The sequence below is a fragment of the Mustelus asterias genome, chromosome 6 (assembly GCF_964213995.1).
Source record: "Mustelus asterias chromosome 6, sMusAst1.hap1.1, whole genome shotgun sequence".
In the NCBI taxonomy this organism is placed as follows: Eukaryota; Metazoa; Chordata; class Chondrichthyes; order Carcharhiniformes; family Triakidae; genus Mustelus; species Mustelus asterias.
This window is the reverse complement of record NC_135806.1, coordinates 50,142,924-50,203,871: the sequence shown is the minus strand read 5'-3', so window position 1 is coordinate 50,203,871 and position 60,948 is coordinate 50,142,924. Positions and strand designations below refer to the sequence as shown.

The following is a 60,948-nucleotide window of genomic DNA, read 5'->3' as shown; positions in this document are numbered from 1 at the left end:
TAATAACTTAATGCAGTAAACATTTATTGTGTGGTAAAATAGGCAATTTGTTTTTATTAAGGTCAGGACCATTTTAAGGTATTTTCTCAGACTTTCATACGTTTGAGAACATAATGGAGTCCTTTCAACAAAGACAGGTTGGAAGATAGCCAGTTTAAACACAACTTCTTTCATCCTCAAATTCATAGAGTAACTGCACACAGAAACAACATCCAATTAAAATACCAAAAGGAACAACAAGCCAGATGCTGGATTTTAGTTTCTGTGCAAGTAAATTAATGGCAATCAGAAGCTGGAATCAGTGCCAGCAGAATTGGCAGGCCCAGCACTAACACAGGCAGGATTGTGACTGAACAATCAGCTTCTCCAGGAGCGGCTGCTGGGGACAATCAGTCCCTTCCCCATCGCTCAGACACTGAGACCAGGACAATCAGCCCCATTCCCATCGCTCAGACACTGAGACCAGGACAATCAGTCCCTTCCCCATTGCTCAGACACTGAGGCCAGGACAATCAGCCCCTTTCCCATCGCTCAGACACTGAGACCAGGACAATCAGCCCCTTTCCCATTGCTCAGACACTGAGAGCAGGACAATCAGCCCCTTCCCCATTGCTCAGACACTGAGACCAGGACAATCAGCCCCTTCCCCATTGCTCAGACACTGAGGCCAGGACAATCAGCCCCATTCCCATCGCTCAGACACTGAGACCAGGACAATCAGCCCCTTCCCCATTGCTCAGACACTGAGAGCAGGACAATCAGCCCCATTCCCATCGCTCAGACACTGAGACCAGGACAATCAGCCCCTTTCCCATTGCTCAGACACTGAGACCAGGACAATCAGACCCTTTCCCATTGCTCAGACACTGAGACCAAGACAATCAGACCCTTTCCCATTGCTCAGACACTGAGACCAGGACAATCAGCCCCATTCCCATTGCTCAGACACTGAGACCAGGACAATCAGCCCCTTTCCCATTGCTCAGACACTGAGACCAGGACAATCAGACCCTTTCCCATTGCTCAGACACTGAGGCCAGGACAATCAGCCCCATTCCCATTGCTCAGACACTGAGACCAGGACAATCAGCCCCTTCCCCATTGCTCAGACACTGAGGCCAGGACAATCAGCCCCTTTCCCATTGCTCAGACACTGAGAGCAGGACAATCAGCCCCATTCCCATCGCTCAGACACTGAGACCAGGACAATCAGTCCCTTCCCCATTGCTCAGACACTGAGACCAGGACAATCAGCCCCATTCCCATTGCTCAGTCACTGAGAGCAGGACAATCAGTCCCTTCCCCATTGCTCAGACACTGAGAGCAGGACAATCAGCCCCTTCCCCATTGCTCAGTCACTGAGAGCAGGACAATCAGCCCCATTCCCATCGCTCAGACACTGAGACCAGGACAATCAGACCCTTTCCCATTGCTCAGACACTGAGACCAGGACAATCAGTCCCTTCCCCATTGCTCAGACACTGAGGCCAGGACAATCAGCCCCATTCCCATCGCTCAGACACTGAGACCAGGACAATCAGCCCCATTCCCATTGCTCAGACACTGAGAGCAGGACAATCAGCCCCTTCCCCATTGCTCAGTCACTGAGAGCAGGACAATCAGCCCCATTCCCATCGCTCAGACACTGAGACCAGGACAATCAGACCCTTTCCCATTGCTCAGACACTGAGACCAGGACAATCAGCCCCATTCCCATTGCTCAGACACTGAGAGCAGGACAATCAGCCCCTTCCCCATTGCTCAGTCACTGAGAGCAGGACAATCAGCCCCATTCCCATCGCTCAGACACTGAGACCAGGACAATCAGTCCCTTCCCCATTGCTCAGACACTGAGACCAGGACAATCAGCCCCATTCCCATTGCTCAGTCACTGAGAGCAGGACAATCAGTCCCTTCCCCATTGCTCAGACACTGAGGCCAGGACAATCAGCCCCATTCCCATCGCTCAGACACTGAGACCAGGACAATCAGCCCCATTCCCATTGCTCAGACACTGAGAGCAGGACAATCAGCCCCTTCCCCATTGCTCAGTCACTGAGAGCAGGACAATCAGCCCCTTTCCCATCGCTCAGACACTGAGACCAGGACAATCAGACCCTTTCCCATTGCTCAGACACTGAGACCAGGACAATCAGACCCTTTCCCATTGCTCAGACACTGAGACCAGGACAATCAGCCCCATTCCCATCGCTCAGACACTGAGACCAGGACAATCAGCCCCTTTCCCATTGCTCAGACACTGAGAGCAGGACAATCAGCCCCTTCCCCATTGCTCAGACACTGACAGCTCCTTCTGAGCTCTGAGTTTGCGGCTGCTCCGTGAACCCGGAGGTGAAAGGTCAGAGGAAGCACGGGGTCATTTCCGGTCCGCGAGCCTGTCATGGCGGGTAAGAAATCGGCCAAAGACAAGAAGCGGAAACGTTGCCACGGAGAGGAGAGTCACAGCGAAAGGAAATGGCTCACCTCCGACTCAGGAACGAATGAGGTGGGCGACCGGATTAAAAAACAGCGGAGGCGGAGGAGGGATCCCGCGGAGCGACCCCGACCCAAACCCCACCCTCCCGACCCAGACCCCCCCCCCCTCCCGACCCAGATCCCCCCCCCCTCCCGACCCAGATCCCCCCCCCCTCCCGACCCAGATCCCCCCCCCTCCCGACCCAGATCCACCCCCCCCCCCCCGCGTCCCCCCCCCCCCCCCCCCGCGTCCCCCCCCCCCCCCCCCCCGCGTCCCCCCCCCCCCCCCCCCGCGTCCCCCCCCCCCCCCCCCCCGCGTCCCCCCCCCCCCCCCCCCCGCGTCCCCCCACCCCCCCCGGCCTCTTGTTGACTCCCCATCCCCCCACCCGTCTCGAGATTTTCCAGCGCTGAAGAAACTGCGATGTTCTCAGAGTCAGGATGGTTTGTAGAGGGGGACTTGCAGATGCTGCTGTTCCCATGCACCAACTGGCCTTGTCATGAATCGGTAGAGATAACGGGTTTGTAAGACGCTGTCAAGAAAGACATGACAAAGAGTCTGTGTATGTCTATATGTGGGTGGGTGTGACGTTCTCTCTCTTTCTCACACATTCTCTCCTCTTGCCCATACCCACCGGGCTGGAAAAAGTTTAGTATAGCTGAGGAGAGTACTGTAAAACCGCCAAAACTTTCCCCCTCTGCACCGTCTTAACACTCCAGTTGTGCCAAGTCCCAGTGTTGCTGTGTCTGTCACTTAGCATCTTGACTGCTGCTGTCCTTCAGGAGACCTAGTTTCCACTCCCTCCAGCAGGCAAACTCTCACCCTCTGTGCCTATCCCTAATCTTGACAGGGAGTTGTGGAGTTATACACTGCAGAAAAGGCCTTTCGGCCATCGAGTCTGCACTGACAGTAACTACCACTAAAGTGCTAATCCCATGTTTCTGTATTTGTCCGTATCCTTGAATGTTTGATTTGATTTATTATCACATGTTTTAGTATACAGTGAAAAGTATTGTTTCTTGCGTGCTATTCAGACAAAACATACTGTACGTAGAGAAGGAAACGAGAGTGCAGAATGTAGTGTTACAGTCATAGCTGGGGTGTAGAAAAAGATCAACTTAATGCGAGGTAGGTCCATTCAAAAGTCTGATGGCAACAGGCAGGGAAGAAGCTGTTCTTGAGTCGGTTGGTACGTGATCTCCGACTTTTGTATCTTTTTCCCAACGGAAAAAGGTGGAAGAGAGTATGCCTGAGGTTTGTGGTGTCCTTGATTATGCTGGCTGCTTTGCCGAGGCAGCGGGAAGTGTAGACAGAATCAATGGATGGGAGACTGGTTTGAGTGATAGACTGGGCTTCATTCACGACCCTTTGTTGTTTCTTGCAGTTTTGGAAAGAGCAGGAGCCATACCAAGCTGTGGTACAACCAAAAAGAATGCTTTCTATGGTGCATCTGTAGAAGTTGGTGAGAGTTGTAACAGACATGATAAATTTCATTAGTCTCCTGAGAATGTAGAGGCGTTGGTGGGCTTTTTTAACTATAATCTCCATGAGGAGGGACCAGGACAGATCGATGATCTGGGTACCTAAAAACCTGAAGCTCTTGACCATTTCTATTTCATCCCCATTGATGTAGACAGGGGCATGCCCTCCACTACGCAAAATGTTATGCTATTTCTATTGCTCATCCAGATATTTTTCAAAACCTTGCAAGATTTCAGGCCTCCACTAGCTTCCCAGCTGTGCTTTTCAGATTCCCATCACCCTCTGAGTGTCTCTTTCTCTCTCTCTCTCTCTCTTTTCTTTCTCTCTCTCTCTCTCTCTTCTTCTCCTCTTCCTCCTCTTCCTCCTCTCTTTCCCCCCCCTTCCCCCGAAAGCCCCTCTTCTTTTTGACCTCTGGCTGAATGAAGCCAAACACCTTAACAGTTTTCTACTTTTCCAATCCAGACTTTCTCTCCTGCATTTGCTGCTAATAGACTAGTGATAGATCTATGATTTGAGAAGCAGCTCCTTGCAAAATCTTACAATTAGCTGTATTTTGAACTGTGAGTCTGCAAGCCAGATTGTGACCCGTGGGCTGTGTGTTGGACAACCCTGTTGCAGATAGTAACAGTGTGACCGCTGTATTTTAGTGGTGGAGGGAGTGAATATTTGAAATCTGTCAGGTGCCAATCAAGCTGGCTACTTTGACTTGGATAGCATTGGTCTCAAATGTTGTTCAAGCTGTGCTCAGCAGACCATGAGTGAGAATTAGGTAGTAAATGCTGTGCCATCATCCATCCATGGGGAAGTGCTAGGAACAATCTTTTTAAAAGTTAGGTGTCTTGTCGCTGGCTTGGCCAGTTAGTTTTCTCTACCGTTATGCAGATGAGTCTTGTGAACTTGAGTTTTATCTTTTTCAGTAGAAGTTTTCATTATCAGACAAGGAAAAATATCTTTTTTTTCACATTGTGAAATATATTTAAATTGTTGCATTTGGTAAGTTTTATTTTTCTTGTCATGTTTTAAATTGTAGAATTCTGTTCAGAGCATGGTTTTGTGGTTTCGGTGATCGTTGACATCGGCTACCTCGAGCCAGATCTGCTCGCCTGTTTTCAGTCCTTACCATTCATTTTTGGATCTGAAAAAGTTGTCGGGCATCTTTTTATGAATCCTTAGACTCATTACTAAATATATATAAGCAAGTCATGGGGTGAATCTCTTTGGGGTTCCCTTGCCATTCAGTGAATGTTAAACCTCATTTGACAAATTGGTATAAAATTTACTGTTCCATATTAAAAAGTGGGATTTTTTGCATACTTTCACCAAGCATTATTGTTCAGATTGATTAGCACATTGATGCAGTTCTCTGTCAAACTGGTCTCCATGTGAAGAGTCATCTGCTTTTACTGTACTGATAATTACTATTTGTGTGCATAATCTTTCCTCATATTTTCATAGTCTTGAGTCAGATCATGGGAACGGCCCTTCGACCCAACTTGTCCATGCTGCCCTTTTTCTTTAAAATCCCTAAGCTAGTCCCAATTGCCCGCATTTGGCCCATTTCCCTCTATATCCATCTTACCCATGAAACTGTCTAAATGCTTTTTAAAAGACAAAATTGTACCCACTTCTACTACTACCTCTGGCAGCTTATTCCAGACACTCACCACCCTCTGTGTGAAAACGTTGTCCCTCTAGACACTTTTGTATCTCTCACCTTAAACCTATGACCTCTATTTTTAGACTCCCCTACCTTTGGAAAAAGATATTGACTATCTAGCTGATCTATGCCCCTCATTATTTTATAGACCTCTATAAGATCACCCCTCAGCCTTCTACGGTCCAGAGAAAAAAGTCCCAGTCTATCCAGCCTCTCCTTATAACTCAATCCAGCAAGTCCTGGTAGCGTCCTAGTAAATCTCTTCTGCACTCTTTCTAGTTTAATAATATCTTTTTCTATAATAGGGTGACCAGAACTGTACACAGTATTCTAAGTGTGGCCTTACCAATGTCTTGTACAACTTCAACAAGACGTCCCAACTCCTGTATTCAATGTTCTGACCAATGAAACCAAGCATGCTGAATGCCTTCTCAACCACTCTGTCCACCTGTGACTCCACTTTCAAGGAACTATGAACCTGTACCCCTAGATCTCTTTGTTTTGTAACTCTCCCCAACGCCCTAGCATTAACTGAGTAAGCCCTGCCCTGGTTTAATCTACCAAAATACATCACCTTGCATTTATCTAAATTAAACTTCATCTGTCATTCGTCAGCCCACTGGTCCAATTGAGCAAGATTCCGTTGCAATCCGGGATAACTTTCCTCACTGTCCACTATGCCATCAGTCTTGGTATCATCTGCAAACTTACTAACCATGCTTCCTATGTTCTCATCTAAATCATTAATATAAATGACAAATAACAATGGACCGATCCCTGAGACACACCACTGGTCACATGTCTCCAGTTTGAAAAACAACCGTCCACAACCACTCTGTCTTCTGTCATCAAGCCAATTTTGTATCCATTTAGCTACCTCACCCTAGATCCTGTGAGATTTAACCTTATGCAACAACCTAACATGTGGTAACATGTCAAAGGCCTTGCAAAGTCCGTGTAGACAACATCAACTGCACTGCCCTCATCCACCTTCTTGGTTACCCCTTCAAAAAACTCAATTAAATTTGTGAGACATGATTTTCCACTCACAAAGCCTGACTGTCCCTAATCAGTCCTTGCGTCTCTAAATGCCTGTAGATTCAGCCCTGGGTACATCCTTGTTCAATGGATGTAATTTTATAGAAACATTCCTTGCCTTTTGTTCCCTTGTTTTTTTTTCCCTAAGCTGATACTCCTCAGCTTTTCCTTGTTTTGCATTTGTTAAAATCTGGTTCAGTATGTTTCTGCAATTTGAAAAACAACCGTCCACAACCACTCTGTCATCAAGCCAATTTTGTATCCATTTAGCTACCACACCCTGGATCCTGTGAGATTTAACCTTATGCAACAACCTACCATGTGGTAACATGTCAAAGGCCTTGCAAAGTCCGTGTAGACAACATCAACTGCACTGCCCTCATCCATTAAAACAGATTTGGAGAATATCCGCCTTAATCAGTAATACGGTCTCCAGAGTTGCATGCAAACCTTGCTCCACTGTTCCAGACAGGGCAGAGTAATTGGGAGGTTTCCCTACAACATCAGGAGTTGCAGTTGTTTTGGTATGTTTTGCCAATGTTTTGGTACTCTGCCCTTACAGTTCAGAAAGTTATATAAGTGTGTCATTTGTTTGTGGAGAGTAAATTGCATTCAAAGAATAAGTAAATAAAAGTTTTTGACATTTTTCAATATTGTGCACTGCCTTCCTATTCATATTGTCATATAAATATATAGCATTGGAATTAATTTCGTTTAAATTTAGACTGATTTTTTTGTGTGCATTATGTTTTGCAATTCTAATTGTAACTGCTTTATGTTCTTGAAGTCAGGAAGAATTGCTTCGGAAAAAGAGATGGTCAATGAGACCAGTGACTTGGAAGAAGGGGGCCTTGACCTCAATGTTACCTTGAAACCAATCAGTTCATACATCTCTGACAGGAAAGAAATGTTAGAACAGTGCTTCAGAGTAATAGGAGAGAAAAAGCTTCAGAAAATGCTCCCAGATATTTTAAAGGTACTGGAACAACAAAATCATCACACAAAATATGCCAATGTACTACATGGGACATGAGTTCCTTTTTGTGTTCTGGTTAAGTGAAAGCTGCTGCTTTCCCCAGGGAAAATGAGGAATGGGTTTTCTTGTCCAAGCACCTGCTTAGATTTTTAAAATTTTAATTGACATGTATCACAATTCCTACTCGGAAATCAAAAATAAAATTTTAACAACACTTAATCTTTGTAATATGACCACCGATAATCCATCTCAAATAAAAAATTATGTTTAGATGGATCTGGAAGAGCTTGAAGACAGGAAATTAAGGCACTGAATGAATCTAGAATCAATTTTCAGTAATGCTGGTCGACTGCAGATGGGATTGTTCAAAACTTAGAAAATATTGGAATTGCATGGTCATGGAAGCTCATACCTCTGACTGTGTTTGCCCATAAAGGGACCTTGAGGCTTGTCCAGTGGCCAAGTCATTTTTTTATGTTCCATATGTTTTAAATGTCGGTGATTTCTCTCTTTAGGATTGCCTAAATTCTTAAATTAGCTTAATTGCACGAATTGTAATCCAAATCAATTATATTGATATCCACAATTGTGTGATATTAGCTTTTGCTCAAATAATACAGTGGGATTATTTCTTGCAAAACAATAATTGTATTTTGTCTCCAGCAGAATTGCTCTGTAGAAGAAATTAAGGCACTCTGTTTGGAGCAACTGACACTTTTATCTGATAAGAAACTTCTCCAGATTATTGAGGGTAAGAAATAAGATTTCTGTTTTACCAGTGAAGAAGGAAACAGCTGTTTGGCAGAAAACAATTTCCAATTGGGATCAAGTAATATTTATGCATACTGTTTTTGTGTGTTGGCCTTTATTGCAAGGAAAATGGAGTATAAAAGTAGGAAATCTTGCTTCGACCCTGTGGGATATTGGTGAAACCCCATATCGAATACTGCGTACACTTTTGGTTCCTTACTTAAGGAGGGAAATAGTTTAAAGTTTATTTATTAGTGTCACAAGTAGGTTTACACTAACACTGCAATGAAGGTACAGTGAAAATCCCCAAGTTGCCACACTCTGGCGCCTGTTTGGGTACACAGAGTGAGAACTTAGCATGGCCAATGCACCTAACCAGCACGTCTTTCGGACTGTGGGAGGAAACTGGAGCACCCAGAGGAAACCCACGCAGACACAGGGAGAACATGCAGACTCCGAACAGACAGCAATCGAAGCCAGGAATTGAACCTGGGTCCCTGGCATTGTGAGGCAGCAATGCTAACTACTGTGCGCCCCATATGCTCTCATTGGAAGCAGTTCAGATAAGGTTCGCAAGGCTGATTCCTGGGATAAAGGAGTTGGCTTTTTGTTGAAGGGTTGGACTTGTACTAATTGGAGTTTAGTTGCATGAGAGTTAATCTTATTGAAACATGTATGATTCCGAGAAGATGTTACCCCTCGTGGAGAAATCGCGAACTAGGGAGCACTAGGGGTGGCATGGTGGCAAAGTGGTTAGCCCTGCTGCCTCACAGTGCCAGGGAGCCTGGTTCCATTCCCGGCTTGGGTCACTGTCTCTGTGGAGTTCTCCGTGTCTGCGTGGGTTTCCTTTGGGTGCTCTGGTTTCCTCCCACACTCTGAAAGACGTGCTGGTTAGGTGCATCGACCCGAACAGGCGCCGGCATGAGGCGATTAGGGGAATTTCACAGTAACTTCATTGCAGTGTTAATGTAAGCCTTATTTGTGACTAATCAATAAACTTTTACTTTACAGTTTCAAAATAAGGGGTCTCCCAACTAAGATGGAGATGTAGAGGAATTTCTCCTCCCTGAATTCTCTTCAGAGAGCAGTGCAGGCAGTGTGATTGAATATATTCAAGGCTGGGTTACGTTTCCAGGTTTTTCATTACTAGGGAGTTGAGGATTATGGCGGGGTTGGACAATGGGATGGGGGGGTTGTTGGGAGGCGTGGGGAGGGAGGCAGGAAAGTGGAGTTAAGGCCACAATCAGATCAGCCATTCTTATTGAATGGTGGAACAGGCTCGATGGCTATTTCCCTTCTTAAGTAAGGAACCAAAAATGGCCTACTCTTGCTCCTAATTTTTATGGCTCCCTGTTCTTATCTGGTTTGAAGAAAGTCTGAACATTGTTTAAAGTATTATGTCTTCTCCCTTTCCTTACACTAATAATTTATGAGTAAGAATGAGTTTCCATTGTCTTTTAACAACTGTACATATAAAATGCTAAGTTCAGGAGGGGAACTAAAATACTGACCACATTTCAGTTGTATATTGATTTATTCTTTTGCACATCCTGAAAATCATTATATCATATAAATTCATAGAATAAATTAGTTAATAACGCCATTAAAATAGTGAAAAAAGAAACATCACCCAGAGTAATTTCCAGGCATAATAGAGTGTAACAATCCCAACATTGCAGCCAGCCCAGTTCGGATTCAATTGCTGGAATCTTTTGTGAACATGTCTAATCATCTAAATGTTACAAGTTTTTGAAAGTATAGATGTAACTGCTGAATATGAAATAGATGTATTTACCCATGTCAAGGAGTATACTTACCATAGAATCCCACAGTGCAGAATGAGGCCATTTGGTCCATCGAGTCTACACCGACCACAATCGCACCCAGGCCCCATCCCCATAACCCCATGCATTTACCCTAGCTAGCCCCCCTGACATGAGCCAATTTAACACGACCAATCCACCTAACCTGCACACCTCTGAACCGTGGAAGGAAACCAGAGTACCCGGAAGAAACCCATAAGGACACGAGGAGAATGTGCAAACTCTACACAAACAGTGACCCCAAGCTGGGAATTGGACATAGGTCCCTGGAGCTGTGAGGTAGCAATGCTAACCACTGTGCTACCAAGCCGCCCATCTATATTATTAATAGTAGTTTGTATGGGGTGAAGCAAAGTGAGAAGGGATGACATGCTGAAAAGAAATTAAGAAAGTTAAATGGTACAAAGGACTATGAGAAAGAGATGGAATGAATGGATATGATGATGAGCCATTTTCTAGGTGAATTTGGGCATAAGCAGTTAGGGTGCTTCGCTGCTTTGGCAACTTGGTCAGGAACACCATGTGAGATTTGAAGTCTCAATTTGGGAATTAATTGTCAGATCAGACTCTGCCACATGCACCCAATCAATTGTTTTTGTTTTATTCACACTTCCATGCATATTGCTGTAAAGGAAGCTGTTTCATTTAACCATTAATTTTACTTGTTGCACTTTAACTGGTAAGTGCAGTACTAGATACCCTGTATGCAGATAGTATAATTTTTTTCTTAACAACAATATGGCACATAATTCCCCTGCCCTGCCTCTAGTATAGAAAGAACATGAAAGTCATAAAGAGAAGATAAAGTAGACATTCACCTAGATGATACCAGGGAGGAAAAACAATTATGAAGGGAGGCTTGAGATTTTGAGATTATTTCTGCTAAATGTGTGAAATGTTCACCTGTTATATTGACTTTTTAATGTTGAGAATTATAAACATTTAAAGGAATCATCATAACTATTAACATGACTTGGCAATGCAGTAGAGGCTGTTGACATGGCAGAAATCTAATACTTGATCTAAAAGAATTAACCCGTAATGCAGGTCAAAGTGATATTAATTCTATTGTCTAGTAAATACTCGTTTTGGATTAAAAAATTCTAAATCTGACAAGATGTATTTTAAGTTTACAAATTTAAATTTTAAATATTCCAACACAGCTGCAGGCTCCCAAATTATATTGTAATATTTCAAACAATTATTTTAGGTGATGACTTTGGTTCGTCTGATACTGAAGAAGAGATAGGGGAGAATGACAAGTTCAAGAAGAAGCTGGATGCAGAAAGTCAGTGAGTACAGTTTTTATTTTTTCATTAACATAGTTTGGTTGTTCAAAGATGTCTGTAGTAAACAAAAATATCCTGATTTATTTCTCTCTTTGAAGCACAGTAAAATGTAAGTGTCTATATATACACCAAATTAATTAAAATAAATTTATTGTAATGAAATTGCAATCTAATCCCCTTTTTGAACTGTTTCTTAACATGGGTTAAGTTAGTCTTGATTGTATTATCCTTATTTTGCATGTTGTAGGCTTGTTAGCTGTAAAGGTCTGACTTACTACACTGCTTCTTGTAGCTTACAATTATAAAACATTATTAAAATATATGAGACCATTGAATGGAGAACTTGATGTGTCTTGGACATTTGGTGGAATGTTTTATGATGGCGATACTGTTTTGAAAAATGCAGTGTTTGCCTCTCTTTGTTAAGGAGAACATGATAAATGCGGCCACACCACTCGAGTGGGATTGTTCAAAACATCTTTTTCACACACTGGTGATGGGCCTTGGGAATCAAATCTACAGTTGAAACAGATACCTAAATTCTTGGGTGAGCACAGTTCCCTAGTTGATTGCTTGTTCCTAGAAAGTAATCTTCATAGAAAGGGATGGCACTCGACACTAGCCTCAAAAAAAGGCTGCCTACAAAGTTCAGTGTATTGTAGGACATGGATTTTTACAGTGTAACTTTTAATGTGGCATGATCTATAGTGAATCTCTCTGGCATTCAGCAGCAGTGAGGCTAATCAGCCAGTTTGCAGAATTCTTGTACAGTAAAACAGAGTAAAAAGTAGTGATTTTGTTTCACATTTTAATCGCACAGAGAATGAAATGAAGATTGGGCAATACACATAGTAGAAGCTGAAATATCTTAAACTTTAAAAATAACTATTTAAAAAATAATGGATTTTTAAAATATTCTCCTTTAGGAATAAGACTTCACACTTTTAAAATAATTTTTCAAGGCAGAGAGATTTCAGCAATAATTACGACATGCTACACCATTTAAAAACGCAGCATCACCTCAAACCAACAAGGCTTAATATTTTCAATTGACCTTACAGTGCACCCAATGGGTAACACTAGCAGCAACTTCTAGATTCCAGTGTTTATCTGCAGACATCAAAAGCTGCACAGAAACGACAATGGCACCGTCAGTTTCGCCATCATTACAACTGCAAATTCGGAGACATGGGTTTAATTTCCGTCACAGCACCTAGAGTATTTAAATTCAGGTAACTAAATTAAATCAGGAATAAAAGACTGGGATCATAGAATGGTTACAGCTCAGGAGGAGGTCAATCAGCCCATTATGTCTGTGCCGGCCCTTTGCAAGAGCATCTCAGCTGGTACCACTCCCCTGCCCTTTCCCCATACTTCTGCAAGAATGCCCTAGGCCCAACGATCTTCATCATAAAGTCAATTAGGAATGTTTATGCAGTATTTAGTTCCATTTGCAACTATTCAAATAATGAAGTAGTCGGTACCAGCAAGCAGCAAGACCTGGACAACAGGCAGGCTAGGACTGATAAGTGGCAAGTAGTATTCACGGCACACAAGTGCCAGGCAATGGCCATCTCCAACAAGCGGGTCTAATCACCTCCCTTGACATTCAACAGGATTATCATAGAAGAATCCCTGCACCGTCAACATCCTGGGGGTCATCATTTACCAGAAACTTGGACCAGCCTCATAAATGCTACAATAACAAATTAGAGACTGGGTATTTTGCCAAAGGCTAATTCACCAAAGCCTTTTCGCCATCCACATGGCCCAAATCCGGAGTGAGGTGGGCTATTCTAAACTTGTATTGATGTGTGAAGCTCACAGTACTCAAGTGCCACAGTCATCTTGGCACAGAAGGAGGCCATTCAGCAGATTGAGTCCATGCTGCTCAACACAATTCAGGATAGCGCAACCTGCTTGATTAGCAAGCCATCAACTTACCATTCAGTCCCTCTATTAGCAGCACTGTAGCTGCAGCATGTACCAGCCAAGAAAGACCAGGCCAACAAGTGCCTGGGACACATGTCCACCGTAAGAAGTCTCACAACACCAGGTTAAAGTCCAACAGGTTTATTTGGTAGCAAATACCATACACATGTCCACCTCCAGCCTTCCCTCCAGCTTGCACACCATCCTCACTTGGAAATATATTCCTGCACCTTTATTGTTGCAGGATCAAATTGCCAGAACTCCTTACAGCACTGTGAGAGTGCCATCACTGCATAGATTGATTGCAGTGGTTGTAGAAGGTGTTCAGTGCCACTTGTGGGTAATAGTTGCCACTAAATGCTAGTCAATGAGGCCCATATACATGAACAAATTAATTAAAAAATAAGTCCCAGTTGAAACTGGCATTGTATCTTTAATTTATTAGCAATTGGATATACCTTGTCTACCATTAGATGCAGTAAGAAGTCTCACAACAACAGGTTAAAGTCCAACAGTTTTTTTTGGAATTACGAGCTTTCGAAGCCCTGCTCCTTCATCAGGTGAGTCAATATGTATCATTGAACCTGAAACCTTAATACAAACAATGTGAAGAATTGCAGCAGATTGCTCTTTTCTTAATATTGGAGCTGATAGCGAAGCTATTTTCATTTTGTTCATGAGACTCCTTGAAAGGCATTACAACCTGCTATCGCTCAGCGATCTCTAAACTATTTGAGATCTCACAATATAGATGTTTAAACAAAGGTGTGCAAGTACCTTGACTAGAACCTTAGTGGAATTGTTTAAGCTACGTTTTCTTGTTTTAATAGCAAAATCATGATCAGTGTCTGTCTTTTGTCTCTGTGTAAAATATTGTTTTGAAACCGGCAGTTTAAAAAGTTCATCTTCCATAAACAAGCCATGGCGAACAGTTGCACTTAAATGCACATAGCCCACATTGCTTGCCATCTGTTACGCATTTTTTTTTCCACATTATTTAAATGAGTCTAAATGACGAGATTCCATGTTAGTGAAAGTGAAATGCCAGCGGCAGCTCCTGTGTTCTTGTTCTCTTGAGCATTCTACTCCCAGAATATATGGAAGAGTAAGAAGGGCTAACATAAATGTTCAAAGCCATTTAGCCTTCAAAATATGCTGCAGTTTACTTTTGTTACATATACAAACTGCTAACTTTGAAAGGACACTTTTTTGCTGAAAATTATTTACAAGGGTTGAAATTACTGCTGTCATCTACAAGAAGCATGGTTTCTATACCTGAGTGCGTATATACTGTATAAAGTTTAATCTCTATCCTTGAATTGACATTGCAATCTATTATGATGCAGCATTTGTGCATTCCAAAAAGTTATGTAAATTAAAGAGTGCTGTTAGAATAATGAAAGGAAGTGAAGAATTCAAATGAAGTAGGCAACTGCTGACATGGACTTCAACATAACTGTTGCATAATTGGCTTAAGGAATGAGTTTAGTGAAGGAAGCCAGTACAGTATTACTGCAGCACAGTTAGAGAAGAACTTGGAACTATAGAAGATAAACTGAAGAAGATAAATTTAAAAAAAACCAAACTTCTATAGAGTATTCTGCAGGAGATAATTTGCTAGCCAACTTTCTGGATGTTTTTGAAGTCAGTGTGACAGAGGTACTGCTTAGTTAAAAATATTTAAAACACACATTCCCTGTGTCAAGTTGGCATTTGTTCTATAATATAGGGTTTTAAATGAGACCAAGGAGAGAATTAGCTAATTATAAAGGGAACATTGGATCTTAATGGGGTTTCCCATTACTGAAAGCAAGCAAATGTATTTAAAGGTGGAGGGGCATGGCTTGTAAAATAAAACAGATGGCAATCCTACTGCCTTCCCACCCACCCTGACTTATCTCCCATTTTGCATAGAAAATAGGAGGAGGACTGGGCTATTTGGCCCTTCAAGTCTGTTCTGCCATTCATTATAATCATGGCTGATCATCAAATTCAGTATCCTGATCCTGCCTCCCTTCCCCCCCCATATCCCGTGATCCCTTTAGCCCCAAGAGCTAAATCTGATACCTCCTTGAAATCCCACAATTGTTTTGGCCTCAACTACTTTCTGTGTAGTGAATTCCACAGTGGACAGGTAGATGTCAGGCAGCCTACCTGCCCTCGGGACTACTGAGGCCCTTAAATGGCCAATTAAAGGCCTCGTTTCACCTCCACTGCTATTCCCCCCCCCCCCCCCCCCCATAGCCCGAGAGCGTTAACTGTGCGGGCTCTTGTTGGGTAAGAAGGGTTTGGGAGGGTGAGGAGCGATCCTCTTGTGGGGTTCCCTTATGACTACTGGAGACTCCACCCACCACACCCAGCCTCCTGCACTCCTCAAGATTATACCCCCTTTGCCTGTCCACTCGCCCTGATTTCTCAAACCCAGCCCCTCCACATTCTTCACCCCTTGCTATGGTCCACAAACCAAAGCCCCAGACCTGCCTTGAAGTCCGGGCTCCGTCACTGCTTCGGGACTGCCTGTAGCCCCAGTAGTGGCTGCTGCTCGAGTCTGATGCTGCTGGAACTGCAGAGCCCCCGGCCAACCTGAAAGGCTGGTAGCTCTCTAAGGCAGGACTTCCTCTCAGGTGGGTGATTGGGGCGAGGGGGGTGCAGAAACCTCACCCTGAAACAATTAAGGCTACTCCCAGTGTAAAATGACTTTGGGGTGGATGATTTGGTCGGGAGTGAGGGGAATAAGGTGAGCTGCAAAATCCAGGTTTATATTTCTAAAACACAATCCAATAATGTCACTATCAGCAGCTTATCATCATTCCAGTGCTATTGTATGAGGCAGGCTGAGGAAGTATCTGTATAGCGATAAGAGGAAGAAGCTGTGATGCTTTCCAAGAAATTTCATGTTAAGTAGATAATGGAATCTCCATTGGTGTAGCCTATTTAACCTTTCAGAATGCTTTTGACACTGTTACATGTGAAAGGCATATAATTAAACTAAAAGTCCTTGCAATCCAGAGTGGAATATGGATTTTTTTAAAGGAAAGTAAGTGTACCAATATGAGTTACAGTGACAAGTTGGGAGCTTGTGTTGATTGGGGTCCCATGAGAGAGCCAATGCTGGGACCCTGTTCTAATTTAAATTCATGACTTGGGTATTGAAACCACAATATAGCTGACAGCAGTAAAACAATGAGAGCCACAGTGTCAAGAGGATAGAGCAGAAGATTTGTAGGGCTGTATTGGTTTTGCAATGGAGCAAACTAACAAATTAAATATAAAAATTAAAGCATTACATGTTGGTCAAAAATGTGCATCTTATGTATGCAGTGACTGGAATTGAATTAATAGGAGATTAGAAAGGAACCTGAGAATAATATTTATACACTGGAGGGACACAGTTTTAAAAAGTGACATAATGCATATATACTAAAACTGTGAAATCATTAGAGTTTATGCTCCAGGTTTGAGATGCATTATTATGACCAGACTTGACGAACTCTGTTCATAGATCATAGAATCCCTACAGTGCAGAAGGAGGCCACTCGGCCCATCGAGTCTGCACCGACCACAATCCCACCCAGGCCCTACCCCCACATATTTTACCCGCTAATCCCTCTAACCTACGCATCTCAGGACTCTAAGGGGCAATTTTTAACCTGGCCAATCAACCTAACCCGCACATCTTTGGACTGTGGGAGGAAACCGGAGCACCCGGAGGAAACCCACACAGACACGAGGAGAATGTGCAAACTCCACACAGACAGTGACCCGAGCCGGGAATCGAACCCGGGACCCTGGAGCTGTGAAGCAGCAGTGCTAACCACTGTGCTACCGTTCTTCTCACTGCATCTTAAAAAACATGCATACTTGGGAGACGGTGCAGAGAAGAGCACTATGCTGGATCCCAAATGTTAAAAGAGTAGAAAATATTAGATAGCAATTATCCAGAAAGAAGGCATCCAAGGGTAGACCCTCCTCTGGGTAAATGTGGTTGCCAGTGTGTTACGTGCATTTTTACATGTTGTGGTTTGGAGCTGTGGTTAGTGATGGCAGATGTTCCAACATTCTTTCCCTAACATGGCTGACCAGAGATCTTCCCTGCTGTTAACACCTGCCATTGGAGTATGTCAGAAGGATTTTCAGGGTGGCCATCAAGTCCTGAAGTGGGACTTGAATCCCGAGGTTCTGACTCAGAGACAATACCCACGATCACAGTTAGATTGCCACTCCACTCCTTTGTACTTGCCCAGGTTAGGAGCTGCACATTTCTTGCCCGCTCTTCCCACCCGACCCTGCTGAGGATTGTTCATTGTACCTGGTTTCCAGATCCCTGCAGTGCAGGGCAGCAGTGTCCGTGGAAGGGGAGCCATACCTTGCTTTTTATGGCAGCAGATAAATTAGAGTCTATGTGTTTAAATACCCTTTCCCTGCCTTCTCAAAATGCATGTGGGGAGGGGGATGCAGGGGGTAACGGTTAGTGTGGAGTAGCTTAGATCGGGGTGGGTAGGATGGGTTACAGGAGTGGGGTCAGATGGGGCAGGTGTGGGGGTATTCAGGGTGCTTGGGGAGTATTTGGGGTGGGTAGCAGTGTGGGGGCGGTGGAGGTTGGGAGGGTAGCCATAGGTGGGGTAGTCGTGTGGCATGGCCGGAGGGTGGGGGTAGTCGGGGCTGGGAAGGATTGAGGGGCTAGAGGTGATAGTCAATTGGTTGGCAGGATAGTCAGGGGTTGTGGGAGCATGTTTAGAAAGGAGTACGTGGGGGTGAGGGGAGCTATCGGATTTGGGATGATCGGGATGGGGGGAGGTGGGGATTGGTATCAGTACAATAGTTATGCAGATGTTGGTAGAAAGGTTAAAACCACTTGAGAGAGTCATAATCATACGAACGAAGCCTCTGATTTACATCCCAGTGCTGGGTAATTGCCGTTCAGAAGTTTAAACTTTCTGGGCATTTCCTGTACAGTCCTTGCGTGCTGACCTCTGGAGTCACCCCAGGAGTTCTGAGCCTATTCTGCTCGTGCACATAAACAGTCAATGGGAATTGTAATGTTGAATTTTACCTGGTTGTCCATAAGAATTGTAGTGTTTTTTTGAAAAGGCAATGTTAAATGCAGCCAAATAAAGTATCTTAAACTTCCGCAGAATTGCATTTCTTAGGTTACAAATAACAATACAAATCACGTTGTATTTTGAACCGGCATAATAACATTAGGGAGTTATAACCAGAAGAAACATAAATTTCAAAATGTTACTGTAGTTACTGTAATGCAGCTGTGTTCATTACGATCAGAAGTAAAAAGGAGTAAAATAAATCAAAGGTGGAAATCTAATCTGTTTTGTTTTCCTCTGTTATCTCTAACTTATCCAGATCACAATTACATAACATTCATCAGAGAATAGATGATAAAGTAATAAGTAGATTTATCTCCACTACTGAATAAGTAGAAATATTTTGTGTAATTTAATATTTTTGCATTGGGATGAATAAATTAAAATAGCATCAGTAGGAAAGAAAGTTAGAATAAGTGTTTATGTTAAGTGTTTGTACGTAGTGCGTTTTTAATAAGATAAAGCAAGATGGAAATACAAGTGGTATTTCCTAAAATAAAAAAACATGAAATGAGGGGTTAAACTCTAGGGCCCATAACTTCTGATCTCTGGAGCGTCATACTGAAGTCCCCATGTAAGGATTGCACTGCAGTTGCCCAGACATTCAAACTTTCTTTGTGCAATTGCCCTGCATTGGGAACCATCCAATAATCCAATTTAAATTGCTTTGGATGGTTTGACTGTCTTAAAGCAATTACCCAGAAAAAGTTGGAAGAATTGAAACCACTTCTAACTCCCATCCCCAGTGTCCCCTCGTTCTCTATGCCAAGCTCTGCCCTTTCTTGCCCATTGGTTCTAGAAAGTGTGCAGTGGGTCAATGGGCATGGAAATGCCAGAACCATTGGGGGGCATGAGGAGACATGGGGTGGGGGGGGGGGGGGGGGGGAGGCAAATGGCATAAGCCACGTGAGGGGCCATGGGGAAGGTTGGAAAGGTAAAGCCTAGCAAAGGAGGGGAAATACAAGTGGTATTATCTTTTGCACTTACAAGCCCCCCTCGTGCGCTGGGACTTGCAACTCTTCTAATGGGCTGTAACCCACGACACTTTAGAAGCTCAGCCAGGCTCCACGAAAATTGCAGAGGTGCAGGAGATTCCCATCTCTTCAATGGAAGTGGTCAGGCTGGTTTCTGACAGCATCCCATACACTTCAAATCACTTCCAAAAATCACACAGCCCGGGAATGGGGTCAGAAATTAACCTGCGCATCATTTTTAAAGGCTCCCAAGTCAACCTGACTCGATGAAGATCTAGATCCACGTGTCTTGAGGTGAAGCAGTGATAATTAAACCAGAATTAAAACTTACTTCAGTTCCTACTTTTAAAAAATTTAAACGTTATTTATTTTTATATATCTTCATTATAAATTCCTATATTCATATTTTTAATGGGAAACAATATCATTACAGGGCAACTTTCTTTCCTTACATATGCACCCAATGTATTGATGTTTCTTTATTGACTTTTCTCTATTGTGCAATTTTCTTTGAAGCACAAGTCAGTGAGTGGCCATTCTTCAGGCTCTTGTCACTGATAATATTGATGTGGCCACTAGGGGGTGCAATTCAGTAACCCAAGTGATTCCAGCTATCAGCTTTTTCTGCTTTAATTTTAGTCATAGAGGTATACAGCATGGAAACAGGTTCCTTCGACCCAACTTGTCCATGCCGCCCTTTTTTTTTAAAACCCCTAAGCTAATCCCAATTGCCTGCATATCCCTCTATACCCATCGTACCCAAGTAACTATCTAAATACTTTTTAAAAGATAAAATTGTACCCGTCTCTACTACTATCTCTGGCAGCTTGTTCCAGACACTTACCACCCTCTGAAAAAATTGCCCCTCTGGACACTTTTGTATCTTTCCCCTCTCACCTTAAACCTATGCCCTCTCGTTTTAGACTCCCCTACCTTTGGGACAAGATATTGACTATCTACCTTGTCTATGCCCCTCATTATTTTATAGACCTCTATAAGGTCACCCCTCAGCCTCCTACGCTCCAGAGAAAAAAGTCCCAGTCTATTCAGCCTCTCCTTATAACTCAATCCATCAAGTCCCGGTAGCATCCGAGTAAATCTTTTTGGAGAAAGACAATGATTCTCCTCAAATTCTTGGCATGTAGGAATCATGTAAACTTGCATTGCTTCACTTCACAGCACACTGTGTCGCAGCGCCAGCACACTGTTGTGCTCACTTTTTAAAAACTTGACGTTTTCATCTGTTTTCCAAAAAAAACACTTCAGTGTAGCTCCTTTTAAATTATGCTGCACTTTTTACAATAACTGCTGGACTGAGAGAGCAGGATTGACAAAAGTGCTCAACACATAGCTGTCTCAAAAATGGTCACACTTTGCAAACTTACTCTTAACAGACTACAGGACCTTGGAGCTCTGGTGCAGCTAAAATCCCCTTTTGAGATACTGGCTTGAATGGTAGCAATGTATGAGATTTGAATTGAAAATTAATTATATCCCAATATAGTATTATTGGAGTTTGTATTCTCTCCCCGTGTCTGCATGAGTTTCCTTCGGGTGCTCCGGTTTCCTCCCACAGTCCAAAGATGTGCAGGTTAGGTTGATTAGCCGTGCTAAATTGCCCCTTAGTGTGAGGGGAATTAGCAGGGTAAATATATGGGGTTGCGGGCAAGGGCCTGGGTGGGATTGTCGTCGGTGCAGGCCAGATGGACCCAATGGCCGCCTTCTGTACTGTGGAGATGCTATGATTCTATGAATATCTTTATCTCCTTCAAAGATAATATCATTTTAGATGATTTGTTGTACACTTTGCAAGATTGTTATAACATCTTTTTTTATTCCGCTGATTGCCATTATCCCAAATATTGCACCTCCGGACAAACAGTAAAATTTGAAGATATCCGATATGAATGTTTCAGATAGCTTTTCCATAATTAAATAAAAGTGATCTTCCTGCAGTGATATTTTTCTCCCCCCTCCCTGCCCCTTTACTTTGCCCCTTAAAAGTAAGACTTCAAAATTCCACTGAAATTAAAGCAAAATACTGCGGATGTGGGAAATCTGAAGTGCTGAAGAAACTCAGCAGCATCTTTGGAGGGAGAAACAGTATTAACATTTTGAGTTGAGTCGCTCATCACTGAAGCTGGCCAGTTTACCTTGAAGTTTTAATGTTTTTGTAACATAGTGGTCTAAATCTGTGTTAGTTTGCACCAGGGATTTTTCAAGCTTTCCAGTGTTAGCGGTCCCAGAAATGTTAATACAGTCCAGGGTTTCAAGGTTGCAAAAAAACATGAACCTAATTGCTCAAAATAAAAAGTATTATTGTTTCAATGATTTTTTTATTGGTACACTTAAGCCAATAAATCCAAAAAAATACAGAAATCTAATAACCTCAGAAATCCTGTGGAATTTCTTTGGGGAAACCTCTTGCAACAACCCTAGTTTGGAAACCTATGCTTCATACATTTGACAAAATTGAACAGCAAGCAGATCAGTTACAAACATTGCATCTGATTCCTAACCACAGATTCATTTGTCACCTGTGATTCTGAGGGTGAAAGTGGGAGCTAGAACAGGGAAAAGCAACAAAAGGTTTCTTGAATAAAATTAAAGCTACTGTGGATCTGGAAATCTGAAATCAAAGCAGGACGTGCTGGGAAAACGCAGCAGGTCTGGCGGCATCTGGAGAGACCAACAAAGTCGAAGCTTCGAGTCTATGACTTCTTCAGAGTTGGACTTTTGAAGATTGTACAGTAACTCAGACAAACAGTTGGGGACTGGTTTAAAGAGTGTGCCTGGGTGTTCCACAATTGATATAAGGCAATGGTAAAAAAGAGCCCAACTGTGAAGTAGCTGATGGGTTGTAAAAGTTAGCATCTACGCTCCAGATTTGGGCATCTCTAGCAAGCCCAGCATTTATTGCCTATCCCTAATTGCTTCTGATGTGATGGTGACAACTGAGTGACTTGCTAGGTCAGTTCGATGGCACTTAAGAGTCAACCGCATTGATGTGGGTCTGGAGTTACATGTAGCTCAGACTGGGTAAGGGAAGTAAATTTTCCTAAAGGACATTAATGAACCAGGTAGATTTATAAACAAGCCAATAGTTTCAAGCTCTGCAGCTTTTTAGTGCAAACTTTATTTAGTTAACCAAATTGAAATTGCTCAGCTGTCACAATGAGATATAAACTCCTGTCTCTGGACTTCCCCTCGGTTTCATTATCAGCATGTTACTATTCCCTATCTCGGAGCTAATTACTGGAACAGTAAAATATAGGGAGTTTATGTTCATTCAAGAAATCTAAACTAATTTTCACCAAGAACTCATGTAATTATTTTGCTGCCCTTGCCTTCTGGAAAGGTGCTTAAGCTGTTGGCATCTTCCTGGTTTAACTGCAAACTAATGAATCAGCGGACTTTGTAGCACTTTTGATGCACCAAGCCTTTTAAGTGAAGTCTGCATCTTCCTTGATTCAGGGCCATTCATGAAGTTTGTAAGCTGTTTGGAGATGAATGCATTTACCAAAATGTATATATTGTCCTCGCATCACTTTCAAAGAAATGTGCAATAGGGACAAAGCAAAGCAAGGTAACCACAGAATTGTACAAAGCAACACTGACCAAAATGTGGGTGGGGGGGGGGGGGGGGAGTGGCCCAAGATAGTTATCTTTGAGAGGAACTTGATGTATTGGACCAGAAGAAGATGAGGGAGCAACAAAAGATGTGCCTAGAGCAGGGGTGTTGTCTGAAGGCAAAAATAAGAAAACTGAAACATGAAAGGAAATATAATGGGGCAGAGATTACAATTTTAAATTGTTGAACTCAGTGTTAAGTGTGGAAGGCTGTCAAGTGCCTGAGCAAAAGATGAGTTTTCCTTGAGTTTGTGATGAAACAGCCACTCGCTGCTTGAACTGAAAAATGTTCTCAATTTTTGAAAGCTTAATTGATCATTGATAGGTCTCCACTTCCACCCCTACCCCTGTTCTGTTTCTTTTCCAATGAGAGAAATTACCAATTTTCAAAACCTGTTTACAATCATTTGTTTCTGGTGTTTATTCAGTGAACCTCTGTGAACTCCTTTTGCACCGTTGATGTCCTAATGTTTGGGGGCTTTTTTAAATAAAAATTATTGAAGAAAATTTGGGAAACAAATTCTGTAAATGGCTGACTGCAATGTAATTCTGCATAATTCATCCTGAACAAAAGCAACAGTAGAATCATAGACTCCCTACAGGGCAGAGGAGGCCATTCGGCCCATCGAGCCTGCATCGACTCTCTGATGGCATATCTTATCTTGGCTCTCTCCCCAGCCCTATCCCTGTAACCCACACATTTCCCATGGTTAATCCTATATGACCTATACATCATGGGGCACTAAGGGACAATTTAGCATGGCCAATCCACCTAACCCACACATGTTTGGACTGTGGGAGGAAACCGGAGCACCCAGAGGAAACCCATGCAGACACGGGGAGACCCTGCAAAAGTCCACACAGTGGATTTTGCACATTTATGTATTTCACCAATTTAAGTTTTATGCAGCTCTCAAAAGCAAATTAAAAGATCACGGACAATTGATGGAGATTAATTGATGAAAGGCTTGTGAATGTTTTTAATGTATACCATTCTCAGGGACCAAGTAGTTGGTATGGCTATTGTTTGCAGTGCGCAACAGGTGGTAGAATTTGAATTCAATAAAATGTCCTTTAGGGAAGGAAATCTTCCGTCCTGACCAGGTCTAGGCCACATGTGACTCCAGAGCCACAGCAATGTGATTGACTCTCTGGGCCTTCTGAAATGGCCTAGCAAGCCACTCAGTTCAATGGGACTAGGAATCGACAACAAACGCTGGATAGTCAGTGATGCCCCACGTATGAATAAAAAAACCTTTTCTAAAATTTGTAGCATGTACTACCTCAAAATGGCCACAAGATGGCAGAAGTTACCTACTTATAATTTTTCTTCTGCTCTCGTTGAATGCTGTGATTTCTAAATTTGCTTATTAACCTGTGTAATTAAATATATTCTAACAAGCTCTGAAGTTTTTGACCTTTTTCTCCAGACAGGATAATAATATTGATTCCACATCTTCTTACAAAGAGTGCAATGAGCAAGAGGCACCTGAACTGAAACAGGGTAGGTTAAATTGTTAAAGGAATGCTGTTTAATTTTTAAATATCTTTTTGTGGGACTCGGGTGTATCTTTTTTTAAAAACTGAAGGTGACTTGAGTTCACCTTTTGATAATTATAAATAAGATCAAGGAAATTATTTTAGCTTTGCCTAAGGTCTAACTTCTCAATTACCTTAACTTCTGGTTCTATCAAAATAGATATCATTTAATAACAGTATAATACATCTTTACAATTAAATTATTCCAATTTTCAAAATTTTGTTGAACTGTTATTAGAATGGCCATTTTGTTTATGTACAGATGAGAAATCAGAGAAATGAAAAATTATATGAAGCTTAAAGGTTAATGAACACTAGAGGGTGCCCTTTCCCAGGAATTTCTTTAGTGTCGTACACTGCATGAGTTGTACTGTAGATTCCATTCCAGTGATTCCTTCCGATTCCTGGTTTTGTTTCATTATAAACTGTTTAATTTGTTGAACCATAACAAATGAGGAGTTGAACAATTTTGCCTGAGTTAATTCTATGCAAAATTAATGAAAGGAATTTCCCCGTGTCAATTTAAATAGGAGTAAGACAAAATATCCCCCTCCTGAGTCCAGAAACCCAAGAGAACTTCTGTTTGAAAGGCAGGATATTTGTAAATCGATGTTTTATACTATTTTTAAATTCATTCTTGGGAGTTGAGCGTTGCTCGCAAGGCCCACGTTTATTACCCATCTCTTAATTGCCCCTGAGAAGGGATAGTGAGCCGGTTTCCTGAATCACTGCTGCTCATGTGGTTTAGATACTCCCACAGTGTCATTATAGAGCGTGTTCCAGGATTTTGATATGGCAACAATGAAGGAAAGATCATATAGTGATAAGCAGGGATGGTTTGTGGCTTGGAGGAGGACTTGAAGTTGGTGGTGTTCCCAGGTATCTGTGCCCTTGTCCTTCGAGATGATAGTGGTCGTGAGTTTGGAAGGTGCTGCTTAAGAAACCTAGGTGAGTACTTGCAGTGCATCTTGTAGATGGTACACACTGCTGCCACTGTTTGTCAGTGGTGGAGGGAGTGAATGTTTGTAGAAGCGGTGCCAGTCAAGCAGCCTGCTTTGTTCTGAATGGTGTCTAGTTCCTTCAGTATTGTTGGAGCTGAACTCCTCCAGGCAAGTGGAGAGTATTCCATTACACTCCTTATGTGTGGCTAGTGGACAGGCTTTGGGGAGTCAGGAGGTGAGTTATTCACCCCAGAATTCCTAACCTCTGATCTCCACTTGTAACCATAGTATTTATATGGTTGGTCCAGTTCAGTTTCTGGTCAATGGTAACCCCAAGAATGTTGCTGGTGGGGGATTCAGTGATGGTAACGCCATTGAACATCTGTTTGAAAAGGTCAGATACTTGTCATCAATGATTCCTTTTTTTTTGCTGGAGGTGGTGTTAAAGGGATTAACAGGAGAAAACGGATGGCAATGAAGCATCAAGAAAAAGAATGGGGAATGAAGGCAAGTTGGTGGAGATACATTAACTTAAGAGACAAGAGAGGGGCAAATAACTAAGAACTGGTTTGAGTTTGAGGGAATGAATGGCTGGAAATGGCAAAAATATTGTCAGTTTGAATATACGTTGTGTGTGTGTGGGGTGGAGGAGAGGGAAAATCATGCGTGAGCTAAGTTGGAGGGGGAACACAACGTCTAGTTTATTTGGAGCTGGGGAAGAGGGGATTGGCTGAATTGTGGAAAGAGACATAGGTCATGTTGTTGCATTGAGAGTGAGTACGAGAGAACATGGCCCCGAGACCATTCAGCCTATCGAGTCTGCACCTACTCTCCAAAGGCACATCTTACTCAGCCCCCCCACCCCCCCTCTCCTTCTGCCCTATCCCTGTGCATTTACCATGGCCAATCCACATAACTTACACATCTTTGGAAGTGTTCCAGAATGATCTGAGTGTGAACTGGAGCATGTCAGGTTTGATTTAGGAGAATGACTCTTGAGGTAACTTCTGGGAAAGTGATCTGGTCAGTCTGTATTAAATTTTCTAAAATCCTTTCTTGATTAAAAATAAATGGTCTGATATAAATGTGGGGAAAGGTTTTCCAGGATGTGTCATTTCAGCGTGAAAATTCAGAATACTTCCGAGCCAGTCCTTCTATAAATGTATCACTGATTTTGTGTCCTCCGCCTTTAGACTTTCATGTACTTGTTTCTGTTAATCAGTACAAGTGAAGGGAACATTGAGAGTACCTACAGTTTAAATTGCACATCTCTTTGTATCTAATTGCTTCTTTATTCATTAGCTTATCAGAGTTTTTTTTTGCTTCGCTAGCTTTCTCGGGGCTGTCAAATGTGGTTAGTTTTCAGGTTTGTGCACCTATCCAAAATATATCACTTTCGGTGAAGTAGAGTGAATATTAGGTGTTCTTCAGCAGCTGTGATTAAAGTCTGAAACATAGTCTTCACCTTTGATATAACCACTTCAAGAAAACTGGAGGATTATGTTGTTGTTTATTCGGAATTTGCAGCATGTAGACTTGATGGACCACCTTTCAAGAAATGGAACCTTTGTACTTGACTGTTTACCCACACGCTATCCAACAGCCACGTATACGTACACTCGCTGTTTACCTTATTCCCTTGTGCAGTCAGCAGAAAAGCTTGTGAATTGTATCATTTCAGGGTACAGGTAGCAGAAAATCTTACAGCAACCATCACAATGTTAATGCTCTTACAGCTGACATATTGCAGCAAGTTAAACATTTAGGTAGCCACAGTCCTTTAACTTGTTTACACCATTGCTGCATTACGGTGTTTGAAATGGAAATGCTACAGGTAAAGTAATGCTGTAACATTTGCCCTCTGACTTCAAACATTCTCAACAGTAACGATTTGAAACTGTTCTCAATTTAGTGATTCTGTGCTGTTCCTCTATATTAAGTTTATGTAAATTGGATACTTCTAAAATAAGCAAGTTAATATTTGGTGCTGTGTTTCAAACTGCTTTTGCTTTTTATTGGCTTTAACAATCTGAAATGCACAAAGATAAAGTTGGTTTATTTCTTTAGTGACGCTTGACAATGCCTTGTACGCAGCGAGGATTTTGTTAGTCTGAGAAGACTATTTCTTTCTGTAATCAGCGTCTTGTCTTGCATGGGCAGAGGCAAAGGCTTTTTCAAAATTGACATCCAGAAGAGTAGTAACCTTGAATATCAAAATAGAGATGACCAATACGTCTCTGGGTACATTAACTACTGGAATATAAATCTCAACCTAGCACAGTGAATGACTGTTCTGAATGTATTCTAACTGAAGCCGAGACAATACTTAAAATATAAAATAAAACTTAAAATCAGAAAAATTGATTTATCCCATTTATTTGATTCCTTTCTACCCACCGTATAGTTTGCACAACTGTAGTTGCCACAGGTTTATCTCCTGAGATGAATACTCAAAAGTTGAAACCCCCAGAAAAACTGAAATTTCTTTTTTCAAGCCAAGCAAAACTTGAGTTTAGTATGTTTTATCTGTTCTATCCTGATGAAATACATTGCACAGATCTTTCCAGAGATCCAAAAGGACTGAAAATTTATAATACATTGAGTAAAATGATTTTTGTTAATGGTTTTATGTAAAATTTGCTTTGGAAAGGACAGTTGTTGCCTTGAAGAGTTCCTTTAAAGAACTGATATTCTTTGAGCAGCATATGTTATCTGTCACCACCATCAAACAGTACAAACCAAATCCCTCCAATGTTCAAGTATATGTGTCTTTTTGTATCACCAACTTGTGAATTTTATCATCTTAACCCACCTTTGCGTTTCACTTGTATCAGAAATAACAGTTGCTTAACAGGCCAGTGGAAATGGATGGGTTCTGTCTTTTATATTGCTTGACAAACTTGTGAAGTTAGGAAATTCCATTTCTGGTGTGCGTGTAAAATATTATATTTAAGTTATTGTACATTGTCAAGAGATGTTAATAGGGACAATTGTAGCCATATTTTCTCAGTATTAGTTCACAGTGCAAATTAAATAGTTGTTCAGTTAAAGGAAGTATCTCCATTGTAAAAGCAGAAATGAGTTAATGGAGTGAGCAAAGGACATGGGAGGAACATTCCTACTCTCTATTCAGGTATCTACGAGATCACAAAGAACAATACAGCACAGGAACAGGCCCTTCAGCCCTCCAAGCCCGCGCCGCCCCCTGGTCCAAACTAGACCATTCTTTTGTATCCCTCCATTCCCACTCCGTTCATATGGCTGTCTAGAAAAGTCTTAAACGTTCCCAGTGTGTCCGCCTCCACCACCTTGCCTGGCAGCGCATTCCAGGCCCCCACCACCCTCTGTGTAAAATATGTCCGCCTGATATTTGTGTTAAACCTCCCCCCCCTTCACCTTGAACCTATGACCCCTCGTGAACGTCACCACCGACCTGGGGAAAAGCTTCCCACCGTTCACCCTATCTATGCCTTTCATAATTTTATACACCTCTATTAAGTCTCCCCTCATCCTCCGTCTTTCCAGGGAGAACAACCCCAGTTTACCCAATCTCTCCTCATAACTAAGCCCCTCCATACCAGGTAACATCCTGGTAAACCTCCTCTGTACTCTCTCCAAAGCCTCCACGTCCTTCTGGTAGTGTGGCGACCAGAACTGGACACAGTATTCCAGATGAGGCCGAACCAACGTTCTATACAGCTGCAACATCAGACCCCAACTTTTATACTCTATGCCCCGTCCTATAAAGGCAAGCATGCCATATGCCTTCTTCACCACCTTCTCCACCTGTGACGTCACTTTCAAGGATCTGTGGACTTGCACACCCAGGTCCCTCTGCGTATCTACACCCTTTATGGTTCTGCCATTTATCATATAGCTCCTCCCTACATTATTTCTACCAAAATGCATCACTTCGCATTTATCAGGATTGAACTCCATCTGCCATTTCTGCCATCACATAACATTCAGAAACATTGACCTAAGAGACAAATCTCTGTGATAACAGCCTTGCAATACCTGTGTTGCAATGCCCTTAGAGACTGATTCTTTCAAAAGAGATTCAAACTCAGTTACTCACTGGAAGAATAATGAGGCAAGATTTGACATTTTAAAACCTTTACTGTAACAAATGACTAAAATGAACTATTGACTAAATACTTTCCTTATACTTTAAACTACAGATAGAAATGTTCCCCTTTTATATTCCTCACGCATTGCATCCTCCGTGCAATTACAATCCATGTGGCAAACAGTCCACAGTTTCTCCCAGCTTCCAATGGGTTCCTGGATCTCTTTTTTGCCAAGTAGTAACTTTGACCATCTCCAGGTATTTTCCTCAGTTTTCAGAGTTCCTTGAATCCACCACCAGCAGTAAAGCTTTTTCCAATGGTTACTTTCCCTGCCCATTGCACACTCTTCCCCCTCTCCCTGAAATCATACTGGGACAAATCTCCTGGAATCAGTATCGCTGGAGGATGCATCGTTTCTGCAACAGCGTTTCTGTTTCCTTTCCACATTTGACTCTGGTAGCTCGCAAAACCAAGCAGCTTCTCTCTGCTGACTACAGCAAACAGCCTTTCATTGATTTATAGGGATGTCTGGAATCTGATCTTAAAAAGAAAATGGCTTCCTCAGCCCTCTTCCTCATAGCAATGTGACACACATTAAATGTACTCAAACGATAGTTAGCTTTCCTTGACACCCCCCAATTCTCTTTCCCCTTCTGGGACTTTGGGAGTCTCAGTCTACTCATTGTAAACCCAGAGACTGCTGCCATAGTCTCCAAGTATAAATACCATGCACATTCTTCTCAGTAAAACAATCTAAATCTTCATTTACGATAAATTTAAAACTACAGTCCCAAAATATAATCTTTTAAGTCTTTATAATTATAACACCAGTTGAGTGCGGACTATTGGATTTTTGGGGACGTATTGTTGAGGGGGATAATGCCTTAAAGAGGGCTGGTATCTTTGTAATCTACTATCTGTACTCCAGTCCCACTTGTACCACATTAATTTAATTTCTAAAACTGATGTACAAGCTACACTTATACACATTCAAATTCAAAGAACAAAGAAAATTACAGCGCAGGAACAGGCCCTTCGGCCCTCCAAGCCTGCACTGACCATGCTGCCCGACTGAACTAAAACCCCCTACCTTTCAGGGGACCATATCCCTCTTCCCATCCTATTCATGTATTTGTCAAGATGCCCCTTAAAAGTCACTATCGTATCTGCTTCCACTATCTTCCCCGGCAGCGAGTTCCAGGCATCCACCACCCTCTGTGTACAAAAAAAAACTTGCCTCGTACATCTCCTTTAAACTTTACCCCTCGCACCTTAAACCTATGCCCCCTAGTAATTGACTCTTCCACCCTGAGAAAAATCATCATAGAATCATAGAAACCCTACAGTGCAGAAAGAGGCCATTCAGCCCATCGAGTCTGCACCGACCACAATCCCACCCCATATCCCTACATATTTACCCGCTAATCCCTCTAACCTACGCATCTCAGGACACTAAGGGGCAATTTTAGCACGGCCAATCAACCTAACCCGCACATCTTTGGACTGTGGGAGGAAACCGGAGCACCCGGAGGAAACCCACGCAGACACGAGGAGAATGTGCAAACTCCGCACAGACAGTGACCCAAGCCGGGAATCGAACCCAGGTCCCTGGAGCTGTGAAGCAGCCGTGCTAACCACTGTGCCACCGTGCCGCCCTAAAAAGCTTCTGACTATCCACTCTGTCCATGCCCCTCATAATCTTGTAATCTTCTATCAGGTCGTCCCTCAACCTCCATCGTTCCAGTGAGAACAAACCATGTTTCTCCAACCTCTCCTCATAGATAATGCCCTCCATACTAGGCAACATCCTGATAAATTTTTCTGTACCCTCTCTAAAGCCTCCACATCCATCTGGTAGTGTGGCGACCAGAATTGAACACTATATTCCAAGTGCAGCCTAGCTAAGGTTCTATAAAGCTGCAACATGACTTGCCAATTTTTAAACTCAATGCCCCGGCTGATGAAGGCAAGCATGCCGTATGCCTTCTTGACTACCTTCTCCATCTGCGTTGCCACTTTCAGTGACCTGTGTACCTGTACACCCAGATCCCTCTGCCTATCAATATTCTCAAGGGTTCTGCCATTTACTCTATATTTCCTATCTGTATTAGACCTTCCAAAATGCATTACCTCACATTTGTCACTCCATCCTGCCATCTCTCCACCCAAGTCTCCAACCGATGTGTATCCTCTGATGGTCCTCATCGCTATCTGCAAATCCACCAACCTTTGTGTCGGCGGCAGACTTACTAATCAAACCAGTTACATTTTCCTCCAAATCATTTATCATGATTAAATATCTCAACTTTAAATATGTACACTTCATTTAACTTCCATTTTCATGTTCTAGAGGTATGGAATGTTATACGAGCTCAAAATGCAGCGATTCTTTGTGATTTTAGTTCAGCAGTGTATCTTTAGTTAGCAATGCATTGATCATACCTGATTCCATTAGCTGTGTTTTTTTCTCAGTTTAAATGCTACTGCATAAATATCCTAATTTGTAAATTGAATTATAATATCACGAGTTTGCGTGCAATGTTACCAGTTAAGTAAAATGGTGATACAACAGGAGGATTTTCCTGTTGCATTCCTGGTGTATTTTATTTATGAAAGGTGTATTTTTTGGGAATTGGCATAATGCATTTACTTGGTAAATAATATGGATTTGTCCTTTCTGAACCAGGTGGAGCGTCTGGAGATGAAAGTGATGCCCTCAGCATAAATGCAGAAGCGTATGATAGTGATATAGAGCAAAACTGTAATGACCAAGAAGACGGTACAAACCCGGCACCTCAGAAAGGTTCGGCAACTCGCACTGGCGTTGAAGATGAAATACAAAAGGACATTGAAAAGAGCGTAAATGAGATTCTTGGCTTGTCGGACTCCGCTGCAGGAAAACATCAATCCGCTGGTTCTCCCAATCCTGACGGGGATGGTCTTCACCCTTCAGCACAGCAACTGGAACTACTCGAACTAGAAATGCGGGCCAGGGCAATCAAGGCTCTAATGAGAGCTGGTGACACCAAAATGCAGTCTTAACTGGTGCACAAACACGATTGTTACTCTTGAGAAGGTGCAATCTAGCCAACACTATAGGCCAGGTAAAGAATTGTCTTTAGTTTCCACTCTCCCAGTCATCTAAATTGCAAATTTACTTGCTTTGCCATCCTCCCTACCAGGAAATATTTTTGAGTTTATTTATGAGATTTGAGCTCCATTGGTAATTTACTTAGTTATAAATTATGGATCCCAAATTTACTGCTGCAGATATTTTCAAAAATGCTGCAATAATGGGTAAAGATATTTTGAATTGGGCAAATTGTACTTTATAATCAGTTGTATTCTGGATGGCCTGACAGTGAAATGGTAAGTGACTTTTCCTTGTTTAGTCAAATGTTTACATCCTGGTGCTGGTGTAGATGTGATGATGTTTATCAACTTCTAACTAATGGGAAACAAATGCTCATCTTGCCCTTTGTGTGGAACCATACCTGTTAACTGGAGTCAGCACTTTGGAGGAGTCTTCACAGTAGCTGAGGTTAAGTAACAGAAGGGAAGAGAAGTGTAATGGTTTAGAGAGTAAAGCACAGTGTTTCAAATGTGTTTTAGTGTAGTGCCTTGCAATACTGAGCACTAATATAAAATTGCAATGATTTTGAATGTCATTGTAAACAGTCTTTGAGGCAGCCCTTTTCGAAATTGTATCCATCTAAAATTGTTTAACGAGGGCTGTTAGCATAGTAACCGGACACATCAGTGAAGCAACAAGCTCTCTTAAATACAGAATATTTAGAGATTGTACATACATGTTATATGGAGGTAAATTTGTTCAGTTAAGTTTAGTTTGAAAAAAACTAAATTTTAACAGTAAAACTAGGCTGAAATTGTTACGACCACAATTTTATTTACCTGTGTTTTTTTGCTAACTTCAAAATGTGACGTCATTGTATGCTGACCTGTGGTTGTTTTGATTCTATTCAATTTAATTAATGAGTTAATGATAGATGTTCTTGAGTAAATTGGAGCACATGGAAAACATTTACTTAATGACCGGAAAACTCCCAAAAAGATAAGGTATTTTTTAATTTGGTTGAGATAAATGCTGTGGTTACTTTTGTTGAGGGCTCTATCTTCAAGAAGAGCTCTTGAAAATAGAATTCTTCACCAATTCAGTTTAGATGTGGAAGCATGCCATGTTTATGGAGAAGGAGATTGCATTATTTTAAAACCATATCTTGCAAATGGTTGTTCGTATTATTTACTTTAGGTAACTTATCCTCTCCTGTGATTGATGAAGCTGATATTTTTTAAAAGTGACTCCCCATTGCTTTTAATTTTTGGAAAACCCACAAGCAGTTTTCTCCTTTACAGCCTACATCAGCTGAAACGCACTCCTTTAAGGAGGATGAATTACAGAATTTGCTCAGGTGAAAGTAGCCACAGGCACCTATCTAAATTCAACAGAGCAATTATTCCACATGCTGTTCAGATTTCAGAATATTCCCCTGGAAAGCAGAATGGCATTTTCTACTGTTTACCGTTATATTAATTGTGGGTCTTTGACATCATCTCGGTTGTCTATATTCAAATGTAATTAAATCACAATTTTTCCAATTGCTTGTATGTGTCTCCTTAATATTGAGTTGGTTTGACTCATACAGACTTGCTTTACTTAACCACCTAGCAATTGTTAATGAGTTGGCATTTATACTATGAGTGAATGTTGACCGAAGTACTATCTTGAAAGTGTATTCGGTCTTGTGTTTTTTTTTAATAAGATCAACAATTAGCATAAATTTTATTAACCTACAAAGATCATGTTGAAACAAGGGCATTGAGAGCCACTAGTGAGGGATGGAAGTTTCTGGAAGACTTTGGCAATACAAAGATGCCACTGAACTATAAATTGGATGCCAAAGGCATCAAATCAAAATTGAATTGAATATTTTTATATTTCAATGCATATTTGAATTATTTTTGTTCCTTTCCAAATTTTTGTTACGAACTACCCACCCAATCATTCTGGTATCGCTCGATGCAGTGTCTGTTAGAAGATGTCCCACTGATCACTATCTCATCATGAATGTTGATCAGAACTTAAAGTAATATTTCAAAAGAAAATAAGCACTTAGCAATTCTTAGTTTGTGAAAATTAGAAATGCTGGCATTCCTTCCCCAGGATGTCCCAAAATATTTAAAATTACTTTTTTGTAGTGTAGTCACCATTCTCGTACAAGGAAAATTTCTAATTTTCCTGTTTGAGTTCTGCTTATCCCCAGAATCAAAAGTAAAGCATCTGAATTAAATACACTTGCATCAAAATTAAATGTTGTAAACCCAATAAAGCAAGGGCGGCATGGTGGCACAGTGGTTAGCACTGCTGGCTCACAGCGCCAGGGACCTGGGTTCAATTTCGGCCTGGAGTCACTGTCTGTGTGGAGTTTGCACATTCTTCTCGTGTCTGCATGGGTTTGCTCTGGTTTCCTCCCACAGTCCAATGATGTGCGAGTTAGGTTGATTGGCCATGATAAATTGACCCTAGTGTCAGGGGGATTAGCAGGGAAAATATGTGGGGTTACGGGAACAGGGTGTGGGTGGGGGATTGTGGTTGGTGCAGACCCGATGGGCCGAATGGCCTCCTCCTGCATTGTAGGGATTCTATGATGATTCTATGAAGTGAGACAAAAGAAAACAATATTTTAATTAAAATAGATTTTTGGGAAAGAAGAGTACAGTTATCTACATGAGCAGGATTTATGAAGCCAGTGTATCTTTCTGATTTGGGTACTGTGAGTTCAATACTTGTCTTGCATCTAAGGGCAGAGTTTGAAAGCAACACAGGTTAATAGAACACAACACAGTTAATAATTCCCTCTATTTGTTGATTATGTAGGGCCATATAGGGGAGGTGGTGGTTTAGTGATATTGTCACTGGACTAGTAATCCAGAGACTCAGAATGCTGCTCTGGGAACCTGTGTTCAAATCCCACTGTGGGAAATGGTGAAATTTGAATTCAATAAAAATCTGGAATTGCAAGTCTAATGATCATGAAACCATTGTTGACTGTTGCAAAAATCCACCTGGTTCATTAATATCTTTTAGGGAAGGAAATCTGTGATCCGTACCTGGTCTGGCCGACATATGACTCCAGGCTCTTAATTGCTACTCAGCTCAAGGGCAATTAGGGATTGGCAACAAATCATGAAAGAATTTTAAAAAATTGTTTAGGTGGCTTCAACCCAGTTCCTTAAGCGCATAGCACAAAGCTATCATTGACAACTGTCATAACATTTGTATAGAAAGTGGAGAATTCACATTTGTCATGTAGTATGCGGGGCCCTCTTTGAGGTTGTGTCTAAAGCTCATTCTTCAGACAGAGTAGAAGGAATTGTCTGTACTTGATGCAGCACTTGCTGACAAAAAAACATTCATCCCCATTGCTGGCATCTTTTGTTTTGACCACAAAATTTAAACTTCAGCCACTTAGATAGAAAAGGTCTTAATGCAGTAATTCGGTAAAATTGCAGGAGATAACAGCAAACATCTTCAGAAGCTGTCTTAACATCCTAACAAAAAGCGATGTTAACATTACCAATGATTAATTTTTAAGATATTGTAACAAAAAATGAATTGCATCTTCCATTCAACATGCCTCATCACAAACGTCTCAAAGAATATATTCAGGAATAATATGACTACACTAAAAAATTGTTAAAGACCAACAATATAAATTGGTGAATTTTATCAACCAGTTGAAAGTCCTCAGCACACAGATCCTAAAATAGTCATTTGCATATTGCTGAAAAATGATTTTTCGTCAAAGCTTTTTGTCTTGGACTCATCAGAACAAGAATATCCCATTTGAGAAGAGAATGCTGATTGGTTGGCAAATGGAATCTGGTAAAGACAATGCCATGGAGAATGCACCAGTTGATAGTGACTCTGTTACCAGGTAGCTTAACTCTGGTCAAGGCATTGTTCTGAAGAATGAATGAGTGATGGCTGTTAATTACTTTGTGCATCTTGTAGGATAATAGGTATCCTGACTGGATCGTTTTGCGCTGTATAACACAAACTCATGAACTAGCCTTAAGGTTGTCACTTTTGTCACCTGAAAAGCGCCCATTCTACCTCCGATTACCCCAAGAGAGAAAGGTATCTCAAACATTTGAGCAACAGATGAAGCTAGCTGTTTCAAACTATTGTATGCAGTAGAAACAAGAGTTGTACTTGCCACTAACAGGATGTTGCCATCAAGCTAAAAATGCATTCTGCCTGTCTCACACATGAGTATTGTGGCATATGAATTTCAGCATGAATGAGATGCTAGCTATGTAGGCCACACATCCCAAAGACGTGCGGATCACAAAAAGTTGGTTTGCAAGTGCAGCAGGTAATTAAGAAGGCAAATGAAATGTTATCCTTCATTGCTAAAGGAATGGAGTTTAAAAACAGCGAGGTTATGTTGCAGCTGTATAAGGTGCTGGTGAGGCCACACCTGGAGTACTGTGCACAGTTTTGGTCTCCTTACTTGAGAAAGGATATACTGGTATTGGAGGGGGTGCAGAAGAGATTCACTAGGTTGATTCTGGAGTTGGGAGGGTTGGCTTATGTGGAGAGACTGAGTAGACTGGGACTGTACTTATTGGAATTTAGAAGAATGAGGGGAGATCTTATAGAAACATACAAGATTATGAAGAAAATAGATAAGATAGAAGCAAGGAGGTTGTTTCCACTGGCAGGTGAAACTAGAACTAGGGACATGGCCTCAAAATAAGAGGGAGCAGATTTAGGACTGAGTTGAGGAGGAACTTCTTCACACAAAGGGTTGTGAATCTGTGGAATTCTCTGCCCAGTGAAGCAGTTGAGGCTACCTCATTGAATGCTTTTAAGGCAAGGATAGATATATTTTTGAACAGTAAAGTAATTAAGGGTTATGGTGAGCGGGTGGGTAAGTGGAGCTGAGTCCACAAAAAGATCAGCTATGATCTTATTGAATGGCAGAGCAGGCTCGAGAGGCCTACTCCTGTTCCTAGTTCTTATGTTCTTACACCCGGCTGTTTCACTCCGTATTCAGTGGCAGAGAAGGCCTGGATGGTACATATTCCGCTGTGTTGTCCAGGTGCCATATTGAAAAGGTGCCTAACATTTAAATAGTCCATTTTGCTGTTATTCCTATCAAAATGGATGACCTCACATTTACCAACATTGTACTCCATCTGCCAGAACCTCGCCCACTCACTTAGATTATCTATATCCCTTTGCAGACTTTCAGCATCCTCTGCACACTTGCTCTGCCACTCATCTTAGTGTCATCTGCGAATTGTGACACACTATACTTGGTCCCCAACTTAAAACCATCTGTGTAAATCGTAAACAATTGCAGTCTCAACACTGATCCCTGAGGCACACCACTAGTCACTGATCGCCAAGCAGAAAAACACCCATTTACCCCCACTCTTTACTTTCTGTTAGTTAACCAACTCTCTATCCATGCTAATACAGTGGAGCCACGTTTTTAACGTGATGGTTGGGGTACATAAAATGTGATCGTGAATGTTATTGGGGTCGCGCTAAATCGGGGTCGCGCCAATTCACTCAACCGGAAATTTAAAAAAGGGTCCGTTGGGCGATCGCGTATTATCCGATTTCGTGCTAAATCGGGGCACGTAAAATCGGGGCTCCACTGTACATTACCCGTTACACTGTGCACCTTTATCTTATGTATCAGTCTTTGGTGCGACACTTTGTCAAATGCCTTCTGGAAATCCAGATACACCACATCCACAGGTTCCCCATTGTCCACTGCACATGTAATGTTCTCAAAGAATTCCACCAAATTAGTCAAACATGACCTGCCCTTCATGAACCCATGCTGTGTCTTCACAATGGGACAATTTATATCCAGATGTCTCACTATTTCTTCCTTGATGATAGATTCAAGCATTTTTCCTACTACAGAAGTTAAGCTAACCAGTCTATAGTTACCCACCTTTTGTCTACCTCTTTTTAAACAGTGGCGTCACATTTGCTGTTTTCCAATCTGTGGGAACCACTCCAGAGTCCAGCGAATTTTGGTAAATTACCACTAGTGCATTTGCTATTTCCCCCACCATCTCTTTTAGTACCCTGGGATGTATTCCATCAGGGCCAGGAGACTTGTCTACCTTTAGCCCCATTAGCTTGCCCAACACTACCTCTTTCGTGACAATAGTTTTTAGGTCCTCACCTGCCATAGCCTTCCTGTCATCAATTTTTGGTATATTATTTGTGTCTTCCACTGTGAAGACTGACGCAAAATACCTATTCAATGCCTCAGCCATTTTCTCATTTCCAGTTATTACATCCCTCTTCTCATCCTCTAAAGGACCAATGTTTACTTTAGCCACTCTTTTTCGTTTTATATATTTGTAGAAACGTTTGCTATCTGTTTTTATACTCTGAGCTAGTTTACTCTCATAATCCATCTTACTTTTCTTTATAACTTTTTTCATGGCTTTCTGTTGACCTTTAAAGATTTCCCAATCCTCTAGGTTTCCACTAATCTTTGCCACTTTGTATGCATTATCTTTCAGTTTGATACCCGCCTTTATTTCCTTAGATATGGCTGATTATCTCTTTTTCTACAGTCCTTCCTCATCACTGGTATATACTTTTGCTGACCTGGGTGCCATGGTGGAACAGTTGCTGAAGATTGGCATGCAGGTACAGCAGGCGGTGAGGAAAGCTAATGTCATGCTGGCCTTCATAGCAAGAGGATTTGAGTATAGGAATACTCAAAGGCCACACCTTGAGTATTGTGTGCAATTTTGGTCTCCTAGTCTGAGGAAGGACATTCTTGCTATTGAGGGAGTCCAGCGAAGGTTCACCAGACTGATTCCTGGAATGGGGTAGGGCTGATATGAAGAAAGACTGGATCGACTAGGCTTGTGCTCACTGGAATTTAGAAGAATGAGAGGGGATCTCATAGAAACATATAAAATCCTGATGGGACTGGACAGGCTAGATGTGGTAAGAATGTTCCTGATGTTGGGAAAGTGCAGAATTAGGGGTCACAGTCTAAGAATAAGGGGTAAACCATTCAGGACTGAGATGAGGAAGAACTCCTTCACTCAGAGTTGTGAACCTGTGGAATTCTCTACCACAGAAAGCTGTTGGGGCCAGTTTGTTAGATATGTCCAAGAGGGAGCTGGACGTGGCCCTTGCGTTAAAGGGGTATGGAGAAAAAGCAGGAGTGGGATACTGAAAGTGCATGATCAACAATGATCATATTGAATGGTGGTGCAGGCTCGAAGGGCCGAATTGCCTACTCCTGCATCTGTTTTCTATGTTTCTATCCCACCTAGATTTGCAGCTTCCAAGTAATCTCTCTCAAGCATGGAGACAAGACAACCTCGTCTTCTGTAATGAGCTGAATTTCTTGTAGACAATTAATTTTGGGACAAGATTGCTGCAGCTTCAGAAGTATTAACGATTCTGCAGTAGTTTCTGTGCTGACTGCCAGTTCTGGAGGAACGAAGACTCTCAGCTGGGACTGAAGCATGGGCGTCAACTGACTTTCACAGTGGGAAGTTACCAAATCTTTAGCAGTGTGATCCTGTGTTGACGCTAACCTGCACTCAGGCAGAGTATCCTCTGCCGAAGCCTCTTCATGGACAATAGGAGATGAAGTAGGCTATACTTTGGTAGATTCAGTGGAACAAAGATCTGAATGTTGCTCGACCACTGAGCGCAGCTGAATCATCTAAAAAGACAACCGACTGCATGAGGTATGTCCATCAATGAGAAAGATGAATCATTATCTAGGACCTCAAACCTCACAAAGATCACTCAGTACTCCGAGGGATGTTTCCTCATCACTCTCTAGGATGAGCCAATTCAGGTCCAGCAGCTTTTCTTGGGGATGGTCACTACCTGCTGCACTGCCTTCTGCATCCTTCACCTCTGGACTTACTCTGAAGAACTGAGTCATAACTCTCTCGCAGCAGAGTGGCACAGTGGTTAGCACTGCTGCCTCACAGTGCCAGGGACGTGGGTTCGATTCCTGGCTTGGGTCACTGTCTGTGTGGAGTTTGCACATTCTCCCTGTGTCTGCATGGGTTTCCCCCAGATGCTCCAGTTTCCTCCCACAGTCCAAAAATGTGGTGGTTAGGTGAATTGGCTCTGCTAAATTCTCCCTCAGTGTCCCCGAACAGGAGCCAGAGTGTGGCAACTGGGGGATTTTCACAGTAACTTCATTGCAGTGTTAATGTAAGCCTACTTGTGACTAATAAATAAACTTTACTTTAACTTCAATCTCTGATGGGGTCCAGTGGATAGTGTCTCTGTAAAAGAACGGAATTTACCGCTGAGTGTATTAACTTCCTCAGCTTCTGACGGTTGAATTTCCATTGCTTCGAAATGCAAGGCTGAAGATTGTAGCATGAAATACAGTGAGCTATTCAAATGTTAAGCGTCATCTGTTTTTTCTCACATTCTTAGAAGTAAGTCACTTAATAAGGATCTACATTGTTAAGAACGCAGAGGGAATAACAATCTGATGGATAAAAGGTCATCTGCTAATATGTTAACAGCTGCTTCAGTGCCAATTTTATAAGAAGTATCAAAGCCTTGAATTTGGACTTTGAGTAGTAGTCTGGATTAAGACCATCTGCTTTCTTTATGAACCCTACAAGGTTGTCATTTTCTGAATTTTCCATTTCTTTGCTGGTCTGTGACTTTAATTAAAATTTCTGGATTTGTAGAAACATTTGGAAATGTCCAGTTTTTCCATGCTGGAAGCATGCAATGCACCCTGCTGGACAGTCTTGGCATCTATGCTGGGTTTTTGCGCCACAATGCCAACATCTCAAAATGGCTGCCAGCACAGAGTTTCCTGCCCTTTCAGTTTGTTCAGCAGGCTATTGTATGCCTGAAGAAGGGGCTCAGAGCCTCGAAAGCTTGTGTGGCTTTTGCTACCAAATAAACCTGTTGGACTTTAACCTGGTGTTGTTAAACTTCTTACTGTATTGTATGAGGCCCATGGGCCTACCTAATCAATGGAGTCATGTGAAGCCTCGGAGTTGCCATGAATTATAGCCCACTGAAAGATTCTCTAAGCCTAGCCTGTCTCATGCTTGATCCAATGTAAGATCATTCTTGCTCTGCAGGGAGTTGGAGAACTTCTAATCCCGAACATTCATGATTATACTATCGTGGATTATCTCCTCCTCCAATGCTCTGTATCAGCAAGAACTAGCTAGATGGTATAGGCCAGTTAGGAATAATTGACTTGATTTCCCAGGTCATTGAGAGAGAATTGGTTAAATTGTACTTTTCAGTTGCTAAATTTTGCTTCAGGCTAAAATAAACGTCAAAGACTTTAATAATGGAATCAAAATCTGTGGTGGACTCCTGCACTCCTTACCTTGGGAATGTAATCTGCTACTGGACCTACTGCATAAAGAAAGGAACTAACTTGGAGCTTTGGCTCTTTATTGTAAAGACCTGACACCAGAGAAAATGTCATTTCCATAATTCCCACTGCTGGCATTTCTGCGGGCCCTCAAGGCAGTCAAATTAGTAGGGAAATGGTAAGGAACTGCTCACTAGATACAGTCATCATTACATCTCTCCTGTGTGTCTCCTTCTACTGCCAAAGTTCAAGCTGATTTCAAACGTTTCTTCACTCTGTGGTTCCTTCAATAATACCAATGTGTCTTTTACATCAGTGTCTCCATCGCTGCCACCATGTTCTGAGATTGGGTCCTTCTGCTTTGGACTCTAGGCGTGGGACTTGGTTCTTAGACTGTACACATACTATGGTATCTGCTTAACACTTAGTACTCCAGGTTACAGAATAGGCGTGTCGCTCTTAGACGTGATTCCAGACTCTTTACCTCTTGAGAGAGTCAGACACATGGCTGACTCGTGTCAATGTACACCCTCATTATCATATGTTATCTTATCTCTTAACCCTTTAAACTACAATTATGTGGAGTAGAGCTTGGATGTTTTGACTCAGGCAAGAATGCTACTACTGACTCAAGCTCATATTGTCGGGTTTCCTGGCAACAGATCTGTGATTTATCTTGAATTTTAAATGCAAAGCCTAGATGCTTGAAGTGTCTCATTTAATTGACTGTTGTTGCTTGTATTTTAATTTTGCAATGAAGTGCCTTGTGTTTTGTACAAGGTTTTACCTTGGTCATAAGAGAAATTTCAGATGCAAATTAGATCAATTTTCCTTTTGCATGCAGATTAGGCACTGCTGTAAATTAGACAAGCCAAGGTTAATTTACATATACAATTAAGTTCTTTTTAGCATGCCAAAGGATTGTGTTATTTTCATCCTAGAATTCTGTGAAATCAGGGGACCCAGCGTAAGAGAACTAATAATACTACACACGGAATTTTGAGCCCGTGTTGGCCGTCAGCGAGAACAGCGACGCAGGCGCAAAATATCGCGAGTTGAGAAACGCGATTCTCTCCAGTGAGATCGCGTTTCCCAATTTTCCACACCCTCACCGATAACATAATGTTCCCACCCAGAAAGGATGGGAATCTCATTTAAATATATTATAATATCATTAGTGAGCCTTCCCACCGTGATTTACAACAGCTATATAAAAACGAGAACATAGCAAACTCACCTCCGAAGGGAATATTTGAGGTGAGTGGTTAGGTCGTCATCATCCTCCATGGGTGTAAATTGGAGAGGAGGCACCGGAGTGGTCGCAGGGACATCCAGATATGTGCAACTCAGGGCTGACAAGGACGGCTGTGTCTCAGCCTTTCAGAGGGGTTGGGTGGATGGGGGGGAGGGGGGTAGGGGGGGGGAGGGGGGTAGGGGGGGGGAGGGGGGTAGGGGGGGGGGAGGGGGGTAGGGGGGGGGAGGGGGGTGGGGAGGGGGGTAGGGGGGGGGAGGGGGGTAGGGGGGGGGGAGGGGGGTAGGGGGGGGGAGGGGGGTGGGGAGGGGGGTAGGGGGGGGGAGGGGGGTAGGGGGGGGGGAGGGGGGTAGGGGGGGGGAGGGGGGTGGGGGGGGTAGGGGGGGGGGGAGGGGGGTAGGGGGGGGGTAGGGGGGGGGAGGGGGGTGGGGAGGGGGGTAGGGAGGGGGGAGGGGGGTAGGGAGGGGGGAGGGGGGTAGGGAGGGGGGAGGGGGGTAGGGAGGGGGATGGGGGGGAGGGGGGTAGGGAGGGGGTGGGGAGGGGGGTGGGGAGCGGGGTGGGGAGGGGGGAGGGGGGTGGGGAGCGGGGTGGGGAGGGGGGTAGGGAGCGGGGAGGGGGGTAGGGAGCGGCAGTTTTGCTCCCAGGCCTTAGCAGCCCTTTGCTGTTTTGGTCCTTCAGGTCTCAGGAGGTCTGGCGGTTAAAATCATAGAATCCTACAGTGCAGAAGGAGGCCATTCGGCCCATCGAGTCTGCACTGACCACAATCCCACCCAGGCCCTATCCCCATAACCCCATGCATTTACCCCTCGCTAGTCCCCCTGACACTAAGGGGCAATTTAGCATAGCCAATCCACCTAACCTGCGCACCTGCACATTGGTGTGCATGGTTTCGCTTCTTGTGTCCCCCTTGCTGTGTTTGTGGCCATTTTTCTGCTCAGGAATTGCCCATTTAGAGTGGGAGCTGGAGGTGGGTGAGAGGGTTCCAACGGTGGATCAGCATGGGGGATGACTGTGAGGTGCCTGGATAGCGTCTCATGAAATGCCAGGCTGCATAGGCAGAGTGGGGGAATCTGCTGGGGGCAGGGGGTGCGGTGGGAGAGGTGTTGAGCAGCCACATGAGGGCAGAAGATCCTTCCACTCTGACTACACCAGTGTAGTGAGAATGAACCTCCAACCCTCAGGCTGCAAAGTACATCCTCAGGATATGAGCTGTCAGGAAGGGAAAAGCCACAAATAATGGAGGCTAGGCCAAAAAGGAATAAAGTCAGGGTGACGAGCTGATCAAGGTGTGAGACTCATTTAATCCACAGCCAATGAGAGCTCGGAAATGGGGGTGCCACCTAAAGATGAAGGTGACCTCAAATTGCTGCCCTCACATTATTCAGGTGTGCCTCGCCAACCACATGGGGAAGCCAGTTACCTGATCAACTCCCTGACCTTTCCTTGATGACTTAATTGTGCCAATATATTCAGTCCTGGAATCCTTGAGTGTGCCAATAGTTGGCGGCCAGTGGTTAACCCTTTGGGCGCTGAGCCCCAGGCATTGATCATCAAGGCTTATACTCATCTCACCATGAGAGAGAGGTGTCACACACGGTGGTCCGAATGCAAGGCAGGAGGGTAGAGGCAATCATCAGTCACCCAGTTTAGGATATAATGGCTGTCATGGTCTTGTTCACCCGGGAGGTTAGAATACAGGTCGTTTGAATGCAGTCAGCTGCCCTCAGTCCTCACCCTTGCAGGTGATGTGGCCTGCTGAGGCTTTGAAGAGTCAAGGCATTTCTGTCGGGCAGGATTGAGAGGGGCAACTGTGGGCGATGGGCCATTGTGTGAGTGAGTGAGGTTCATTGAAAAAGAGCTCACATAGAGGGATGTGCATGGGGGCACATCCCAGATCCTGAGAGGGCTGTGGGTCAGGGCATTGTCATCCTCATCACTCACTTTTATGTTCTCTTCCTTTCAGTTATTGATTTGAGAGAATCATGGAAACAGTGGAGCTGGATTTCTATTGATAGCTATTGAGTAGCAGCATCAACTCGCAGCTGCATGTGGGCAGAACCAACACCTTGCAGAAGATGGGGAGGCTGGACCTATTGATCAACTGGGGTGGGGTGGGGGGGAGGGTGTGATGGAGGGTTCTGCTTTTACCTTTTTGTACAGCGGCGGTTTTTAAAAATGGCACCCCAATCTTTAAAAAATACTGGCTGATTGAGTTCAACCTTCCAGCATGATGTGGTGGGACCCGCCCCTTGGAGTTTTTTTTTCCATCAGGCTAATGATAGAGTGGATAAAGCTGCCATTGTGGCTGAAGCAATGCCACTTCTCCCACCTGCTACAACGCTCTGGTAGGAAAAACAATCATAAGGGGGGGACTTTTTCCATTTTCCTGCAAAGTGGATATTCCCACATTTCTCCATGTTGTATTGCATCTGCCAACTGTCTGCCCACTCACTTTGGTTCTCCAAATCCCCTTGAAGATTCCTTGTATCCTCCTCACAGCTCACACTTCCACCTAATTTTATGATCTGCAAACTTGGAAATAATACATTTAATCCCCACATCCAAACCATTAACTGCATATTGTGAATAGCTGGGGCTCAAGCACTGATCCTTGTGGTACTCCATCGGTAACAGCCTGCCAACCTGAAAATGACTCATTTATTCCTACTCTCTGTTTTTTGTCCATTAACCAGTTCTCAGTATATGCCAGAATATTCCACACACATCCCCATTCCATATGCTTTAATTTTGCTTACTAACCTCTTATCAGAAGCTTTCTTAAATCTAAATATACCACACACAATGTTCCCCTTTACCCATTCTGCTATTTACATCCTTAAAAAGCTCCAACATGTTTGTTTAACCTCATTTCCCTTTCAGAAATCCATGTTAAATACATTTACATCCTCTCAAGATAAAGTCAGCAGCACATGAGAATCTCATCACACCCAGTTTGTGCTTTTTTTAAGGTTGGCGTGCAACAGTCAACTTTGTGCAGTTGTGGTCGGCAGCTTTCCTTGTTGAACCCTGCAGCTCATGGAGGAGAGCGGGAGAAAAGTTGCTCGCATGGAGGCTTGGGACTGGTAAGGGTGAGTCAGTGGTGAGGTGGGGAAAGTGAGGGGGGGATATGAAGTGGGGTCGATGGCATTGAGGAGTGAAGTGGGAAAGGCTTGGCATTCTTGGGAGTGGTGAGAATAATCAATTAAGGTAAGAAAACTAGGGGTCATAAGTCATACAGACTCAAAATAGAATCTCTTTCGCTCTCCACAGGTACTGCCCGACCTGCTGAGATTTTCCAGTATTTTTGGTTTCTGTTTCAGATTTCCACCATCCTGCATGTATTGTGCTTTTATTCACGAAGATGAGGGATCTAAAGGGACGTGTCAGCATTGTGCACATGTGGGTCCATCTCAGGGTGTGGCCTGGCAGAGTTCTTCAAGGGCTTTGAGTTCACCGCAACAAAATTACCCCCGCTGAGCGAGCTCTTAGACAACGTCCTTTATAATGCATAGAAGGGAAGGGCAGCTGAGCTTAAAAGTTCAGCAGTGTCCTACAGAGTGGCAAGTACAACACTGGACATTAACATGAACATTCTGTAAGGAGTGATTAAAAAAAGACGTTTATCCACAATAAAGCAAACATCTCTAACTCCCCTGTAACCAGAGTGTGTGCCAACTATGAGCTGTGCCAGTATGTTCAGCTCGCCGACTAAGCGAGTCTCAACAAATAACAATGCTGTACACATGAATCAAGCAAAACCAATGTAAGTCAAGTGAAATTTAATTTTGAAAAACACCAGAAAGGTTGTGGCCATCATGAAGAGCTTCCTGTTTGACAAAAAGGCTCTTTTATATTTTGCCCATGCCTGCTGCATTGCCAGCTGATGGCAGGTTTCACTAATAAAAAGATTTTCCCACTGCCTGGTCGCACATGTCTCCTGTCCACACAGCCAGCACTTTAAATTTTAGTTGTAATCTTGTGGGAACCAGCAAAAATCAAGACGTGGAAGTGGCATCCACTTCCTGTTCAACCACAGGTCAAGTTCCAGCCTAAATCTCTCATCGAGTTGTCTTTTCCTCTATCTTCCCACTGTTTCTGAGTGAAGTGACTCTTCAACTTAATGATTTTCATTTCCTTTCAAGTCACTTTGTCCTCTCTCAGCTAACTGTACTTACCTCACTTTCCTCCCCAAACCTCTCTCTGCATAAACTCTACGATATTCAGAGCCACTCCCTCATTCCTACTAGCTCCCTTGGCCACTCTTGGTCTTTCTATTCCTGTGGTCTTTCTATTCCTGTGGTCTCATTCATACACAAGGCAATCTCTGACCTTATCCCATTACTCCTTATTCAACCCCACTTCTTTTTAGCCGGCTTTACCGATACGTCTACGATATGCCCCTCAAAATGACAGCATGAGACATGCTCCCTTGTTTTTCATGACAAAGTGCCATAAGATCTGGTGAGAAAACCTGCCTGATTCTCTGGAGAGAAACACGCCGGTTTTCAGTCAGATCCTGACACCTTGGAGGGAATTTTCCTGTCCCACCCACCACGGAAATCATAATGGGCGGGGGGCGGACCATTGACCTTGGGTGGGATTTTCAAGTCTTGAGGTGAACACGGCTGGAAAATCCCATTCTCGGCCATTTTTTGGTAAGATTCTGCCTTTCGATTTTCAGCTCTGACCTCAACCGAAAAGTTGAAGCCACAGCTCAGATTGGGTAGAGTGAAAAGTTCTGGATTTAAGAATTCTGGCAATCTCTTATTGGATGAATTGCCTGTTAGGGACTTTTCATATCTCACCGTTTTGAGCACACTTACCCAGTCTTGGTCTTGTCCCTTTGAAAGTGCCATTATTTTTGGTCTTAGCTCAAGTTCTGCTGTACTCTATTATTACAACTGCATCTGTTCCAATTCATTTGCAATTGTTCAGGTCTGGTTTGGTTGAAAATTTTGCAAGTTTTGAAGATGTTAGCAAATTGTTGGTACGCTCCAATGTATAAAGAAGCTAAGAGAGCTAAGGATATATTTATTTTTACCACCTCTTGCTGTTTACAATAACTCTATCAATGTTGTTTCTACCTTTACATGTTACCCCTGAAGTTCATTTTACAGTTTCGGCCTAAACCTGTGTAACCTACTTACATGTATTTTTTTGAATTTGACTCCCGACCTTCCTAAAATCTATTAAATATTCAGGGTGAGTTTGAATTAGTTTTCTTCCCTTACAGCCAGAATAGGCAGAATTTACAGACTCTTTAGCCACAGCACTGTCCATTCGTACTTCCCTGTCCTTCCTGAGAAGAAATACTAAGAATACAGGCAATGTTAATTGTGTTTAATTGGAGGCAGGTGGTGAGCATTAACTTGAATCCTACAGATAAACACTGTCTGAAACTGTGGTTGTTGGGTTAGGAGGCGTATGCTTATAATGTGTGACACTGTAAGTAAATATAAAAGTGAACTAACATTGGCTTCAGCTCTGTCCTTCACTCAGCTTTTGGATTACAAGAGGCAGGTAGTATACATCCTGGATAAGGTATAAATAAGAACAGGAAAATATCAAGTACACTGGGTGAAATGTATCCACTAGCAAATCCTCTCGGTCTAATCTGTTGGCAGGACCGTGCAAGATAAAACATTTCTTCTGAAGGATAATATTACATAAACTATGAAGTAGTTGAAATATACGTTGTCAAAGTCTCTGAGGTACGAATACAAAGTTGCTTCCTGTTCCTCACTTAATGCCAAATTGTGTTTCTCTAAACCTCTTGAGAATCTTCAGTTGAAACTTGCTTTTTTTATGAAGGCAAAATTCTTGAAGAACACGTTTGAGCAATCCTGGAATTTCTTAAGAAAGTCACCCAGCAAACAGGAATGGCACTCTACTCAAGGGAAAGCCAATTTCATTCGTGTTAGGTAATGGACATTTAGTCATCCTATTTCCTGTTTGTGAATAAAACCATTGTTTCTAATCAGTGAGATGCTCTGGGGATTTCTACTCAGTCTGGGAAGAAATAAACTCCAGAAATATTTGCAATTCAATTCTTTAGATCAATCAAAGAGTCATCTCTTTTGACCTTTTTGGATTTAGTTAATTTATCAAACTATTTCTTTCTCCCTCTACCATAACCTGTATCTGTGGTGAAGACTTGTCATATGAAATTAATTACTAAAATAATGGCTCTTACAATTAGTTCTGAAACATTTCCTATCGGAAACTTGAAAACTACGTGATGCACCATTCATAGAATCCCTACAGTACAGAAAGAGGCCATTCAGCCCATCGAGTCTGCACTGACCACAATCCCAGCCAGGCCCTACCCCCATATATTTTACCCACTAATCCCTCTAACCCACACATCTCAGGACACTAAGGGGCAATTTTAGCATGGCCAATCAACCTAACCTGCACATCTTTGGACTGTGGGAGGAAACCGGAGCACCCGGAGGAAACCCACGCAAGACACGAGGAGGATGTGCAAACTCCACACAGACAGTGACCCAAGCCGGGAATCGAACCCAGGTCCCTGGAGCTGTGAAGCAGCAGTGCTAACCACTGTGCTACCGTGCCGCCCACGCAAAGACTAGATGTTGTGAAACAACAGGCTTTTATTGACAAGAACAGAAGCACTCCCAAACCGATGGCTAACCCGAACTGAGGCAAAAGGGGCGGAGAGCAGCCATCTTTATACCCCGAGGAGGGCGGAGCCCCGGATTGAGGCAGCAGGGGCGTGCCCAGGCATATCCCATATACAGACAGCGTTACAGTGGTTCACCACATTCACCCCCTGTTTAAAAAGAATTCAGCGGAGGCGAGGTGGTGGAACGACAGTCACAATTATTGATTCAAGTTACAAGTTCAGTCTCTCCGGGGGCTTGATCTGCCGCTGCAACCACCGCAGTGTCAGCCGTGGTGCCGGTTCAGGAGGCTGCGGTGATGGGTCAGACGCCAGTCCATAACCGGTGAAGCCATCTGTAGCGCCTTCAGACTGCCGGGTGTGTGGGGGCTGCTCCTGGGGCTCAGGCGTGCCGTACACGGGGACTAAATGAGCGTGCTGCGACTCTGGTGCATCATGGACGACGTTGGGAGCTGGGGGTGAGGGGCCGTGGGACGTAGTACCTGCGGGGGCCAGATCGCGAATGGAGACCGTGTCCTCCCGCCCGTCGTGATACGCCACATAGGCGTATTGGGGGTTGGCGTGGAGGAGCCGGACCGTTTCGACCAGGGGGTCCGACTTATGGGTCCGCACGTGCTTCCGGAGCAGGACAGGGCCAGGGGACATCAGCCATGACGGTAGTGAGGTCTCCGAGGAGGACCTCCTGGGGAAAACAAACATTCGTTCATGAGGGGTGGCGTTGGTAGCCGTGCACAGTAGTGACCTAATTGAGTGTAGCGCATCAGGGAGGACCTCTTGCCAGCGGGAGACTGGAAGACCCTTAGACCGGAGAGCTAATAAAACGGTCTTCCAGACTGTCGCATTCTCCCTCTCCACCTGTCCGTTCCCTCGGGTTGTAGCTGGTGGTCCTACTCGAGGCTATGCCTTTGGAGAGCAGGTACTGGCGCAGCTCGTCACTCATAAATGAGGAACCCCGGTTGCTATGAATATAGCTGGGGAAACCAAACAGGGTGAAGAGGCTGTGCAGGGCCCTGACAACCGTGGCCGAGGTCATATCCAGGTAGGGAATAGCAAAGGGGAACTGCGAATACTCATCAACGATGTTGAGGAAGTATACGTTGCGGTCAGAGGAGGGGAGGGGACCTTTGAAGTCAACGCTCAGGCGTTTGAAAGGGCGGGTGGCTTTGATGAGGTGCGCTCTGTCTGGTCGGTAGAAGTGCAGCTTGCACTCCGCGCAGTCTTGGCAGTGCCTGGTTACAGACCTGACCTCCTCAGTGGAATATGGCAGGTTCCGGGCCTTGATGAAATGGAAGAACCTGGTAACCCCCGGGTGGCAGAGGTCATCGTGGAGGGTCTGTAACCGGTCTAGGTTCGCGCTGGCACAGGTCCCCCGGAACAGGGCGTCTGGGGGCTCATTGAGCTTCCCAGGCCGGTATAAAATGTCGTAATTGTAGGTGGAGAGCTCGATCCTCCACCTCAAAATCTTATCGTTCTTGATTTTGCCCCACTGCGCGTTACTGAACATAAAGGCGACGGACCGTTGGTCTGTGAGCAGAGTGAACCGTTTGCCAGCTAAGCAGTGGCGCCAGTGTCGCACAGCCTCCACGATGGCTTGTGCCTCTTTTTCGACATAGGAGTGTCAAATTTCAGGGCCCTGGAGGGTACGCGAGAAGGCGGCCACAGGTCTGCCCGCCTGGTTAAGAGTGGCGGCTAGGGCAAAATCAGACGCATCGCTCTCCACCTGGAATGGGGTGGATTTGTCTACGGCGTGCATCGTGGCCTTCGCGATATCCGCTTTGATGCGGTCAAAGGCCAGCCGAGCCTCCGCCGCTCAGGGAAAAGATGTGGATTTGATGAGCAGACGGGCTTTGTCCGCATAATTGGGGACCCACTGGGCGTAGTATGAGAAGAAGCCTAGGCATCTCCTCAGTGCTTTGAGGGTGGTGGGGAGGGGAGGTTCCAGGAGGGGATGCATGCGGTCGGGATCGGGGCCGATGACCCCATTCTCCACAACACAACCAAGGATGGCGAGGCAGCGCGTGCGGAATACACACTTCTCTTTATTGTAGGTCAGGTTGAGGAGTGCCGCAGTGTGGAGGAATTTTTGGAGGTTGGCGTCGTGGTCCTGCCGATCGTGGCCGCAGATGGTGACGTTATCTAGGTACGGGAAGATGGCCCGCAACCCGTTCTGGTCCACCATTCGGTCCATCTCACGCTGGAAAACCGAGACCCCGTTGGTGACGCCGAAGGGGACCTGAAGGAAGTGGTAGAGATGGCCATCCGCCTCGAAGGCAGTGTATTGGCGGTCTTCCCGGCGGGTAGGGAGCTGGTGGTATGCAGACTTCAAACCAATGGTGGAGAACACCCGATATTGTGCAATCTGATTGACCATGTCAGATATGCAGGGAAGGGGATACTCGTCCAATGACCATGCAAAGTTTCTCCCCAGTCTTGACAACCACCACTTGGGCTCTCCAGGGACTGGTACTGGCCTCAATGATCCCCTCCCCCAGGAGGCGTCGCACCTCGGACTTGATGAACGCTCTATCTCCAGCGCTGTACCGTCTGCTTTTGGTGGCAATGGGCTTGCAGTCGGGGGTGAGGTGCTCAAAGAGCGAGGGAGGGGTGACTTTAAGGGTTGAGAGACCACAGGTGGTGCGCGGTGGCTAGTCTAATAGCTGTGGATTTTGGACGGAGATTGGGGGAAAAGGCCCATTATACACCATAGTGACGCTCCCAAGGTGGCACATGAAATCTAGCCCCAGTAGTACGGCAGCGCAGAGCTGTGGCAGCACGAGGAGCCTGCACTTGTCGTATACTGTGCCCCGTACAGTCAGATTTGCTGCACAGTACCCGAGGACATTCACTGACCGGGACGTCGAAGCCATAGAGATTGATTGCTGCATTGGCAGTGCGTAGCGCCTCACCGTGTTAGGGTGGATGAAACTCTCCATACTCCCACTGTCAAATAAGCAGTTAGTAGTGTGGCCGTTTACCTTGATGTCCATCATCGACCAGGCGAGCTGGTGAGGCCTGGGCTGGTCCAACACGACCGAGGCCACTGTCGGATTAGGCGATGCGGTGGACGGTTCCCAAAATGGCGGCCCCCGTGACTCGGCTGACGTTACCCAAGATGGCGGCTCCCGTGGGTCGCACGTGGCTGATGGCGTCCAAGACGGCAGCCTCCGTGGGTCGCACGCGGCCGCTGGCGTCCAAAATGGCGGCACCCGCGGATCGCACCCGGTCGATGGCATCGAAGGCAGTCCCTCCCACGGATCGCACACGGCTCTGCTGGGCTTGGGGGCCGATTTTGCCCTGCAAACTTTCAGGTAATGACCCTTCTTACCGCAGCCAGAGCAGATCGCGTCTTTCGCCGGGCAGCGTCGTCGTGCTTCTCCAGGCCGCAGAAGTAGCACCTCGGGCCTCCGGGGACTGCCGCAGTGGTCAGTTCGGCTTCGGGACGGGCGTGGCGTAGGTTTGCGGCCCTCCCGGGTACAGTGATGGCTGCGGTTGCGGTTTCCACGGTGCGCCCTCGTGGTCGGGGGTGTAGGCCTCGAGGTTCCGGAACGCTATCTCCAGTGAGCCGGCAAGTTCCAGTTTTCTTCAGATCCAGCCCACCTTGTTCCAGCAGGTGCTGCTGGATATAGGTCGACCTGATGCCCGCGACAAAGGCATCTCGGATCAGGTCGTCGGCGTTTTGGGCGGCTGAAACGGCCTTGCAGTTGCAGGCTCTACCGAGTGCACGCAGCTCACGCAGGAATTGCTCAGTCGATTCCCCCAGCTGCTGTCTGCGAGTGGCCAGCAGATGTCTGGCGTAGACCTCGTTCGGCTGCCGGTTGTACTGGCTCTTGAGGAGATCGATTGCCTCCTGGTAAGTCTCTGCGTCTCGGATCAGCACGAAGACGTGAGCGCTGACGCGGGCGTGGAGCACATGCAGTTTGTAGATGTCTGTTACAACGACGGAGGAGGAGGAGGCGATGAAGGTCTCAAAACAGTGCAGCCAGTGATCAAAAGAGTTAGAGGCGCCGACTGCCTGCGGATCCAAATCCAATTTGTCAGGTTTCAGGAGTTGCTCCATTTCAAAAATGTTGTTAATAAAATTGATGCACCACCGATACATGCAAAGACTAGATGTTGCGAAACAACAGGGTTTTATTAACAAGAACCGGAGCACTCCCAAACCGATGGCTAACCCGAACTGAGGCAAAAGGGGCAGAGAGCAGCCGTCTTTATACCCTGAGGAGGGCGGAGCCCCGGATTGAGACAGCAGGGGCGTGCCCAGGCATATCCCATATACAGACAGTATTACAGTGGTTCACCACACTACGCGAAGGATTTTTAATAAGGAAAGACCTTATACCTGTTCAGGGATTTGTACCTTCCCTTAGTATGGGTGTATTAGCAGGTGGTGTACTCTTGTGCTTTCCTGATCTTTCTACATTAAAGGCCTCTAGGAGGTCTCTCAGAATATCGTTATTCATCTTCTGATTTCCTTGCTTCTTTCTGTGGCCATCTTCTTGGTTCTGCACAGTTCATTTCCATTTGTGACAAAGATTGTCAGCTTGACACAAGGGAATTACAGACAGGAATACACACCCCACCATGGGATGTAGCATGCATTGTACCAATGCACTGTATCACCAAGTCATTCCTACACATATTGTACTTTGGGTGAAAGAGTTACAGTTTTTCCATCATTCACTGTGTTTGGAAGGTGATAGTAATTGTTTGCATCTGCCAGAATGCTATGACAAAACTTAGAATACACCTTTTTTGTAATATGGTAAACAGGGGGAGATGATGCTAGTGGTAGTGTCATTGGGCTAGTAATCCAGAGACCCAAGTTAATGCTCTGGGGGTATGAGTTAAAATTTAAATTCAATTAATAAATCTGGATTGAAATTTAGTCTCAGCAATGGTGACCGTGACAACTATTAATTATTGTTGTAAAAACTTATATTGTTCACCAATGTCCTGTGCAGAAGGAAATCTGCCAACCTTACCTGATCTGGCCTACATATGACTCCAGACCGACTGCATGTGATTGATTCCTAACTGCCCTCTGAAATGGCCCAGCAAGCCAGTCAGTTCAAGGGAAACTAGGGATGGTCAACAAATACTGACCTTGCCAGCGACATCCACATCCCATGAAAGAATTAAAAAACACTTTCCTAAAACACATTTTCTACAGCAGCTTTAGTTTATATTTGATGCGGAAAGATGTCTCGGGTTTCTTTAGAGGTATAAACAAAAAATAGGAGGTATTCAAGATCTTGGTTAAAGGGTTTTTTTTTGGAAGTTCTTGGAGCAAGAGAGGAAGATGGAGTAATAGCAGCTGAGAATTTCAGATTATGGGGCTTCAGTGATTTAGGCATCTCGTGGTGGGACAAAGAGACGGGGATGCAAAAGAATTAGAGGATTGGCGATTTCAGTGGGAAAGGTTATAGAGTTGGAGGAGATGGATAGCAATGAGGTGACAAAATGATTTAACTACTTGGATGAGAATTCTAAATTTATGGCACCCAGCAAACCAGGGTAAAGGAATCAAGGAAAGGGCTGATGGGTGAGTGGGATTTTGTACAGGATGGGGTACCTGCCACAGAGGGTTAACTGAAATTTAGAGGGTGGAAAGATGGAAAATTAGCCAGGGAAGCATTCACATACTTGAGTTTGTAAATGGTAAAGACATGGGTGAGTGTTTCACCTGCAGATGGGTTATGGTAATAGTGAGTCATAGAATCCCTACAGCATGGAAGGAGGTCATTTGGCCCATCAAGTCTGCACTGAGTCACTAACAGGGCATTTTACCCAGGCCCTATCCCCATAACTACCCATTTACCCTGCTAATCCTCCTAATCTATACATTTTAGGACACTAAAGGATGATTTACTGTGGCCAATCCACCTAATCTGCACATTCTTGGACTGTTGGAGGCAGCTGAAGCTATGGCGATGTGATGGAGGGTATATGGAGATGGAAACTATGCTTAGAGTCAAACAAAGGGGCACGGTTGCACAGTGGTTAGCACTGCTGCCTCACAACGCCAGGGACCCGGGTTCAATTCCTGGGTTGGGTAACTGTCTGTGTGGAGTTTGCACGTTCTCCCCGTGTCTGCATGGGTTTCCTCCGGGTGCTCCAGTTTCCTCCCACAGTCCAATGATGTGCGGGTTAGGTGGATTGGCCATGCTAAATTGCCCCTTAGTTTCAGGGGGACTAGCTAGGGTAAATGCATGGGGTTACGATTATAGGGCCTGGGTGGGATTGTGGTTGGCGCAGACCCGATGGGCCGAATGGCCTCCTTCTGCATTGTATGGATTCTATGTGTTCTAAAATGCTCCGGTTGTGAACAGTCAGATTCAGGTTGGGACAATGGCCAGTAAGGAAGGGACTGCAGTCAATGGCAAGTGTAGAGTTTCTGGCAACAATAGTCAGAAATTGTAGCTTATCTAGACAATCTGGCAGCACAAATACTGACATTATTAGATATGCTGAAAGCTGCAGGGAGGTCGAGGAAGATGAGGTGGGACAGTGCACCCTGATCAAACTCAAATATCATTCATTTGTGACTGATTTGAAACAGTTTCAGTGCTGTGGGAGAGGCAGAACATAGTGAGAGAGATCTAAATAGGTTGTTGCTGCAGAAATGGACATGGATTTGGGTGGTGACAACACGTTCAGTAACTTTGGAGGGGAGGAACGGGAGGGTGGAGATTGGACAGTAGTTCACACTGAGAGGTATTGTAGGTGGATTTTTTTTAAGAAGGTGGCAATGACAGTGGTGTCTTCATGGAGGGGCATAAGTTCTTGAGGAGTTGTGACCATTTACATTGGGGCCTAAGAAGGCAACCAGGTTGTCAGGGGTTCAGTAGGAATATAACTGAGAGATCAGGAGGAGAGTCTTCATGGATGCAATGGGAGAGGGAGAAGGGGATTTGAGGCTGGCCTTGGGGTGAACAGTTTGATTTTGTGTGAAAGGGTTAAGTCTGGGGCAGCAACAGAGCCAGATGAGCCCTATTTAGGCTTTAGATAATACTCAGGCTCCCTTGTCAAGAACATTGAGCACTTGGATTTAACTGGTGGAAACTTCTGAGTTCTGCTTTTCCATGTAATCACCATGGAAAGGTGGCACTTATTTTCATTAAATAAATGCAACTCTATTTTCAATAGAATTAATTGCAATACAATATGCTATTACCGAGACAAATTATTGCTAATAAGCTAATGCTTAATCATGGATTTTCTATTAAATAAATTAAAATAATAATGCATCTTTCTCTTGGCAGGTTTTACATGATTTTCTTTTGATTTGACAATGTTTATTTTGCATTTTGCAAACTAAACAGACTTTGTGCTTAGAGCCTGAATTAAACAGAAAGGCTATGTTTTAATTTCAAAATGACTGAAGTATATTTTTTTCATAAAGGCATAAAAAATGGGAACAGGAATGGGTCGTTCATGTCTATGAACCTGCGCCGCCATTCAACGAGATCATGACTGATTTTCCACAACTCCCACTTTCCCTATATCGCTTGATTCCCTTTGGAACCAAAAATCTGTAAATCCATCTAGAGTACAGAATTCCAGACTTTCACATGCCTTTTTAGTGAAGAAATTCCTACTCGTCTCAGTCCAAAATGTCTGACCACTTTTAACATTGAATAAACATAGAATCCTTACAGTGCAGAAGGAGGCCATTCGGCCCATCGAGTCTGCACTGACAACAATCCCACCCAGACCCTATCCCCATAACCCCACATATTTACCCTGTTAATCCCTCTAACCTACACATCCCAGGACACTAAATGACAATTTAGCATGGCCAACCAACCTAACCTGCACACCTTTGGACTATGGGAGGAAACCGGAGCACCCGGAGGCAACCCACGCAGACACGGTGAGAATGTGCAAACTCCACACAGACAGTGACCCAAGCCGAGAATCGAACACAGGTCCCTGGAGCGGTGAGACAGCAGTGCTAACCACTTTGCACCATGCCACCCGGAACTGTAACACACCTTAGTTCTTGACTCCCCAGCTAGAGCAACCATTCTCCTAACATCTACCCTGCTAAACCTCTTAAGAATTTTATACGCTTCCAGGAGATCATCTCTCATTACTGTTCTAAGTTCTGGGGAATACAGGCCTAGTCTACTCAATTCATCCTCCAGGAATCAGTCCAGTGAACCTTTGGTGCCTCCAAAGCAAGTGCACCATTTCTTCGGTGAGGATGGCAAAATTATACACAGTGCTCCAGATGTGGTCTTTCCCAAGCCCTATATAATTGTAGTAAGACCTATATCCTCTTGTACTCCAATCCATTTTTAATAAAGGCCAACCTACAATTTGCTTTCCTAATTGCTTGTTGTACCTACCTGTTAACGTTCCCTGAAGTGTGTGCAAGGACATCTTTTGAAAACTAACATTTTTCAATCCCAAACAGTTGTTGATAGAAACACTCGCTTTGATTCCTGTTTTGAATCCAACTTGCCCTTGGACCCATGGGCTCCAACCTTTCTGACCATCTTGCCTCGAGAGACCTTTTCAAAAGCCTTGCTAAGAGCCACGAACACAGCAGATAGGATTTTCCAGTCCTGCAGTGTGTTTTTTGGCGATGAAGGCTGTTCGCCATTGGCCACTGGCAGGATCTTCCAATCCCACCGATGTCTACAGTGTTTTGCATGGCTCACCACCAGGGAAGCCGCTGTGAGGAATCATCTTCGATGGGACCAGAAGCTCCCGCTGGCAGGAATGCCAGAAAATCCTATCCTGCATCAAACACTCAACCCTCATTGACTCTCCTGTTCAATTAGCTTAACCGGACATGATCTTCCTTAACAAATGCTGACTATCTTTAACTAATCTTCATTGCTCTTTTCACTGGAAAGATGGAGGCTGAGGGGCCACCTGATAGAGGTCTATAAAATTATGCGAGGCATAGATAGGGTGGATAGTCAGAGGCTTTTTCCCATGATGGAAGGGTCGACTATAAGAAGGCACAGATTCAAGGTGAGAAGTGGTAAGTTTAGGGGAGATGTGCGTGGAAAGTTTTTCACACAGAGGGTGTTGGCTGCCTGGAATGCACTGCCAGTGGAGGTGGTGGAAGCAGGCAGGTTAGCAATGTTCAAGTTGTATCTTGATAAACACATGAATGGGAGGCAAACAGAGGGATAGAAACCTTGGCTTGGTGGGCTGAAGGGCCTGTTCCTGTGCTGCATTGTTCTCTGTCCTTTGTTCTCTTTGTAATACTGTCCCTCAGATTATTTTCCAATAATTTGCCCACCACCAAGGTTAGGCTGGCTGCAATTATACAGTCTATTCCTTACCCCTTTCTTAAGGAATGGCATATTTACAATCCTTTGGCACCATTCCTGTAGCTGGAGAGGATTGGAAAATGATGGTCAGTGCTTTCACTATTACCCTCTCTCCCCCCACCGCCCTTGACCCTCTTGTTTTCCTGGGATATGTTTCATCCAGGTCTGGTGTTGATTTCCTTTCAAATATGTTAAACTATTTAATATTTCCTCTCTCACTATGTTTGTCCCATCCAATATTTCACAGTTTCTTTGAAAGTACAATGACCACTTTTGGCCACCTCTTTCTTGAAGACAAATGCAAAGTATTTCCATGTTTTCCACCTTCACACACACACTCCCTGATAGGCCTTACATTTTTACTTTATTATTCTTTTGCTCTTATATGTTTCCAAAGCATCTTTGTATTTCTTTTGATTTTCCATGCAAAAGATTTTCATGCCCTCTCTTTGCTTTCCTAATTTACTTTTTCATTTCATCCCTGCACCTTCAGTACTCCTTTTGACTTTCTGCAGTATTGAGCTATCTGACATAAGCTTCCCTTTATTGCCATATTGTACCCTGTATGCACCTGGACATAGAGAGAGTTCTCGATTTGCAAGTTGTATCCCTATTTTACTTTGTGGGGACATATTGGTTCTGAATCCTCACCATATTCCCCTTAAATGCCTCCCACTGCTCTGAAACTGATTTACTTTCAAGTAGATTTATTTTCCAGGGTGGCAATGTGGCACAGTGGTTAACACTGCTGCCTCACAGCTCCAAGGACCCGGGTTTGATTCGCAGCTTGGGTCACTATCTGCGTGGAGTTTGCACATTCTCCCCGTGTCTGCGTGGGTTTCCTCAGGGTGCTCCGGTTTCCTCCCACAGTACAAAGATGTGCGGGTTAGGTGGATTGGCCATGCTGAATTGCCCCTTAGTGTCAGGGGGACTACTAGGGTAAATGCATGGGGTTATGGGGATAGGGCGAGGGTGGAATTGTGGCTGGTGCAGACTCGATGGGCTGAATGGCCTCCTTCTGCTCTGTAGGATTCTAGATGTATCCAGTTCACTTGTTCATGGCTCATCTTGGTAAAATTCATCTTTCTCCGACTGAGAATTTGTACTGAATTCTGGTCACTCTCCACTGTCACCACCACCATGCCTGGTAGCAATGTTGGGACCACACTGGTAGCTCTGAGATGAGATTTCCTCCCCAGATGCAGGAAGAAGTTTTGCCCTGAGCCAGTGAATGCCCCTCTGAGTATTAAAGAGCTGCAGAAAAACACACTGGAACAGCGATGGGTTTGTCCCAGAAATTTACGCTCGGGAACTCCGCGCAATATAAAATCCTGCCCATCGTACCTTCCTCAGCTATGATTGTTCCTTTGGCCAATACTGCAGATTTACAGGATGGTCGGAAATCCACAACCGAGCACGCAGTTGGACCTGCACCACCAGGAAGTTATTGACAAAGGATTCAACAACCTTCTCTTTGCGACAGTAACCACAATAGGAATCTGCTTTCAATCCCCAATTGAGATAATGTGGCAAAGTACCACTGATTTAAAAATAGGCCCTTTAATGAGCAATTACTCCCCACCAAATACTCCATTGTTTTGGCATGTCAATACATCTGGATTGCCTCTATATTCATAGAATCTATAGAATCCCTATAGTGCAGAAGGAGGCCATTCGGCCCATCGAGTC

At 43.9% G+C, this 60,948-nt stretch overlaps 1 protein-coding gene across 4 annotated transcripts; it reads left to right on the top strand.

Moving 5' to 3' along the window:
• Nucleotides 1-2,368: 2,368 nt before the first annotated feature.
• On the top strand, nt 2,369-34,291 carry caap1 (caspase activity and apoptosis inhibitor 1). Of its 4 annotated transcripts, none has more exons than XM_078214286.1 (7): nt 2,369-2,506; nt 7,438-7,626; nt 8,293-8,377; nt 11,410-11,491; nt 13,894-13,980; nt 24,557-24,630; nt 32,363-34,291. In XM_078214286.1, the coding sequence occupies exons 1-7, from the start codon at nt 2,402-2,404 to the stop codon at nt 32,716-32,718; spliced, it is 978 nt and encodes a 325-aa protein (XP_078070412.1). In that variant the 5' UTR covers nt 2,369-2,401; the 3' UTR covers nt 32,719-34,291. The 4 variants fall into 4 exon arrangements, with proteins under 4 accessions (XP_078070412.1, XP_078070411.1, XP_078070414.1 ...); XM_078214285.1 differs by having other exon boundaries at nt 2,387-2,506; nt 8,290-8,377; XM_078214288.1 differs by lacking the exon at nt 13,894-13,980 and having other exon boundaries at nt 2,387-2,506.
• The last annotated feature ends 26,657 nt before the right edge of the window (nt 34,292-60,948 follow it).

Bases quoted from the DNA above. Each gene is read 5' to 3' on its own strand.
- caap1 (XM_078214285.1), top strand. From the start codon at position 2,402: ATGGCGGGTAAGAAATCGGCCAAAGACAAGAAGCGGAAACGTTGCCAC. The intron at 8,378-11,409 runs GTAAGAAATAAG...CAATTATTTTAG, and splicing joins ACTTCTCCAGATTATTGAGG to GTGATGACTTTGGTTCGTCT. The intron at 24,631-32,362 runs GTAGGTTAAATT...TTTCTGAACCAG, and splicing joins GGCACCTGAACTGAAACAGG to GTGGAGCGTCTGGAGATGAA.